Source organism: Peromyscus californicus, unplaced genomic scaffold, assembly GCF_007827085.1.
Source record: "Peromyscus californicus insignis strain IS unplaced genomic scaffold, ASM782708v3 Scaffold_21__1_contigs__length_65335640, whole genome shotgun sequence".
Lineage (NCBI taxonomy): Eukaryota > Metazoa > Chordata > Mammalia > Rodentia > Cricetidae > Peromyscus > Peromyscus californicus.
In genome coordinates, this window is record NW_026294514.1 from 56,979,815 (window position 1) to 57,051,903 (window position 72,089).

Here is a 72,089-nt window from a genome sequence, read left to right on the forward strand (position 1 = left end):
TGCACAGCCTTGGTGCAGTGGGAAGGGGCTTGGACCTGCCTAGGCTCAGTGTGCTGGGCTTGGCTGACTCCCCATGGGAGACCTTGATTTGGGGGATGTGGGGATGCAGGGTGGCTTGGGAGAGAGGGTTGGGGAGTGGGAGGGGGGAGAAGGGGGGATCTGTGGAAGGTATGTGGAGTGGATAGAAAATTTCTTAATAAAGAAAAATGAAAAAATATGTTCTGTGTTATAAGCAGAAATCCAGCTCAGAAGAGTGTAGGACCCTGAATTCGGGAGCAATTTGATCCAGCATCCATGTGGGGTGAGCACTGACAGCCTCTGGGTGTCACACTCCCCCTGTGTCACTGGTGGCCACATGTGCTTCTCCCAGCAGCTCTTCAGAGGGACCCCCCCTGACACCAGCTCTGCCACCCCATGCCAAAGAAATGGAGCCATCCCCAGCAAGAGGCCCTAGGCTCACTTCAGCTCCTTCTCGCCCCTTCCGCCAGAGCCGTGCTCCTCAAGAATCATGGCGACAAATGGCTCAGTCAGGAAAGAGATTGGCCGCACGAAGTCCTGAGTTTGAATTCTCGGCACTTACATAAGAAGCTCAGTTGCTGTGGTGTGAGTCTAGCCCAGCACTAGGGAGGCAGAGACAGGCAGGTCTTTGTAGCAAGCCTTTGTAGTTAGCTGGTTTGATGACATCCTCATAAAATAAGGCCATGATCAGCGAGATGGCTCGGTGGGAAAGGCACTCATCTTCAAGCCTGATGACCTGAGATGAACACAACTCAATGGAAGGAAAGAACCGTCTCTTCAGACCTCCACGTATGTGCCATGGTGCACAAGATAAATAAATGTAATTAAAAATAAATAAGTAAGTAAATGAAGTGGAGAGTGATAGAAGACACCAACCACCAAACCTCTGGCTTCTACATGCATGGACATACACACAGGCACACACAGACACACACACGTGTGTACATACACATGTACACACACATATAAACATATGGATGCACACACATAGACACACACGAACATGTGTACACACACGTACACACACAAACATGTTTGCACACATGTACACACATGTGCACCCACACACATGTACACACATACCTGCCTATTTACTGCAGGTGGTAGTGGGCCGTGGGGGCTGATGTGGAAGTCTCTGTACTGATCTCGCTTCAAGGAACCTCAGGAGCAGAGGCTGACCCCCATGAAGCTTCCTGCAAGACCCTCCTTTTATCCACTCACCCAGCCTTCTGGAGATCAAATCTTGAGAAGGAAGCCTCCTATCACACCCCAGCCCCCCAGTCCCACCGTCAGTCCCCACAGCCATCCCATGCTTCTGCTGGCTTCCACACTGCCAGCCTGCCCTTGCGACCCCCCATTCCTGCTCCTCCCCCTAAGGATCTCTACCCCCTGCACCCTATATCTCATAGGTGGTGTCCACAAACAAAGGGATCATCCCACACATGGCGTGTGACCTGCTTCTTGCCTTGGGCCATTGCTGCCTTCTGGCCTCATCCTTGTGGCCTCTGCTCTCTGTTGTCTGTCCTGTGGTCACCAGGGACCTCTCAGGTCACTGCACCAGCCTCGCCTCTGTGTCTTGCTGCATGGGTGGTGGCATCCTTCTGTATCTTTAGCTTTGTAGGCACTATCTGGAAACTTCACTGGACTTAGAACAAGCTAGACGGTGTCAGGATTTGAAACCCCTGCTAACTGGATTGAACTCTTTCCTGTAAGACAACTCACCCAAGCTGTGTGTGCAACCACCCACAACAGAACCTGAACATCATACAGATGTCTCTGACTCCACACGCCACAGCCAGCCCCTGGGTCATCGCCAACTTCTTTATCCTTACAGTCTTGTATAAAATGAAGATGTGTATATACACACACCCACATGTCGGCCATGTCCCTAGCCGCCTCTGGTGACACAGAGTAGGTACAACAGGGCTCTGGTAGGACAAAGGATGTGTACCCTGGCAGACTCCTGCTGTCCCAGGAAGGAGACTCTGTAAGCCACATGGAAAGGCAGTGTGGAGATTTTGCTGTTCCCTGGCTGTGAACTTGGCCAGGAAGGTGGGTTCCTGACACCCCCCCTCTGCTCTGCTTCCAGACCACCAAACACTGTGAGATGGGCAGTTTCCCACCACAGGCTCCCCACCATAGTTTACAGTTTTGCCACAGACACAAAAGCAATGGAGCCAGTGAGTCCGTCACAAACTGAAACGTCTGAAACCGTAAACCAAAGCAGGTATTTTGTCTTTCAAGTCGTTTCCCATTTTTGTTTTGGTTTGTTTGTTTGTTTGTCTGTCACAGTGACTGAAATCAACACACTTTGGTTCCTAGGCCCAGGTCTGCACACTGGCATTAACGCACATTAACCTTGCTGGCTTCTAGACATGTCTACAACTAGTAATGTGTGGAGAATCAAATGTATGCCTCTCGCCCTTTCTCGTCCCCTTTAGAGCAACAAGATATTTCATTTCTGTAACCCACTCAGCTTCCAGGCATAGAGATGAGAACAGAGGGGCAGCGGAGGGCTGTGCGGGTCTCTTTATTGTTCCCGGGTGTGGAGCATTATACACAGCGCGTGGCGGTCACTTAGCTGGTAAAATATCTCAATAAATAAACAAATAAGCAACATATACACTGAACAGGGAATATAAAAAATGGCTCGCTGAGCAGGCCATGGAGAAATAAAGAGCAGGAGTGTGCGGGCAAGAATTCCAGGCTTCCTTGAAACAGTCACGGGAGGTCTGGGGCGGGAGGGGTCTTGGGTTCTTGTTCTGAGAGCCTTGGTCCAGTTTAAACAGGTTCTACAAGAATGCATTTCTGTTTTATTTAAAAATATACATTAAAAAAGGCACTTAGAGGGAAATACAATCCAATATATCCTTACAGATGCACTTCTGAATCTAGAACTTTCCAGAAAGATTCCCCCAAACCAAAACCCAGGAGAATGATCCAATGATAAGGAGATGAGGCCACAGAAGTCACTGGCAGGACAGCTGGTGCCCATCCCATGGGGCATCTCTGAGAAGGATGTGAACCCGGGTCTGCTGTCCCCTCTGAACTCTCAGCTGGAGTGCTGGGGCGCTGGGGGTATGCCGGGCCACAAGGTTTTCCAGATGTCAAAAGTCAGAGCCGCAGATGCATCCAGTTCCACTTACGCCGAGGCGTGCAGGTGGGTCTGAAAAAGAAGGAGATTGGGTGAGATGTGGCAGCACTCAGCATTTGGGGAAATGTGGCCTTTCTCCGGGGGACCCTGAGGCTTCAGGGACGGAGAGCTGGATCTGTGTCATTTGTACCAATTTCCGACTTCTCCCCCACCAGAAGCTGAGTGGGTGCAGAGGCCCTGGGAAGGCTGCTCTCTGCTCGTCGGGACGTCAGTGGCGGCGCCCCAGAGCCTCGGGGCAACGATGCAGGAAGACAGCTGGGGGCAGCTGTCAAAGGCAGACAGAATTCTCTTTGCAAATTCTTGGGAACCCATATTTATGCTTTGGAAATAACGATAGGGTCCCAAGATGTTGCGTTAACGTGTAAAAAAAATCGTATCAGCATTTCAACCCTTTCCCCTAAAGTATAAACAGACCCCTACCATAGCTTCAACATCTGCATAGGCCCAGAACTCATTTACATGCCTTTGTGCATGGTGTGGGACATACATGTGTGTACAGGATGTGTGGAGAAAATTGTGTGTGTGTGTATACTGTATGTGTGGTGTGCGATATGTGTATAGTGTGTGGTGTGTGATGTGTGTATATAGTGTATGTGTGGCATGTGTGTGACATGTGATGTGTGTGTATAGTGTATGTGTGGTGTGTGATATGTGTATAGTGTATGTGGTGTGTGATGTGTATGTGTATGTGTGGTGTGTGTATAGTGTGTGTGGTATGTGATATGTGTGGGTGTGTGTGGTATGTGATGTGTGTATATAGTATATGTGTGGTATGTATATGGCATCTGATTTGTGTGTATAGTGTATGTGTGGTGTGTGATATGTGTGTGTATACTGTATGTGTGGTGTGTGATATGTGTTTAGTGTGTGTGGCATGTGCAGTGTATGTATGTGTGATGTGTGTATAGTGTATGTGTGGTGTGTGTATAGTGCATGTGGTATGTGATGTGTGTGTATAGTGTAGTGTTGTGTGTAGTGTGTGTATATAGTGTGTGGTATGTGATGTATGTATCTAGTGTGTGTGATGTGGGATATGTGTGTATGGTGTGTGTGTGTGTGGCATGTGACGTGTGTGTATAGTGTATGTGTGGTGTGTGATATGTGTGTGTATAAGTATGTGTGATGTTGCTTAGTATGTGTAGAGTGGGCACGTGTGACATGTGTACAGTGAGGTGTGTAGTGTATACTGTGTTGGTTTCTCACTCCCTCAGCCGTCACTGAGCTATACTTTTCCACGACCACGAGGTCATACAACTGAGTTTAAGTCATGTGAGCCAGTGAGGATGGAGCCAATGAGACCCGACGCTAGAGCAGCTTTTGAACTCGACTCTGGTGTGGGAGCCTCCTGGGTGTCACCTAGCACAGCCTCTGCTGGTGCCACTTCCGGTAGCATTCAGATATGGACAGCATGTCAAATGTCATGTTCATAGAGAGAGGCTGTATTCCCATGCCACACGCCCATGACCTGTGAGGCAATACACTTACACATACATACATACATACATACATACAAACATACATACACACACACATATGGACATACATGTGCACACATATATGCACACACATGCACACCTGAAACACACTGGGTGCTCTGTGCAGAAACAGCCTATCCTCCCTTAGGGAAGGCTGACCTGGAGCCAAACACCTGGGAGGGAGGGAGCATAGACAGACGACAGGACAGAGCGGCCGTTCTCTGGGGAATGGCACCTGTGCTGAGGATGGAAAGTCCTTGAGGACTCTGGCGGTTTCGACAACAGGTCTCTGCCACTCGCGTGTGCCCACCTGGAGCTCACTGATGTGAGGGGAGACGGTTAGACGCTGGTCAGAATGAGGGGGTGGCCATTTATCCAGGGTCACGTTGGTGCCACGTGGTCCACAGTGTGAGGAGGAAACACTAGTCCATGCAGAAAGTATCATCCAGGTGGGGGATGAAGCCACGAAGGTGAGGACAGCCACGTCTGAGCCGTCCTCCAGGGCAGCCGCCACACTGCCACGCCTGCGTCTCAGACATCCAGCCATACTCTGCCCAAGGCCTGAACTCTGTGAGGGGCTTTTCAAAGCTCCCAAATGCTTTCCCCTTCTGGAACCATGACAACAATCTAGAAAGTCTTAAATTTTCCCTAAAATTGGGCACACACACACACACAAACACACACAGACACAGACACACACAGACACACACACACACACACACACACACACACACACACACACACACACGCACGTATGCTTGCTTGCTCCCTCTTCCTCCCTTCCACCTCCTTTTTTTCAAGTTCAGAGTACTCCAAATATTTAAGCCTTTTTAAGTGGTCCCGGGCAGAGAGTCAAAGGCTGCTCTATTGGAGAATGTGGTTATAATTAGATAATTAATGGGGGATGGGGGAGGGAGCTAAATGGAAGCCTTCCTCAGTGGGAGGAAATAATTAAACAGCTTTTGATATCTGAGCCGAGCCGGCCCGCCAGGGGAAGCACAGGATAGTCCACAGAAAGCACAGAGTGGCAGGGGCTGTCCCAACAGGGCAGGTTTTGGGGTTGGCTTCATCTGCCGCAGGGGCCCGGGTCTCAGGCCGAGGCAAGCGGCAGGTCCATCAGTCTTCTTGACTAAGAGCCTCCCCGCCTAACCCCCTGATGTCACCTTGACCCCACACATCTGTAGACACGGGCAAATGTAAAACATCTGGGCTCAAGACGGCCTTGCCACTGAAGGGCTACCCGGCCCCGTGCATGGGCCTCCTGTGGCTCACTCCGGCTCTGCGTGGCCCGAGCCGGCTGCCGAGTTGCCACAGCTGGACTGAGACCTCAGTGGGCCCCGAACCAGATCACCCGGTACCTCGTGCTGGCCGAAGGAAGGCACGCCACGCTGGCTCTGAGTGTCTGTCTGTCCATGTCTGCCCTTCCATCCTCCCTCTCTCCCCCGCTCTTTCTTCCTTCCACACGCACACCCATCACCTCCCAGCGTGTACTGAGTGTCTGGCATGTGCAAGGAATGGCGCTGGTCGCTGAAAAGGCTGAGATGAATCAGAGAGTCTGGCAGCGGAAGAAACACGTATATAAACTAGACACTGAAAACTGTCTCAAGGAAAGCACAGGCCAGATGCTGCTGCAATGGAGACTTAGCTGAACTGTCAGAAAGAGCACACTGTGTGCATGTGCACATCACATGCACACACACACATGCATGCATGCATACACATATGCACACACATGCACATACACACATGTATACACACATGCATAAGCATACACATACATACACATGCATGCATACACATGCATGTGTACACACATGTATACTCACATGCACACACATGCATAAGCACACATATACACATATGCACACATACATATGTACATACACAGGAATAAACACACACATGCATGCATACACACACATATGCACACAACACATCTCTGGGTTTCTCATGTGGTGCCCCAAGAGGTGGAAGAGGAAGTGACCACAACCATGGGTGTGGCCATCATCTACAGCACAAGGAAATCCAGGGTTAAGGTGTTAACTGACCCCTTTGCCCCTAGAATGAGAACTTCTGGCTCCACTGGACCTCGAGGCCTTCCAGTTTACTCAGATGGCTCAGCCCCTGCCAGTCTGCTCCTGCGGCCCTGCTTCCATCTCCCACATAACACCCTGCTGTCCCTAAAGCCGCGACCCTCTCAACTCCTGATTCCGGTTCTGCAGAGGTTGGAGAAGTGGCCGGCTGGGTAGAAGCTAGGGTGCCATCAGCTCACACGGGTCCCATTGTTCATCCCACTTGGGGACCGTTTGGGCATCTAGAGAGCCCTGTCTTCCAGCTGGGGCCCTTCCCATCCTGGATGCGTCTGGACACAACTTCCGAGCTGCCCACACCAACCACCAATGGGTGGCTGGAGACAGAAAGCAAACAACATCATCGGTCTAAGCAAGAAACTACCGGAGACGACACATCATGCGCATGGGTGCTTCCGTGAGGAGCACCTGCTAAGTGGCCCCAGGGAGGGAGGTGGTCTGCTCTGAAAGAGAAAGAGCAGGTTGGAAACTATCAAAAAAGACTCTTGGAAGCCCCACAAAGCTTAGGGGTGAAGTGATTTTAATCAAGGAGGTCATGAATAGGAAAGTAGACATTGAGGAGGAAGTCCTGAGGTCAGACACTGCTGGGAAGCCTCCCTGCCCTGGAGACGGGTGTCAGCCATTGAGAAGAGAGATCAGGAATATCCTCTCAGCCAACAAATAACAAAGCCTTCAGATTAAAGGGGGACTTGGGTCTGGAAGGAAAACTGAACCAGGCCACAGAGAAACTTCTGGATTCCAAGACTAAGAAGAAACCTGTGGGAATTCGGACACAAAAAGGAACCAGGCCAGTAAGACTCATAGTGGCTTTCCAACTGTGTCCCCTAGCTGACAACGATTCTAGAAGTTCAGTCTGGACGGGAAAAGGAAGGCACCAGGGAGGCTGGAAGTCTCAGCTATGGGATCGACGGGAACCTGCTTGGTGTCCAGCTTCTGCCACCACAAGTGTGACAAGAGACAGTACGTGTACCCCCACTGCTAAATGGAAGGCGGGGAAGACAGGGGAGCTGTAGAGTCGTTGTGGGCTGAGCTGGAGACTGACAGGCTCTGGAGCCGCCTCTTGGGTTGGGATACCTGTGGGTGCTGGCAACACTGATTGCGTCTTTGAGAGGTTGCAGCAGGAAATGCCGTGAGCAGGTGCTCGGGGTGGGTGGTCCATCTGTGAGCTGCCCCATCCCCATTATAGCATTGCCGGGCTGCCCTGAAATTTGCAAGCTTCCTGCATGCCAAGTCCTGGGATTACAAGTGTGAGCCACCACTCCCAGAAGGCCGGTCTCTTAATTGTTGCAATACTCTATCTACCAAACTGAAAAACTCAGGAAAGCAGAGTGGACCCAGGACTAACTGCCAGCTAAATGACCACTTACCAAAAGTCTGATGGACCCATGTGAACAGCTAACCCTGGTTCACAGTGGATTAACAGACGCCAAAGGACAGTAGCTGCTACTTTTGTGACTTCAACAATTTCAGAAAGAGGGTACATTTCCTGGCTTTTTTTTTTTAATTCATGCCTGTTTATTTTAGAGCCATTTTTGGTTGATATCATGGAGATTTCCCATCTTCACTCTGTACTCATTCAGTTACAGCCTCCCTGCCACAAAACAGCAACAGAGCCAGACACCAGTGCAATGGTACAAGAACCAAAGGGTGAAACACTCACCCGTGCATCTGAATGAAAATCCCAAGACATCAGCAAACCAAGCTGGGCTTTTGTTGCTTTTGTTGGAGGTAGGGTCTCAGCACGTAGCTCCTCCTACCTCAGTCTTCCAAATGCCAGGATTACAAGTGTCAGCCTCAGTGGTGTTTTTAAGAATCAATTCCAAATGACCACAAATATTAAATTCTGTAATTCAGAATAAATAGCAAGCCACGGGACCTGAGGAAGGGGGAGCAGTGGAAGTACCTCCATCGAGATAGGGTGTAAGCTCTACAGCCAGACCCTGGGCTAAACCCCAGCATCTACCCAAGAGTGGAGAGGCCTTGGGGATGTAGTTCACCTTCTCTGGGCAAAGACACTAAGCAGGAGTAATGATTGGCTCTACTGTGTGGGAGTTCTGAGGGTCATGGGGACATTTCCTGTCAGTGCTCAGGCTGGCCATGTTGCCATGACGGTGAAAGTCTGGAGTGGGGAGGCTATCTCCTTCCCTAGCTGGGGCCCTACACCAGCTGTGGTAGTTTGAATGAGAATGGTTCCTATGTTTGACCCTCCTCCTTGGTGGAACTGTTTGGGAAGGATTAGGAGGTGTGGCCTTTGTTGGAGAAGGTGTGTCACTGGGTGTGGGCTTTGATGTTTCAAAAGCTCATGCCAGATCCTCTCTCTCTCTCTCTCTCTCTCTCTCTCTCTCTCTCTCTCTCTCTCTTTCTCTCTCTTTCTCTCTCTCTCTCTCCTACTCTCTCTCCTTCTCCTTCTCCCTTTCTGCCTACTGCTTGTGGATCAGGATGTAAAGCTCTCAGCTACTGCTCCAATGCCATGCTGGTCTGCTTCCCATCACGATGACCATGGACTATGAAACTGTAAACAAGTCCCCAGTTAAATGCTTTCCTCTAAGAGTTGTCTTGGCCGTGGTGTTTCATCACAGCACCAGAACAGTAACCAAGACACCTGCCAACAGCCTCTGGTTTGCACTTGGTAGCGGTTGAGAGAGGGGCACAGTGAAGAGACTAGAGAGGACTTAGCAGCTCCCAGAGCCTAGAACAGGGCCTCCCACCATGCCTGGTGAGCAGTGGCTTCCTATCACAGGAGAACGGTAGGCCTGGACCAGGGTGGGCTGAGAACAGCTTGGGTAGAGGCATGAGTAACGGGGGAAAGACAAGCTTGACTGTGCCAGTGGCAGCTTCATGCTTGAGGTAGAGCTGTGGACACAAATCCCGTCTTCTGACCTCATACTCCATGTTGTAGGGAGACAAAAGGAGCTGCAGAAAACTCAACCATCACCTACTACAGAAGGACAGTTGGTGAAGACCAGGCTGACATTACTAGGCTGAGAGAAGACACTGCTGGCCCTGCCCACAAGCTAGCCCCATCCCCCACCACCTGAGGGGGCCTCCAAGGCCCCAAGACCAGGAGTCTGTGCTGGCATGTGTGAGCCATAGTGAGCTGCCTGGGTTTGGATTCTGCTACTCAGAGTGTGAGTGACCCAGGAGCCTCTCAGCTGTCACTTGGGATCTCAGACCCCCACCTGCAAAGATGGAAGTTCTCAGCTCTTCTGGGCTGCTTTTGAGCATGCGCAGTTTGGCTGTTCACATCCAGTAGCAGCCCAGCCCTGTTCAGAGGTAAACTGAGACTGAGACAGCCCATGTCACACAGGTTAGACTGAGACATCCCATATCACACAGAAGGCCAGAGCAGTGGCGAAGCAAGAGTGCGGGTATATCTGGGCCTGGCCCCGCTGTGGCCCCCATCCTGAGATTGTACCAGCCAGTCTCAAGGATCCTAGACGTACAGGCCATGGATTTCTCAGGACAGCCCCATGTGGGCCGTGCAGTGGACACCGCTGGCCACCCTCAGTGGTCACCCATCTATAAATGCGTGCACCAAGATGCTGGAGATAAGCACCGAGTCACCTCACTTAGCTGGAAGGCTTCATTTCCCACTGGTAGGAGCTTCAAGGAGAGTGCTGGGCCTCTGAGGGGGACCAGCTCTGGGCAGCCCCAGGCCTGCTGCCAGCCCCGAGCTCCACACACACTCACCCCTGTCGCTGCCTCCCCCAGAAAGCTGTCTTTTTGACAAACGCACGTGCACAGCCAGGGAGGAAGCAGCATGTTTTGCTTCTGAAGGCAGGATCTTCTTCCATTCCAGATCCTCGCAGCCAGCTCAGCTCAGAGTAAGGCAGGTCAGGTCACAGATAATGTGGAACTGTAGACAAAGAGGCCGCCTCGCGAGAGTCACAAGCCAGGTTAACCTGGAGTCTCAGGGCTCTGGCAAGTTAGGAGTGACGATCCAGCTCCCTTGCTGGGTGCTGGGTACTAGAAACTGGGTGATAGGTGCTAGGTGCTAGGTGCTGGGTGGGAGTGGCCAGTGGAGACCTACAGGATAAATGTTGGGTGTGTAACAGTTGGGCCTCTCCCTCCCAGACAATATGTATCTCTGAGCACCTTCTGGGTGACTTGGGTGGTGACAAGGTCATACAGGCAAAGCACAGAGCCATCAGACTGGCCTCAAAAACCTGGCCCACCAGCAGACTGAATGAGCTTCTGAAATGGAACAGTGGCTGAACGAGACCTTCCTGAGGAGTTTGAAGATGGGGGTGGGGAGCACTTCTATGGGATGAAGGATGTCAGTGGGGCCGTGGAGGAGCGAGAGAGACAGGCTGTTCTTTCTCTGAGGCAAATGAAAATTGCAAAGCAACAGGCCTTCTGGGATTCATTTGTTTTTATAGTTTCCTCTGGGTGGCTGTGCCCGGGCCCCTCACAGGAGGGTCCTACCCTTCAAAGGGCTATTGTAGCGCTCGCCTACCTGAAGCAGTGACTGTGTGGTCTCCTTTGTGGGCTTCTGGACCCTGTTTCTAGAGAGCTGGGCCAGAGCTTGGCTGTGTATCTCATCAGACAATGAGGAGGCTGTGACACTAGCCACTGGGCTCTACAAAGGAAGCCAGAGCAGAGACAGGAGCTGTCCTGGTAGCAGAAGGGGTCCTTTAACTCCCTAGGACATCAGACATCTCTGCCTCCCTGTAATGACCCGTGGATGATATTCCGTCTTCTCCTGCCTGCGTGAAGTTCCCAGAGTCCCAGGGCGGGATGGTGTTGTCCACAACCCTCCCAGGTTCAGGGTGGGGCTCAGAACGTATTGCTGCTTTGAGATCTGCTGCTCTGATTCTGCTGCAGCTGGGGTGGCCTTGGGAAGGGTGACCCCAGTGTGCCCATGAGGGTGAAGCCACTGTGTTCTCTGGCTATCTCTGGGTGACAGTATCCTGGCACTTTTGAACCCACACAGGTGAGCCATTTGTGGAAAGGGCTAGGGTGGAGGTGGGCAAAGATGGCCAGAGCGGTCTTCCCCCCTCTACCTCTCTCTAGCACTATGATCCACACATCTCTCTCTAGCACCATGATCCACACATGCGTACGTCCTGGGCTTGTCATGTGTGACAAAGAGGACCCCCTCCCCTCATCCCTTGTTCTCATTTCCACTCACTTTCTCATTGGCTCTCTCCTTTGGGGACTCCAGGCTGACTTTTGGGAATAGTCCAAACACATGGTCCAAAAACAACCAGAGAAGGGTGAGGTTTGCCTTCACCCAGCGCCACTGCAGGATCATTCTCTACCCCCCCACCTACTGATGACCCCACATCCCAGGAGCTAACCCTGTCGCTTTGTCCATCTGGTGGGAGCTGCCACATCCCAGTTTTACTGGCAGCCTCCTGCTCAGTGACACCTGACTTTTCTTCCTCATAGGCCACTGAGAGGCTGCAAAGGACATTCCTCAGCCTCAGAGCCACAATGAGCCAGCCAGATGACCAGAGAGGAGCTGACCCCTTTCCAAGCCCCACGGCTTCCATATCCAGGAACTACTTCACCAGTGACTTATGACTTCCTCAGATGTCACTGAATCAGCTCCCACAGAAAGCCCGTGGGAGAGAAAGGAGAATGAAAAACTGCCCCATCCCAGCCTGGTGGTGACAGAGGCTCCTTCAGGGACCATCTAGTCAAACATTGTCATCTCAGAGACAGAGAGAACACAGGACACAGGTGGGCTAAGACGGGCAGCCAGAACTCAAGTCTTGGCTGGGAACACTACTTCACATGCAAGGTGCCTGACATGTAAGCACAAACGCTGGGGTGTTAACTTAGCAAATGCACTCAGATGGAGCCAAGGAACACCTGCTTGCCCCCACCACAGCACCAGCTCAATGGAATCTGAAGGATGCCTGCATGCTTGCAGCACGCAGAGATGACCACATCTGGGACTGCCCTGAACCAATTCGCTGCTCACTTTGGGGACAGACAGTACAACAAATCATGACAGCAAACATGCCTTAAGTGTCCTAACGAAGTGGCCATGTAAGTTACTCAGGACTGCAGCGCTGTGGTATGAAGTACAGTCAATACACAAACAGTTCCGGCAAAGCAGTGCAAGTTCTTGAAAAGCCTTAGCACTATCTGGGAACAGGGCAAGAAGGGTCCAGAAAGAGAAATGAGATCCAGCCAAGCAGGTGAGGGTGCGGATCGGGGGTGGGGGGGGGCAGTGTCACTTCGGGGAGGAGCCAGAGACACATGGGACCCTATGTGACAACATGGAGACAGGGGTGAGTGTTGCAGACATATTGGATATGCATTGTGGAGCTAAGGCTGGTCAGAAGAGATGCACCTCAATGACGAGGGATCCCTCAATGGACCAGAAGATTGGGGACACAGACTCAACAGGGCCATTGGGGGTAGTCACAGAGGCCACATTGTTTATCTCACACAGGAGTAGCTCAGCTTCCAAAGCAGGCCCTTGGAAGAGAGAGAAATAAAATCATCCATATGAAAGCTGGATAACTTACTGTGCTAGGATTCAAACCTGGGCCTCTGGGGTCCAATTCTGCAGCTTATGCTTCCTGCCTAGGATGGAATTCACAGAGCAAGCTGAGAGAAGGGTCTGGTAATGAGCATCCTTGTAGGAGGTAAGGTGGGTAAGAGGACTGGGCCAGCAGTACGAGATAAGAGAGGACCAAAGGCTGGACTGTAAGGGGTTGAGGGGAGGATCAGAGAAGGGGAGATGACTTAGGAATAGTCTCCACATGCAGGGAGCAAAGGAGAATGTATCCAGACCCCGGCAGTGGACCAGTTGGTCCTTTTTGTATGTCAGGCCCTTACTTCATTTGGTTGAAGGCATGCAACGCTCTCACCAAGCAGGCGTTGGGGGCCCGCATTTTAACATAAGGTTCTTCAGGTCAGTGCACAGCCCCATCAACCGAGTGGAGGGGTAAAGAGCAGGGAGGTGGAAGCAGGTATCCAGCAATCCTCACGCAGTGCTCAGAGACACTGAGTCAGGAGAATTGGGAAAGGACTCTGCGACGATTTCCCTGGGCAGATGCCCTGTCACCTCAGACCACTTGTGTGAAGTAGAGAGGTCCAGAAATGTGTTCATAATTGCTAAAATTTTAAATTAATATTCCTGCATTAAAACCCCACATTCATAAGTGGTGAGCTGTTGAAATAAGTTTCACACATTTATTTTGCTTTCCAAGTGTTTTTTGAATAAGAAAACAATTGTTCTGTATTTTCCTATACAGTGATTTTTTTTCCTAAGTAGAAGTGACATGGTAACACATATGTACACATCTCTGGTACTATTTCTAGAGAAGAACACCTCCGTGGGAACCAATTATGGACTATGGGATGCAGGGCGTCCTGGTTTCTACATGTACTTGCTAACAGCAAGCAATACACCCTATGTCCTTAGTGTCAGATCCTGGAGCACCTTCCTGGCTCTGTGGATATGGCTTTCGGGGTGATCATTCCTCAAAAACTGCAGATACGGTCACAAGAGTGACAGCTAGCCTACTGACCCAGCAAATGACATCCTTGGTGGTCTTGCCTCCCTGGACCCATGAGGAGACCACATAGGCTTTTGCCCAGGATGTCCCCCTGCACTGAGGGTTGACTTCACCCCTACAGCATTTCTGTCAGTATTTCCTTCATGCATCTTACTTAATGGTATGTATAGGGGTGGGCTCGCCCTCCCTGGGGCCTCCGTGGAGACACAGGCTGAGTTGGGGCCACTTCCATGTAGGCATCTCTCCACTCCTACAGGCCAGGTACCTCAGGGACAGGCTGGGATGTCTCCCTGTGCACTCCCTGCCTCCTTTATAAAGTGGGCAATGCAACCCTCCCAGCAGGTGAGGAGAAGACATCTGGCACATGGTTGGGGCTCTCTGCAGGTTAAGAGTTTTGTACCAGACCCATGAGTTCCAGAGCAGTTATTAACAAATGAGGCCACCAGCCCATGAAGGAAGAGTGCTGCCCCAGGTCACATATATTGGCTTCTCTGGGATTTTAGGTACCTATTCCTCCCAGGTGATATATCAGACCACAGCTGTCCGAGTGCCAGCAGAATCTTCTCTGAAAGCCATCACTCAGTAGCAAACATTGGCCACAAAACAAGCATAGCAGTCTTTTCTAGGCCCAGAAAGCAGGAACTGAGAGGGAGAAGTTGTCTGTGAAAGAACAAGCCATAGGACCTTCATGCCTTGGTACCACACATGCTTGACACATAGAATCATCCTTAGGTATCCCAGGACCCCCAGAGAATACCAACATTTGTGGGCACTTAAGTCCCTCACAAGAAATGAAACAGTATTTTCAGAATACACACACATCCTCCTGTAGACTTGTAAAAAGAGGTCTCTGCTTTGAAGAAAAAAAACAGAGCGTGCCATAGACTTTGCATCACCTCTTGACGGCATAGGACCCTACTATGATGTAAGTGCAGTGTATGTGGCTGTTAATGCTGTATGGTTTAGTGAAAGGTCTATACATGCTCAGGACAGACAAAATCACTTACAAATGTTTCCAATCCTAGATTGCTAGAATTTGTTTATAGCCAACATGTACATGCGTATATGTATGTATAAATATATATAAATGTGTTGTATGTATGCACACATATATATGAAACACCATGTGTAAAGGCATGTGTAACACACATGCATGCACACACATATATGTGCACACACATGTAGACACATATTTACATACACACACTCACACATGCACACCTATAGACTTGCATATGTATGCATGGCACACACACACACACACACACACACACATTTCTTCTCTGAAAAGGGCAACTTGTACCTCAGGTTTACTCTAGTTGTTATTTACTGAGTTCATGGGTTGGGCAGGGATTTTAAACTCACATGGTCCTGACTAGTTCACCACCAGGATGTCAGTGTGCATACAGGGAACGGAGTCAGCCAGTCAGACCCAGTGCCTCTTCTTGGCTGGCTTCCACATCCCTCCTCTTTCTGCCCCTCTGGGACTCCAGGGACATCCACAGGTCTGCTGCTAGGAGAAGGATCCCCCGGCACGGGAGCCAGCTGCAGCGTGGACGGTGCAGTGTGTGGACATGCCCAAGGAGGGACTGGGTGTTTGAAGAGCATGAACGGCCACTTCACGTGTAAGAACACCTCCAGTTTCTTTGTCTCCGATGGACTTGGCCTGGGAAGTCATTTATGGGACTCTTAGATCCACAAACAAGTCCTTACATTCTTTCCTATTGAGACAGACAATATTCCTAAGTTTGGAAGCCTGAGACGACTTTTACCGGCATTCTAGCAAAGCTCAGGGCCTGAAATATCAAACAAGACCTTGGAACCAACAGAGCTGAGGCACTACCTGCAGAATCCAAATGTTTGCTACAAACTTTCTGACAAAACCAGGGCTGATGCTCTACGTCAGAACCAACCCTGTCCTAACTGCCCATTAAAAGCTTTTAATTAAGAGCTAAACTCCATCTTAACATCCCATAGCCAATTCTTTTGCCAAGACAGACCCCATGAATATGCAAAATGGTTTTAATGTCAATTTTATAAGCGAGTTCCACCATCTACTTTAAGGCCTTGATCCAAAAATCCACCTTCCCTCCCAGGTTCTCTTTAATCAAGCTTGGTCAGTAAATAGACGTGATGCAGATGTCCTGTGCGGCTTTAAAGAATTCAGGTTGAATTCAGTTTAAACAAAACACTGCCCTGCAATCAAATAAAAAGGATGAAAGTAAACCAAGAGGGGAAAAAAAAAACCAACAAAACCCTCACCCGAGGCAGGACTCTGAAAATAAGGTAATAAATTTGAACCACAGATAAAAACTTGAAATAATGCTTATGGAAAGTGCAAGACAACTGAAGCTTTTCAGCCTTCTAATCTGTGTGACTTTAAGGAAATCTGATCCCCCAAAGCCACGTCCAGCGCTCACATAAAGTCCTGGCCGAACCCTGGCAGAGTTTTATATTTTGTGAAAACTATAGTGAGCAGTGCCTTCCACAGCTGAGCTCCTGGGGCGTGGGTCTTAAACAGCTCACTTTATTCCGCTCTCCGGGAGCACACGCATCTCACAAAGGGAGCGTACCGACAGAAGATTTTTCAGGAAAGACAAGACATTCTGGGATTGCTTTCCCTCGAAGCAATGCGATTCTGTCAGCATGCATTAGGCCTCACCGCAACAACAAACAAGGCCCCGAATCTGGAGGCTTAGTGCCGCATTCTTCCAATTCTGGCTTATTGGGGTTGGCACAGTCCTGCTCTATCTACACAGTCAGGGTGGGGCTCAGGGGGGACTCCAACATCTTATGGCTTCACCATGAGTCATTTTTTCAGGAGCTTAGGGCAGCAAGAGCCATCAGAGTGACACACTCCAGTTCTCCCACGCTTTAGCCAGGAAATACTGGTACCACTTCCTCCCAAGGCTTGTTGGTTGGAACCAGTCACATGGCCCCACCCAACATCAGGGGGTCCAAGGAGTCGGAAGAAGAAATTTAACTTGTGGGTGTTCCATGGATCTACAAGTGCTAAGTTTCAAACACAGGTCTGTATAAAATAGAAAAAGTAATTTGTAGACAGAATTTGAAGTACTGTCAAAATAAGTTAAACGGTGGTTCTCAACCTGTGGGTCTCGACCTCTTTGAGGTTGTGTAACATATATCCTGAATATCAGATATTCACATTATGATTCAAAACAGTAGCAAAATTACACTTATGAAGTAGAAACAAAATAATTTTGTGGTTGGAGGTCACCACAGCCTATGGAACTGTAGTAAAAGGGTCCCAGCATGAGGAAGGCTGAGATCCACTGACTTAGAGTAACCTCTGCCAAATGTCAGGGTTTTATTCCTGCAAACTCATATGGCCGAATCATGTCTGGGGGAGCCCCAGGTGTTAAAAGAGGTGTGGCAGAAGGACACTTAATGAGCCCTGAAAAAAACTCATAATTATTAAAACATTCATGAAAGTTATGTGATAATAGAGACAAAAATCCCAGAAAGATGGTACAGTGACATTTATGTTTTGTTAATCTTTCTTTTTAATTTTTATCAGTTTTAAACCAGTTTTTTTTTTTTTTGCAAATTTTTTTTTTTTTTTTTTTTTTTTTGGTTTTTCGAGACAGGGTTTCTCTGTGTAGCTTTGCACCTTTCCTGGATCTCACGCTGTAGACCAGGCTGGCCTCGAACTCACAGAGATCCGCCTGCCTCTGCCTCCCGAGTGCTGGGATTAAAGGCGTGCGCCACCACCGCCCGGCATTTTTTTTTTGCAAATTTTATATGTTGTGTTTTGGTCATATTCACACCTTCCCCAAGCTCCTCCCACATGCTCCCCCTTTCCCTGTCCACCCAGCATTATGTCTTAAAAATAAAACAGAGCAAAAGTTCATGAGTCTAATCTGTGTTGCCTAAATAGTCTTGGATTTGTAGTTATCTCTGAGCACGGTCAACCTGCCACAGGCCACACCTTAAAAAAAAATGACCCTATCAGTCCCTATCAACTGCCAATATGTCCTCAGTGAGGGAAGTGGCTTCATGCCCACCTCGCCTCTCTGTGCTGGGAGCTTTGCTTGACTTGAGTCTGTGCAGGTCTTGTCCTGTCTCAACTGCTGTGAATGAGTGCAACTGCCCTGCTGCATCTGGAAACAGAGTTTCCTCATCACCATCTACCGCCCCTGGCTCTTACAATCTTCCGTCTCCCACCCCACTCCCACAATGATCCACAAGCCTTGAGAGGACGGGTGTGACACAGATGTCTCATTTAGGGCTGAGAACGCCACTGCCTCTTAATTCTCTGCACTTCGACCAGTTTTGGTTCTCTGTGTTAATAACCATCTACGAGAGTAAGAAACTTCTCTGATGAGGGTTGAGGGATGCACTAATCTATGTGTAAAGTGATAAGCCATTAAAAGTGGTTTAAAACGATGTCTCCTTAGCAGAATAATGGTGGTAGGTTCTCCCCAGGGGTCAATGACCTCTCTAGCCATTGGTTCTTGGCCTGCTAACAGTGCCCTGTGTGTGTTGAGATGGTGGGGGACTCTTCAGGCCTCACCCCTGCTTCATCAAGATGCTAGGGAAGAGGGGAAGAGCAGAAAGCAGTTACAGCTGGGCTGGGAGGCGCTCTGTGTTCTCGCCATCCTCATGGGACGGGTCACCTATGCTCATCCAAAATAATGTTGGTGTCGCTCGTGTGACTTCAGGAGGCTTGTTCTGTTTGGAGGGCTACAGTCATTGTTGATAGTCCCAGGGTTTGATGAACAGGCCTCCTTTGTCCATACAAGAAAATTAGAGGTAGCTTAAATGGATTGGCCTTGTGCTAAATTTCACATGTTCCAGACACCCTCTCCTTTGACTAGACAGCTATGTTCAAGAATATTCTGAGATCCCTTGACATATTCACTCTATTCCAAGTCTTCCAGGGCAATTAACAGCATATGCCAGCTTTCTCTCTGCCTTCTTTGGTCACTGCTGTGGTAGTGGGGTTTTGGTAGTTTGAATAAGTACGGCTCCCATAGACTCATGTGCTTGAATGCTTGGCCTATAGAAAGTGGTACTATTAGGAGGTGTGGCCTTGTTGGAGGAGGCGTGTTACTGTAGGGGTGGACTTTGAGGTCCAATATGCTCAGGCTATGCCCAGTGTGGAATATAGTTCACTTCCTGCTATCTGCAGATCAAGATATAGAACTCCCAGTTACCTCTCCAGCACCATAGCTGCCTGCACACTGCCTTGCTTCCCCAAATGATGATAATGGACTAAACCTCTGAAACTGTAAGGAAGCCCCAACTAAATGTTTTCCTTTATAAAAGTTGCCAGTCAAGATGTCTCTTCACAGCAATAGAAACCTCACTAAGATGGGGTGAGGCTGTAGAAACAGCATTAAGGATTTCTGTGTGACTGTTCTTTCTGGCATCAGAGCACAAACACTCACCTCTTCCCACCTCACATCCCTACTCCCCCTTCCCTGACCATCTCCTCATTCTCCATCTTACAGTCATTGTCCGACTGGCCAAATGTTCATCACATTAGAACAGAGTCTCCCAGACACCTCACACCCTGACAATCAGAAGAGAGCCCAGAAGCATGCTTGGGGTGCACGATAAGGTGAGCTCATGATGGGAAGAGAGAACAGCATAGGCGCAGGCAGGTCCTCATCACTTGTACTCCTACAGCTTCTGAGAATTAGAATTCTCCTGCAAGCCTGGTACTGTGAGGAGAGAACCATGGAGGGCATTTTAACATGTTTGAAGGTTTTGGAAAGAAAACACTTTCTCCTTAAATAGTCTACCTGGAGTTTAGGGTATTGTGTGGTCGAAGACACAATCAGCCCTAGGAAGAGCTACGCCACCGTCTGCACAGGAATTAGCATGTGGGGACCATTCTGTTGCGTAGGATGAAGCTCACTGCATGTTTGTCTTCATGGGGAAACCTCCAATGATGTGACCTCTAGGCTGAAACCCCAAGTGCAGTTTTAAGAGCCACAGATCAGCCCCCTCTATGACACAATCCCAGGAAGCCCCCAGAGCACTCAGTGGGGTTCACTGTGTGGCTTGCTGGATTCCCAAGGACCCCAGCAGTGAGTCCATGGCACCATTCTCGATAATGCTGATGGACTCTCAACTGATACTAAATTCCAAAGGTGGCAGGGAGGCACAGTACACAGACCTCGATGCCTACACACTGTGCGAGCAGGTGAAGCTCAAAGCACTGGGAGGTGACTAGTGGCACAGTCATAAGTACCAATCTCGAACCGAGACTGAGGTGTCTCTAAATCTCCAGGAGCCATATCTTCATTCTCCTCCATTCACTGCAGGGAACAGGCCAAGTCAGTTAACAATGGTCTGGGGTGTGGTGGGGCACCATGTAAGTCCCTGGAAGTAGCCATAGCCAGGGGAGCTGGGCTCCTGACTCCATGGAGCCCTGCCATATCCCAGGACAGAGAACCCATGATATGAGGCAGGAAGCGGGCACTGCCCTGAAGACCAGGCCATGAAGACCTGGAGAGAGAGGGCACAGTCTGGCTCTAATGCCTTAGCCTCTGCCCATCTGCATGATTTGGGCCAGATCTGCAGACTTCCAGGAGCAAAGAGTAAGGAAATGTGGTCCCCAGGGAAGGTGTGCCTCTAAGGCCATCTTCGTGGTACATGGCCCCTACAGACAAGCTCCTAGCCTCTCTTTGGCTTCACCCCTGCTGTCCCAGGAAGCTAGACGGACTTGCTAAATGATGGGTGGGGAGGAAAATGTCCTGGTATGAGCAGCTCAGACATGGGGCTCTTCCTCAGGGAGGACTGAGCTGTCTGCTGAGAGCCCACTTCTTTTCACTTTGCTAGCACTGGGGGAAGGGGCCCCTCTTATCAGAGGACATTTCTATTATCTTAACCTCAGCCATATATCCCAGCACCCAAACAGACAGAAGGACCTGTCCATCCCCTGGCCCCGGCTTTGTCCTGGGGCCTGAGCAATGGAACTGCCACTGTTACGTCTGCTCATGAGTCATTCCAGGCCTTGCATCTTGTTTTGAACTTAACCCTCAGCATCCTTAGCATGGATAGGGAGGGCAGTTTCAGAAGCCAGCTTCGAAGGTCAGTATGGATACCAGGTAATGTGCAGGGGTGCTCTTGGCCTGCGTGGAACCTCCCACCCCTCTGACTGGGGGGGCCATAAGATCTCACTTCAGCAGCAGAAAGCAAGGAGACCTGAAGGGATCCCTGGATAGCAGGACCCCAGGGCAGTGGTGAGGATACATAGGTGACTGATGAAGGCAAGGCCCCACATCTTCCCCCAAGCACTGTGAGTATACACAGTACCTTCCTTCTAGGGAGGAGCTAGGCTGCCCAGCTTCACCCTAAGACTCCTGAGAGGAGGGAAGTGGCTGGGAGGGGGTCAGATAAGCAGGGCAGTGGAGGGAGGGGCTGAAGGCAGTTAATTCTGGGTGAGACAGACTGAAACCAGAGATGCCAGCCTTATCAGCCGTCAATCACCGGAGTCCTGCAGATGCAAAGGGGGAAGAACAGCCACAGTTATGTGCATCTCACAGCTGGGAAGGCAGAAACAACAAGCCCCTCAGCCTACTACCTCCAAAGGCAAGGCGGAGAATCCATGTCTCTCTCCCCCGCCCCTGCCCCAGGCCCACTCAAATGCCCCTGGAGCCAGGAATACATCTTATCCAGCTCCCTCCATGGGCTTAGGGCTCCTTCCCAGCCAGGCCTCTAGAAAATTCTTTGTCTCAAGTGCTAAATGTTTTCCCTGATATGTCTTCAAAATCCCACACCTTCTGGCTCTGCTGGAATTAGGGGCTGAGGAGTGCTGAAAGCCACAGGGCAGTCTCTGTCTCTGTCTCGAGGTGCATATAGCTCTGCGTCCTTTCTCCTCCCTCCCTTCCCATTCTGTCTTTTCTCTCCTGATTTTTCCTGTTTAATGTCAAGTAAGCCAGCCTGGCTCCCCAGGGACCCACAGCTGCAGAAGCAAGCAGGAGTGGATTTTAAATCAGCAGAGAATTTTAGAAGTGAGTCAAATGGAAAAAAAAGAGCCGGTATGTGACCCTGGGGCTCTGCTGCTCCCACCGAGCGCAAAGCACCCACCCTGTGTGTGGATGCCCTGTGTGCACGGATCTTTGAGTGCATAGAACTCTGTGTGTGCAGAACTCCCATTGTGAGCATGGAGTCCTATGTGTGCACACATCCTTGTGTGTACACAGCTCATGCTGTGTGTATGGATCTTCATGTGTGCACGACTCTCACTGTGTGCATTGATTTCCATATGTGCGCGAATCCCCACGTGCACAGATTCCTATGTGTGCACAGCTCCCATTATGCACACAGATCCTTGTCTTTGTATAGCTCCACTGTACACAGCACGCACTGTGAACATGGATCTCCATTGTGCACAGTTCCTGCTGTGTGCACAGATCCCCACTCTATATGGATTCCCCTGTATGTGCAGACCTGTACTCCTAAAACATAGGAGTACATACTATTCACAGGGCATTTCCACAGGAGAAAAAGGTCAGAGCTGCCACACAGTCCAGACAATAAATTAGGAGCCAGTGACCCCCCCAGATCTCTCCTAGGCACTTTCAACACTGCTCCAGTGAGCATGCTGACAGTGGAGGCTGAAGTATAGCTCAGCGGGTGTGTGTGTGTGTGTGTGTGTGTGTGTGTGTGTGTGTGTGTGTGTGTATGTGTGTGTGTGTGTGTGGCACTTGCCTAGCACACTTAAGGCCCCGGTTTGCAAATTCAGCCCCACAACCCAACTTAACAAGCAAAGAAATCCTATAGAGTGGAGACTCAGCAGCTCCAAGCCCTTGCTCAAGTTTCTAGAATTAGCAGAGCAAAGGAGAAAGAACACGGAAGGAATGCCTATACCCCTCTCATTCTCAGCTAGAACGACCAGTGTTGGAAGTTGCCTGCTTCCTGTGAAAGCCTGGCATTCACTGACTGGCTGGTGTCTTTGCCTGAGCAGTCCATCCTGGAGGGCCACACCTGGCTTAGGAAATCCGATCCTGGGTGCCCCAGCTCTCTGGCAGAGCAACTCAGAAACCATGGTTATATTTTGTTTTCGAAAAACCTTTGTCCTTGGAGGACTGTCAAAATTGAGTTCTTACCTCCCAGTATTCCAAACAGACCCCCACAACCCCCTCACCACAAAGCAAAAAGCAGGCTGGAGGTTGTAGCACTCTGCTCCTGCAGGAGTGTAGCTCTGGGGTCTGAGTGTTTTTACAGGCCATTAGCTCCTAGTTGGGAGGCAGGGCAGAGCAGAAAGAGGCGACACTCAGTCACAAGGCCAGTGGGAGCCTAGGGAGGCTTGAATGAAGCAACAGGCTTCAGCTCCTCCATGCTTCCCAAGGACTGTCTGTTCTGTGAGGCAGGGCATCCTGGCACAGCGAGGGACACCGGGGTTTTGTTTCTGTTGAGGCCACAGCCGTAAAGTAGAAAATCATGACGATGCCTTTTCCAGCCTCCTTTCTGTTTGATGGCCTCAGCGGTTTTGAGAAGGCCAGTCGGTGCAGGTGGGCCCCTGAACTGCAGAGGGACTGGAACTCCAGGCCCTCAAGCCACACCACAGGGCTGAGTTCATCCAAGACAATGACCTGGCCATGGAGTGGGACAGGTCCCAGAGCCTGAAAAGTCCCTACATCCTGGCTTTTTGTAAGGCCCTTCAACAAGGGGTGCAGGAGAAAGTGGGTGTGTGGAGAAGAGGGGAAGGTAAAGGCTGGCATGGCTGGGAAACCCAGGTCCTCAGAGGGAGGATCCTTCTCCTCCCTGAAGCTCAGGGGACTTGTGCAGGTGAATGGATAGGGTGTGAGACAAAAATGGTTCATTTTCCTTAGCAGATCCTTCCACATCCCATCTACACCAAAGCAGCATCCTCCCTTCTGCATGTTCAGGGGCCTCCTATGAGCACTGTCTGACAGACCAGCTCCCCGAGGCTGTACATACACCCAGAAGCACCTGCAAGCCTCCTGCACACCACTTACTGGGCCCCTGGTCATCACAGGTATGCTTTTCAGCAGGGCATGTTGGTGTAGAGCAAGGGCCACAGGGCAGAGGGAGGCAGGGATGTCTAAGGAGCTGAGCAGCAGGTCTGCCTGGGAGGGCACACATGGGTGACGGGTTGCCATATAGAGCAAGGGGATTCTGAGAGTCGAGGACACTCAGTTCTGAAGGAATGGGCTGAGATTGTCCCTCATTCATGGGGAACCCATTTTCAAGTTCTTCGATCACCGATTTCACCAAGACAGGGCCAATTCCATACCCTTAAGAAGCTCAAGCCAGCTGAGGCAAGATCAGCCAGCCACCAGTGAGCTGAGGGAGCCAGGCTCAGGATGGGTCACACTCAGACTCTGGCCTTTCTGTGTCTGGGGAATCTTCCTCCATGCAAAGCACGCAGGGCAGCTTGATCATATGAGAGTCTCTTGCTGCATTATGACCTCACTTTTTATGAATTGGGTGTTTCAGCCCCTAGAGTGAGGTCACATGCTCCTGCATTCAACACACCCACCCTTGCCACTGTCTGCAACATTAACACTTAAACATTCAAAGGCAGTCAGCTCCAGAAGGCGGCCTGCTATAAAGAGAGGTGCACAGCTCCCCCCCACCCCCCATGAAGCCAGCATCCTTCTGTCTCCACTAAATTTGTCCCAGTGGTCACAGGCAGCTACCGGAGGCTGTTTGAGACTTAACTCCACGTAGTCGTTATTGTTCTTGGAGGAACACGCTCCTTGTGTGGAATCTCCTGAAGGAGCAGACTCCAGAGCAGGGTGGTGGGCACCTGGGAAAAAGATTGGGCCCTTGTTCTGTCAGAGCCAAGGGCAGGAGTGGACCCAGATCCCTCCCAGCTGGGCTCTGACAATCACCAGAACTCTGCACACTGAACAGGTCCGTGGATTCTCAGGGCCTTAATAAGCCCTGGGTCCTGCTGGATCAGTGGGGGGCTGCCTGCATCCTGCTTCTGCAGGATGCTCTGAGGGTGTACTTGTTGGCTGCTGCAGAATGGACACTGGAGGCTTATAGGGAAGGTACAGTGTGGGACTAATTCTGCAAGGGGAGGTGAGCTCTGACAGAGCACACAGTAGCCCACTTGTGAGGAAAAGCTGAGGTAAGGACTAGGAAATGTCTAGGGGAGGACACCCAGCACACAGGCTCTGGCTTTTTACCCTCCCTGACGGTTACCATTCAGTCTGCTGAGCACGAGCTCATGATACCGGGAATAATGCTACCCAGGAGGTTGCACTGCCCCTTCACCGTATACATGCATGTGACAAGTATTAGCTTGCTCTTGAGGGCTCCGTGGCTCACACCACTCATTTTCCACGTGCTTCCCAATACACATCCAGATTTTTTTGTTTGTTTGTTTTTTTGAGACAGGATTTCTCTGTAGCTTTGGCACCTGTCCTGGAACTCACTCTGTAGCCTAGGCTGGCCTTGAACTCACAGAGATCAGCCTGCCTCTGCCTCCTGAGTGCTGGGATTAAAGGCGTGTGCCGGCGCCGCCCGGCACACCCAGCTGTTTTATACAGGTGTCCCTGAAGCAGCTGAAGACCCCTCCTTAGTTCTCTGCATAAGTTTTGGTACTTGTGTTTTCCCAACTGACACAGCTCTCTGAGCAGAGTCTCGCAGCTTTGAAATTGTCACATACGTGATTGGGTCAATAAATGACACACTCCGCGATGCGTTTCCACACATCCCCATTGTAAGCAGCACTGACCACTCAAAGCCACGTTCTGCTGTTTTCTCCAGCTAAGACTTCTCTGTATAGACATCTGCCACATTTCTCACTAGGCATGTACAAGGTAGTTCTAATTTTTCTTTTGTGTTGCACTGTTCTGTGCACTTGCACATGTGTGTGTACGCGTACGAGTCAAAGGAGAACCTCAGGAATCTTTCCTCAGGCAACACCCACCTTTCTTTGGAGAGAGGATCTCTTATTGGCCTTGGGTTCACCAAACAGGCTAGGGTGGCAATGCCTAGAGATCTACCTGCCCCTGTCCTAAGCACTAGGATAACAGGCACATACACACCACCGTGCTTGTTTGTGTGTGTGTGTGTGTGTGTGTGTGTGTGTGTGTGTGTTGCTTTTTTTGTTGTTGTTAAACGTGAGTTCTGGGGATCTGAACTCAGGATTTCAAGCTAGCAAGACAAACATTTTACTGGCTCAGCCGTCTCTCCAGCTAGCCCTGGTCTTCGATTCTGTGGCCGGCATCTTTCTGGCTCACAATAGGGAGCGGTTGGCTATTTCTTATGTGTGTGACAAAGTGCTGAACTCTGTCCTTGGGAAGAGCTGAGCTCCATCATAGCTTGCTCATGGGGCTTTCTGATTCTGAATAGCACTCTCTCTTGGTGACAGGGTGTGGAGCAGGGCTCCTGACAGACAATTGAATCATCTACAAATGTTATTTATCTTGTGCTCTTCAGCAGTCCTGTCTGTTTTTTGTTTCTGTGGAATTTCTTTATCTTATTATTTTTTTCAAGTTAGCCTGTGAGGCCTTAGAAGCCACGGTGGCATTTTTGAATGAAGTGGTTGTCAGCTCTCTTTCTCCCTCACCATCCCCTGTGGAGTTACTTTAAAAGTCAAAGCAGTCTTACCAGACACCCCTGATGACTCATCACAGAGCTGCTCACAGCTCTGAGACAGGAAGAGGCTCCTGTTAGAAGGGCCGAGGTTTCAAGTAGCAGAGAGATTGTTCCAGGAGCATTGTTGCCACACGCAGCTTCGGGACCCACCTAATCCACCACAGCTTCACTCTTTCTTGACTGTAGAAGTGCCATGTAGGGGTTTGGATGGAGCTGGCCCCATAAGCTCATAGGGAGTGGCACTATTAGGAGGTGTGGCCTTGTTGGAGGAAGTGCGTCACTGCGGGGGCGGGCTTTGAGGTTTCCTATGCTCAAGATACCACCCAGTGTGTCAGTAGATTTCCTGTTGCCTGCAAGATGTAGGACTCTCAGCTGTTCCTCCAGCACCATGTCAGCCTGCATGCTGCCATGCTCCCCGCCATGATGATAATGGACTGAACCTCTGAAACTGTAAACGAGCCCCCTCAGTTAAATGTTTTACTTTATAAGAGTTACCATGGTCATGGTATCTTTTCATACCAATAAAAACCTGACTAAGACATGCCGATGATCACAGGGGCGGTGATGGCACACAACTTTAATCCCAGCACTCCGGAGGCAGAGGCAGGCGGATTTCTGAGTTCCAGGACAGCCTGGTCTATGGAGTTCCAGGACAGCCAGGGTTACACAGAGAAACCCTGTCTTGACCCCCCCCCCCCCAAAAAAAAAGACCTGCCAATTGACAAAAGTGATCAAAAGACTATAAATACACTGGATGCTCCTTAGCACATTTTACCAAAGTATGTTACAAACTTTGCAAATACATCAATGTTAAGCTACCTTTATATCCCATAAACCAACCCTCCTTTATTTACTCTTTAGAAAGATTGACACATTCATTTTTCTTGCAAATGCCCTAGAATTTAAGCTTCTGGGGAAGTTGGTTTCTTTTGCTTCTGTTGGGTCCCTCAATGGCCTTGGGATGAGCTGTGGTGGGCTCTTGTGGACTCACACACTTTTTTTTCTTCTGATCTGGTTTTCGTCCTGTTGACATTTCATAGATGAGGGCTTTGTCTCGCCACTGCAGCTGACGCCCAGTGCTACCTAACAATGGGGTGCATGGAGTGAAGGGAGCAGAGCTAGACACAAGCTCATCCAGCTGGACATCTCCACCATCCATGGTGCTCCTCTTCACCTTGTGCTCAGGCTTCATGGATGTACGTATACATACGTATGTATGTATGTATGTATGTATGTATGTAAAATATTTTGTTTTTATTTATGTGTCTGTACATGTGTATGTGAGTGCAAGTGCCTGTGGAGGCCAGAAGAGGGCATTGGATCCCTGGAGCTGGTGTTACAGGTGATTGTGAGCTCCCTGACATGGGTGCTGGGAACAGAACTCCAATCCTCTGCAAGAGCAGCAAGTGCTCTTAACCACTCTATTTACTGTTGAGCTAAGGTCTCACTGTGTTTCTGAGGCTGGCTTGGACCTTACTATGTAGTTGAGGCTGGCCTTGAACTTTATTTATGTATTTATTGGGGGTGGTGTTTGTGTATGTACATATATGCACGCAGTTGTGTGTGCACATGTATGTGAACAGCGTGGGGCAGTCTCCTTCTCCAGTTGCTCTCTACCTTAGTTTTTGAGATAGGGTCCCTCACTGACTCTCTTGGTCAGGCTAGACTGGTTGACTTGTCCCCAGCAATCCTCCTGCCTCTGCCTCTGCATGCTGGGAATGCAAGTGAACACCACCACCCCTGCTTGTGCCTCCTAATAGTGAGCTTCTTGGCAGTCAGGACCGTAGTCTCTAATGGGCACAGATTACCACTGTCTGGATTGCTCCTTCACAGAATCACCGTCCTCACAGCCAGTTCTGGGGCTGGAGACTTGAACCCTGACCTGGGCCTGGGCCCTTCCTGTATCCACTCCCCTCCAGCCCCAACAATTCCTAAAGCCCATGACCAGCCACCTCCTTTGTCTTTCCTTCTTTTATTGCATCAGAATCTTCTAAAGTAAACTTTCACCCAGCCAGGGCTGTGCTAGGCCAGAGGGCTTTGCCAGGGATCTGTGAGGTAACTTTCCATCTGTTTGTTTATGCTTTGCTACATGGGGACAGGGGAGAAAGGCACCGGGACCTAGGACTCCCAGAAGCTCCGCCAGTGGCTGACATCATGGGAATTTGCATGGCCTGACTCACGGTGCCCCTTGTTGAGGGAGTAGGGCTCCTGTGTCACCAGGAATTTGCAGCCTTGCAGCCACTGGAAGCCCAGCCCTTGAAGATGGTGTGAGATTCCATAGTTTCCAGCTACATGGAGCACAAAGCCACAGGGACCCTCTATGGAAATGTTGGCCAGCACCACGGAGTATTCCGAATTTCCTCTTTCATCTCTTGGTCGAGTCCACCTTCATCCATCGAGGAAGCTGCCGGAACTTGTCTGTCCCAATGGGCAGTGCAGTCAGAGGGGTCCTGAGGTGACCCTCTTTTCTGCTGTGTCCTGAGGGTGACACCCTCTTCTCCTGCCGTTGGGGCTCCTAGAGGGCCTGGCTGCTGGCCACCATGTCTCAACACAGAGAAGAAAAATAAAACTGAGTTTTCTGTGGCCCAGGAGAATGACAGACTCCAGCTGTCCCGCCTCCCTCCCTGGCTTGCCCAGTTAGATCAAACCAATTTAAAGGAGGGGACTTCCACAGTTTCTGCATTGTTTCTGGAGCCTTCTAGTGGCAAGAACACAGTGAATCCACTCAGGCTGTGATAGGCTGTGGTTTTCTGTCCTCCAGCCGGTGCCTTCCCTGATGGAGTCCATTTATGCTTCTCTATAGTCATGGACAGAGCCTGAGTGGGGACAGCTGACCACGGAGGGAGGGGCACTGGTGTGGCAGAGGGAAGGAAAAACCCAGAATGGAGCTGTGGGAGTCCACTCAGATCTGGAGGGCCGTGCTATGGGGAGTCTGGTGTTATGGGGTCCTAGCTACCTCACCTAACTGGATCACTATGTGATACAGCAAGCTTTGTGATCATCAGGAAGTGTGATAGAGGGGTCTGGAAGAGATATTTGCAAACCTCACTTGTAGTCACAGTCTTCATGAAAGTCAAAAGTGGGAAGCGGGCAAGTGTCCACTAACAGACCAGTGAATATACGCGATACTGTACAATGGATCATTTAGCCTTTAAAAAATGGAAATCCTGGCATAGCTGTAACCTGGGTGGACAAATTATAAATATTGCAGGATTCCTGTCAGATGAGGTCCTCAGAGGCAGAAAGTAGAATGGTACCAAAAGCCAGAGCAGGAGATGGGTATTTGGCGATTGTACTAAGTTTCAACCTTGGGGATGAGGATGTGGAGATGGGTGGTACTGGTGGTTCTAAGAGTATGATTGGAATCACTCACCTAAAAAACAGTACAAGCATGGTTCGTGCCACAGAACCACACACCTAAAAAAATAGTGTGAACATGGTTGGTGCCACAGAACCACACACTTAAAAAAACCAGCATGAGTGTGGTTGGTGTCAGAGAACCACACACCTAAAATATAGAATGAGCATGGTTGGTGCCACAGAACCACACACCTAAAATACAGAATGAGCATGGTTGGTGCCACAGAACCACACACCTAAAATACAGAGTGAACATGGTGGGTGCCACAGAACCACACACCTAAAATACAGAGTGAACATGGTGGGTGCCACAGAACCACACACTGAAAATACAGAGTGAACATGGTGGGTGCCACAGAACCACACGCCTAAAATACAGAGTGAACATGGTGGGTGATACAGAACCACACACCGAAAATAAAAGAATGAACGTGGCCAGTGCCAGAGAACCACACACCTAAAACACTGTAAGGATGACAAACTTCATACTGTGTTTTATAATGGAAAACAGAACAGATGTCCCTACCACGGTAACTGGAAGGCAGACGACTCATGGCCAATGTCTCCACAACAGGTCTTGACTCTCCCCATAGCCTCTCTGACCTGTTGGCATCACAGCTCTAGAAAATTCTCCAGTTAGAATTCCTGGGTCAATTCTAGGTGTTCAGGGTCAACTTTGTGCCCTTGAGTGCCAAGGATAGCCCAAGTGAAGGCCGTTTCTTTCACCCATCTGAACTTTGGCCCAGGGAAACAGTATTGTAGACTGCCATGGTAAGATCTGGCTAGGCCATAGTCTGTGCTGTACGCCAGGACTGGGGCCAAGCCAGTGTGGGGTTTGGTAGGTCAGGACAGTGGCCTTAGGTGTATACCCTATGCATGTCTGGTCTTCTAGCAATTTCTAACCTGAAGCAGAGCTACAGATTTCCAAGAGAGAAGGCTGAGTCGCTACAGTGACCAGGAGCTGTGTGTGCTATGCATTGAGCTCTATGATAGCATCTACCTGTGGGTGAAGAGAAGGACAGACATATTCAGGAAGCAGACATGGGGTCCCAGCACATGGTTACAAAACTTCTAAGAGTTGGACGTTTAGCTAGGCAGGTGACCATGGCTCTATCTACAGACATCTTCACGTCCTGACTCATGACCTGAGCACACACTGGGGACAGTTTAGAATGACTGGTCTTCCTGACAGAACCTTGAGCTCTGTGCCCTTCTGTCTTTGGGAGATTTGTGAAGTGGACATGTCAGGAATGCTCCTCAAACCTGGTGTCAGAGGAGGACTGGAGAGATGGGGCTTTCTGCTCTCAAGGGAAGCCAGGGCCTAAGATCCTCATTTGATGTTGCTGTCCCTACAGCCAGCCTGGAGACAGGTTCACTACCACACAGCAGTTCAGAACCATGTCATCAGCACACGGTACACTCTACCCTTGCAGCACGCATCTTAATGTCATAAGCACAGTTCATCCTCACATCCCCGTTGCTGGACATCGAAACAACCAACTTAATTACACCCTGTTGTTTTTCAACAGCAGAAACCGCTAAGGAAGGAAGTATCAGAGGACGCGTTGCCTTATGCCTGGACATCTGTGACTGGACGCTTTGGAGTGACTCCTGTCTGTCTGCAGTGACTGCCATGGCAGGCTGCTCCTTCCCTGAGTACTTGAAGAGGCTCCTCCATGACCAGGCCATCTCTCCAGCACTTGCAATTGTTTCCTTTATTTGCCTTTGCTAGAAGCTTCCTCCTGGGGGTGAGGAGGACTCCCATGGCCGTTTGCCTTTGCACTTCTCTGAAGGTCAGCCATGTGTGGAGCATGTCATAGGCTTGCTGGTCATTTCCTTCTCTTTGGAGAAATGGCTATCCAAACACTTTGGCTCATTTTTTAATTCAGATTGTCTGACTTCATTGTTGAATCTTTGGAATTCTTTATGTATTCTGGATATTAACTTATGTGTATGTGTGTGTATGTGTGTATATTTATGTGTATGTGTTTATGTGTGTGTTGTGTGTACATTTAAGTGTGTGTACATGTGCTGTGTGTGTATGTGTGTACATGTATTATGTGCATGTGTATATATCTATGTGTATATCTGTGTGTGTATTTATCTATGTGTGTATCTATGTGTATATCTCTGTGTGTGTGTACGTGTGTATATATATGTGTATGTGTTTGTGTGTGTGTGTTGTGTGTACATGTGTATGTATTTGCGTGTGTATATGTGTATACGTGTGTGTTGTGTGTGCATGTGTGTAAATGTATTACGTGCATGTGTATGTATATATCTATGTGTATATCTGTGTGTGTATGTATCTATGTGTATATTGCTCTGTGTGTGTATGTGTATGTGTGTGTGTGTACTCACACTGCGTGTGGACGCAGACATTGGTGCCAAGTGTTCTTCTCTTCTACTGTTCTCCACCTTCCTGTTTGAGACAGAATCTCCCACAGAACCTGAAATTCATTGTCTCAGCTGTGAGACCTGAGTCTGCTCCACGGTGCTGGGGTTACAGGTGTGTTTCCCCACACCCAGCTTTTGATGTGGGTGCCGGGGATGGCTGGGGATCTCCGCAGCCCCTTGGGTATTAACTCTATCAGATTCATGATTTGTGAGTGTTTCTTCCCATTCCATGTGTGACATGTTTACTGTTCTCAAATCTTTCTGTGCCCAGACGTTTTAAGGCTTTGTGGCACCAGACTGTGTCTGCCTTTATCGCCTGCCCCCTCCCCCTGTCAGGCGACAGCAGCACCCTGGACCAGCCCCTTGTCCCTGAAACTCCTTCTGTAAACTGCTCCTCACTACACTAGAGTCAGCTCCCACCCCGCGCAGATCTGCTCACTCCAAGTGTGGCTTGGCTGGAGTTTCTCTCTGTCTAGTCCTCCCCAGACTCAGCATTTGCAAAGAAACGCTTCAATCATTTGCTGTCCTGACAATGTGCCATTTCACGCTCCCTTAAGTCCCCATAGCCAGCTCTCAGGGTGCTGATCCTATCAGAGCCCCCAGCCCTGGCCAGGCTAAGCTATCCCACACATCCCCAAACACTGGGGTGACACCAGTCTGGACTCCACCCTATGGGACACAGAATGATTGATTCTCTCCTTGTTTGTAGCCTGCACACCCGATGTCTACTAACCCCTTTGAGACCTGCTTTCTCACTCTATCATGGACTATTCTAGGGCGTGACATCAGCAAAGGCTACACTGAGATTGTGACTTGCCACAGACGCGGTCACCCAGCATTGCCTAGACACCCACCCTTCTCCCTCAAACCCCAGGAAATGCTATTTGCGTCTCCAGGGAAATAGCTTGGAAGGTTGGTGGCTAGTGTGGCTGTACCCCTAAGTGCAGTGGGCTGAACCCCTTGCCCCGCTGAGACTCCCTGCTCTGCTTCTGGACTTACTGAGCAGGCTTGAAGGCCTTCCTTTCCAAATCCTGCCCGACTGTGGAATTAGACGGAGCCCGGTGCGCCACTGTAGCAGGGTGATGATGATGAAGAGCAGGAGAGCATGCTGGAAGCTTGGGGCCTCCGAGGTCAGTTCCTCCCTGAGCTCTGTTTTAGACTGCTGTGCTTGATGAGATCCCGGGGCCTTTCCCTCAAGGGATCGGGAGCCAGGTTCAGGAAGCCACAGCTGGGCCGGTGCACCCTGACTCCAGTGGCTGGTGTCAGCAGGGATGACTCTTCGGTTGTCACCACACAGACAGGAAGGTGACTGGGCAACACCAGCTGTCTTCCCAGCCTGAGGTTTTCCTGGGAACTTTGGTTCTGTGGCATCCATCCTTTGTCTCCTGTTTGCTGAGCCTCCCCTCAACGGGGTCTCTGACACTGTCTGCTGCTGCTGATCTTCGGCTTCGGCCCATCTCCTGCAGCCTTCCCTCACATGCTTCTGTTTGGTCCCAGGACCACAGCCAAAGCCACCCTTGGCCTTTTGTGGCCCACGTCCCTCCCACCCACCTCACACAGTCTCTGCTGACCCTGAGGACCCTGCCTCAACAGTTTCTAGTTCTCAGTTCTTGGCTAGTGGTGAAGCTTCACATGAGCACACACACACATGTCTGGCCTGCGTGTGGGTCTCACATGAGCACACATACATGTCCAGCCTGCGTGTGGGTCACCTACTGACTCCTCAGATGTTTTCCTGTCCATGTTTCACTTGGTGCTATGCCCTCTGCCTGGGCCTGGGAAAGGCAGCCAGACAGGGACTCACAAATGACTCTGACAGAGGCACACCGGATGTCATGGCTAAGGACCATCACTAGAGGGCGTTCTGGGGCCAGGGAGCCTAGGCAGTTACACTAAGTGTCGGGAGGGATGACTAGAGCTCCCCCATGGGTGGAGGCAGCTGCTGGAGAGGGCCAGAGGGGTGTTCTAGCTAAGCAGCAGGAGAGCAAAGACACAGACCAGGGGAATGCTGTGTTTTAGGGACCAGTGTCTGGATCCCTGTCACTCTGTTCTTAGGAGCACTGGGCACAGAGCAGAGAGGTCAGGCTCAACACAGGGCAGAAACAAGACGGGGCAAAGCCGGTTAGGTTGGTCAAACTGCTGGGCAGTGGGGATTGGGGTAAAGGAACCAGCAGTTGGCAGGTAATGCCAAACACCCTGCGGGGCACATAACTCCTGTCACCCCAGGAACATTGTGAGTCGGATCAGCTCGTGTACAGGCAGACAACGTGAGGAACAGCCAGCGAGGGTCAGAAAGGTGTCCCTGCTTGAACACCATGAGACAGGGAAATGGGGAACACTCCATAGCTGGGAGGGGCATTTTGGTCACATTTGGCATTTTCCTTGCCAATTTGACTGGATTTGGAATCACCTAGGAGACACACACCTCTTGGTTTGTGAGGATTTTACCATACAGTTTTAACTGAGCATTGAAGACATCTCCTAAGTGTGGGTGGCAGTCGTCTCCGGGGGGTGGTGGTGGTGGTGGTGGTGGGGACTGGATAAGAAGGAGAAAGAGAGCAGGGCAGCAGCATTTGTCTCTCTTCTTCCTGACTATGTGACCGGTCGCCTCCTGTCCCTACCGCCACACCTTCCCTTCCGTAATGGACTGCAGCCTCGGCAGGGCAAACTGAACCCTCCTTCCTGAAGATGGTTCTCTTGTCAGGCAATCTGTCACAGCAGGGAGAAACAAATGCAACATGGTACAGCAGTGGGAAGTGGCTCCCGTCACGGAGACGTGTGGATCCTTATTCACACGATGTGTGGAAAGGGGCTTTGCCGCTGAGGGTATCAGAGCCTCTGGTAGGGAAAGGAGCTGATTTCTCATACCACAGCAGGAAGACAAGCCCCAGACAACATACACCTGTGCTCGGCTCTCCCCTGACCCCTGTGAGTGTAAAGGCCCAATCTGCAGGCTTGGGGGGTAGATCTCCTGGGCCACAGACACAGCGGGTAGGACACATACTCTATCTCCTCCTGGAAGTGAACCCATTGGGCCACCTGGAAGCAGTTGACAAGGATATAGGAAATGCCAGCAAGCGCCTGGCTGTGACCCAGGGCTGGCTCTCACTCTTAGGGACTACACACAGCAACTGGGATGGATAACTATCTCACATTTGCAAAAACATATCTCACTAGAACCTGGGACATATTTCACAAGGGGAAATGGAATGTTTAGGCAATCTACTCAAAGCACAGACTACCTGGGTTCACTTCCTAGCTTCTGCCCATTGTGGTCCAGTGTCTGGGGCCCTCAGTTTCCCTGTCTGTGAAATGAGGGCGGCCCAGCATCTCTGGGCCTTTTTGAACTTAGAAACTACAGAACAGTGCAGACCGTCTGTGCTGATGCACCCACTCCAGAGTGGGTGCCTCTGCAGAGCAAGATGTCTGTGTCCCCAGGAGCAATAGAAGAGAAGAGACTCTCAGCCACCTTGCAGCCAGGTCCTCCGAACCTTACATGCTTGGAGACTCCAGAGCCTCTGATCTCGCTTGACAGAAGGCCCAAGCCCATCCCATATCCCAGACTCTGGATGCTTTGCGGGGAGAAGACAGGAGAATCCGCCACCACAGTACTCTGGTACTCGGTGCTCAGGAAAGGGGATGGGCAGTCAGTGTTTCCCAGGGTCAAGGTAGAGGACCTAGGAAGGCACATGCAGGAGGGGTGGCTTATGTGTCTATGTCGTCCAGACACCCAGAGCAGGTGTCTGTAGTAATTTATCCTCAGAGTACCTCAACTCCCCCCCCCCCCCCCGCAAGATCTCTACCCACTGGGGCAGCAGGTCCCCGAGTACCCACTGGTCTGTTTCTACCCTGCTCAGCTTCTCTTCCGGTGAGGTCCACCTTCCACCCTGATCTCCCTTCCTCAGGGTGACCTGGCTTTTGGGCTGGGTGGGGTGTCCTTAGAGCTGGGAGCCGCCTCCCACCCTGTACCCCAGGGATCAGTCAGACTTTGCTGCTTCGTTTATTCACACAGCCAGGAGACACAGCTCCGCTCTGAGTCACCCTGCTCCCAGGGCTCTGATTCATGGAGGAGGCCCCTGCAGGGGAATGACCCCAGCCATTAACTTCTTGCTTCCTTGAGGTCTCTACAAAAGGAATCCTCGGTTTGAATCAAGGACCAAGGTGCAGACCTATGAGAGCTTGGCATATTTATGGTGGAGAGTACTGCAGAGGGGATCTGAGCGTGGGAGAGCTTGCCCCTCACCTCTGGCCACTTCCCGCCTTGCTGATGGAAACTCACAAAAATGTCAGTCATTACTCTGAAAAAGATTTGGTCATCTGGCAAGTGTGGTCCTAGAATTTGCCAGAAGTATGCGTCAAATGTGTGAAAGAAAACAGGAATAACAAAAATCAGATTATGACTAGGACTCCAAAAGGAGACACAAGATTCAGCCCCTGGGGGAGGTGGAATCCTGAGCTGGTCCTTCATTATATGACGGGGTGCAGAGAACGGGCCCCAGGGAAAGGGGCATTCAGGGGGCCCCGGGTCAGAAGCTAAATCCACATGGTGTCACCAGTCCTCCCAGGTCCTAAGCACGAGCCACCCAGAATACCAGGCTGGGACCTGGGTGCTGGGTGCCTAACTTTTTACCCCATGGAATGGCAATACCATCACCTACAGGTGAGTGACTTCCTTCCGGCTCCCAGGACTGAGGTGGCTTTAGAGCGTTCTTCTCAGCATGGCTCAGGGGAGTAGCCAGTGAGTTGCTCACTTAGGTGTGTTGGTTTCTTTCTTGTTTTCTGCTGGCTTCCACAATCTGCTGTGATTTGTGTACCCTCAAATGCACACAGAGCACTAGAGAATGCAGAGAGGAACCAGAGTTCTGAGGTCGGTCTGGCAGCAGGAAGATGAGCATTTAGGGATCATGGGATCTCTGTCCTACAGCTGAGGACCAGTCATGGACCTAGTGGCAGATGGCCCTGGCAGATGGAGCTCAAGGTACAACCTCATAGTCAAAACTGCAGTCCCTGTGGGCAAGGGGAGCCTGTGAGCTATGCTGTTGACCTAAGGCAGCCTAGCTGACGCATTCCAGAGGAATGCACCAGATTAACCCAACAGTCATTGTGTGAGAACACAGACAGGGTCGTCCATGGATTGAGGAAAACATGACAATATCCCCCAAAAGGCCACTTTCTGGTTTTTGGTGTAGTGCTAAGAATCAAATCCAAGGCCTGCAGCATGCTGGGCCAGCGCTCCGTCACTGAGTCACCTTCCTGGACCACTTCAGTAGGATGCAGAGAGGATGCTGAGAGGAAGTTCCAGTGAGAACCCATCCCCTGAGGAGGGACACTACGACAGAATGGTGAAGGCACTTTTTCACAGAGGCAGGCGGAGAAGTGCGGTCCTGTAGGAAGAGGTGCTGGTGGGCATCCTCCGTCTTTAAGAACCCCCGGCCAACTCTGGGTCTGTGCTCGCAGACAGCAAATGTGATACAAGGCATCAACTGGCCATTTATAAACCATGGTTGTCAGCATCCCAGGCTCACTGCGCTACTTCAGTGAATCACAGCCCGAGGGCTTTTCTACTTTGTATAGTACAATGACATGAAGGTGGGAGGTGGTGCTTCACATGACTGCATTGTGTGGTTTTAATGGCTCTGTGTTTGCTATTGATTATTATTACGTTCCCACTGTGTCTAATTTATGAATTAAAAACTGCGGTGCTGGGGGTAGGAGAAAGCAGTGTGCACAGAGTCTCATGTTATCTGCAGGTATCAGGGGCTCCAGCTGTGTCCTGGCAGACAGGGAAGTAAGCTTCCAGGAAAATCAGTGAGGAGGAAAGGGAGATGTCCCCTCGGGCACCTGTCCAGTGACCCTCCACTCTGGCAGCTCTCTCTGGAGAACAGTTCTCTGACCTGGGCATACTTAGAGTTTTCAGTCTGGGACTGCATGATCTCCACCCTGTAAACATCCCTTCATACTGTCTGGCATCCTTTTATAATGTAAGTCTCTTGAGTGGATATGGAGAGCTGATGTGTAGCTGGACTATATTCAGGACAACTCAAAACTTCTCACCGATGAGAGAAAATCTGTATGAATTTCTTTTGTTAGGCAGACCTGCCAGTATTCACTCGAAACAGTGGTTCTCAACCTTCCTACTGCTGTGACTCTTTAATACAGTTCCTCATGTTGTGGTGACCCCCAACCATAAAATTATTTCATTGCTACTTCATAACTATAATTTTGCTACTGTTATGAGTTATAAATATCTGACATGCAGGATGCCTGATATGCTGCTCTCAAAGGGGTCAAGACCCACAGGTTGAGAACCACAGACCTAGAAGGATTCCTAGAAGCAGAATTGCTGCTTTAAAGGGTGTTCCAGCTTGAGTGTGGCCCAAGGGTTGAATACCTGCCTAGCACTCCAAGGCCCTAACTTCCAGCCCAAGCACTGTAAAGGGGTGTCAAAAGTGGTAGCGTGGATAACCCAGAAAGTGCTTTGAAAACGGATATTCCCAACTTAACAAATCTAGCTCTTCTTAGGCAAACTGCATGAGCTATCTCCCAAGGCAGGGATGGGGAACAAGGCCCACCCCCACTTTCCTCAATTCTGAGAAGGATCATATTTTTTCATCCTAATGGACCATAACATCTGCCTATTTTATTTAGGATTTCTAGAATTATCATTGAAATTTCACACTTTTCCTAGTTCTTTTTTTAACTATTGTGAATGCATAATTTTGCTAATATTTTCTAAGTCACCATAGTTTGTTCAGTGTCTAGTAGGAATACGGACCGATTGTAAAGTAGGCCAGAGAAGATGTTGCTGGACAGGAATGTTGAGGAAGCATCTTCTGTCCTCCTGGATGCTTTTTCTCACAGCCATCTGAGGACCTCAGTGGATATGAAATGTCGGATAGCACTTTTTTTCTGGTGTGTTTTAAATGTGATTGACATAGTTTCCGGCCTATAGAAGGCTAAGGTTTGGTTAGATGGAAGTCACTCTTTGGGACCTGTCCTTCTACACTTAGGATGGGCAGCTGGAGGAAGTGGAAGTCAGAGGGGCCCTGAACAGTCACTGTGGGGTCTTAGAGGGCAGTGGCTTTAATGTCCCAGCTGCATCTGTCTATGATGCGGCAGGTAACTATCCCTATCGGACACAGCCATAAGACAAAATCCACGTGCCCTGTGGGGACTCACCAAAAGTCTGGCTTTGTTATCATTTCTCTGGGAACAGGTGTGCTGAGGGAGGAGCTGACTGAGTGAGTGATTTCCCACCAGCCCTCAGTTGGGGATAGTGAGGTACTCGGACAAGGCGGGAGGAAGCATGACAAGCCCAGGCGTGCTGACCTGGCTCATGCCACCTGCAGGACATCTCTGAAAGTCACAGGAGGCGAGCAATGTCACATAGACGCATGTGAGCAGGGATAGGCATGACAATCTCTGCTGAGTGACTAAAAAGCTTGAGTGTGTTGAGAAATGGGCAGCATCCCTAAGAAAACAAGTGTGCTGGCTGAGGAGGTGAGAGTATTCATCTGTAGTTCAGAGCCCCGCAGATGCAGGGGAGCCCACTTGGGGCAGGAGCAGGGGGACTGCAAGATCATACAGTGTCTGTATTGGACAATGACTTAGTTCTCTCGTCAAGACAACATAATAACCAGGGTCTCAGGCCATTCCTTCTGTTTCTACCTACACTTGGACTCTCTCTCTCTCTCTCTCTCTCTCTCTCTCTCTCTCTCTCTCTCTCTCTGGGTGGGGGGAGCAGGGAGGAATGAGTGGCAGCATCACATTAAGCAGGTTTTGTGTGCTGGCAGCTTCCTGGGGGTGTGCAGAAAGTCTTTCTACCCCATTCTCAAAATCCAGACGATGCCAGGGCAGCAGTGTCTGGGTTTCTACCAACATCTCGGCACTAGAGCACATGGTCCCACCAAGTGGTACCACCAAAGTGATGGCTTTCATAAAGAAACAGGATGCAGACCCGTGAGATGACCCAGGGGGTAAAGGCGCTTTCCATCAAGACTGAGAACCTGAGTTCAGTCTCCAGAGCCCACATGATGAGAGAAGAGAACCAACAGCCACAAGTCGTCCTCTGACCGCCACACATGCGCTGTGGCTCCCTCTCACGGTAGATAGATAGACGACAGGTAGATAGGTAGGTAGGTAGACAGACAGGCAGACAAACAGAAAGAAAGACAGAAAGACAAATAGACAGATGATAGGTAGTTAGATAGATAATAAGTAGATAAATAAATAAATAGTAAATATAATAATTTTTATTATAATAAAAGTTATTATATTAAAATAAAAATTTAATATAATAAAAGGAATAGGACTGGACCCTGCCTACAAAAATACAGAGCCCTCCTGCCTGTTCCTCTTGGCTGGCTGGCCGTGACAGTGTCTCAGGGACACATTTGGAACACAGCAGAGTTAACCCACCTGGGAGGAAAGAAAGGAAAAGGTGAGAAAGAAGGAAAAACCTAACCTAATCACCTTGAGTGACATGATGCCACCTTCCTGGTCCCTCCTTTCTGGGGACAGCATCTACCCAGAAGGCGGTAGGGATCTCGCATCCTTGCTGTTGGTACCAATGCTTGGAGTGTCTCTGGGTCTATACGCCAGCCTGAAGTGGTCTTCTCTGCAGGTGGACAGACTAGTCCAGATGGGTCTGCCCCTGTCACCAAGGTGGGCAAGGCAGCCTCTAGCCAACCCATTACCAACCTGCAAAATGTCCCCTGCCCTTGTCAAGTGGATAGCCCACACACTTGCTCATCTCTACCCCATCCCTCAGAGTTCAAGAAGTCAGTCAGGTTTTGAGAACTGTGAGAACTGAGCAGACACCTTACTTCAGTCAGGCAAAAGAAGAGCATGCTATCAGCATTTCTGAAGTGGGAGTCGGGGGCACAGCGAAAGATGCAGAATACAAAATCTGCGATTTGAATAATTTTTAAATATTCCATAACTGTAGGATCAAATGCATGCATCCCTGTTGCAGAAACACCATCACTAGAACATTCCAGAACATTTTCCTCACTCCGTACAGAAATCCCACACCTGTTAGCAGCCACTCCACTTCAGCCCCGCCAGGCTGCAGTCAGCTTCCTGCCTTTATATACATTTCGTAGAAATGAAGTTGTACAGATGTGGCCTTTTTCAATCCACTTGTCCAGCTTCACATGTTTTCAAGACTGACCCTAGCGGTATGTGGGTCTGGCCTCTCTTCCTCTGTCTAGGTGGAACCCTTAGTTCCATCCCTTCCTGATCTGATGGACACATGTGCTGTTCCTGCCTTCCAACTCTTGTGAGCATCTCTACACATACACAGGTTTCCGTGGGCACACCTGTTTTCAAGGCTCCAGGTTATGTATATGTGACGGAGCTGCTGGACCAAATTGGCACATAGAGTTTTTGGTAGTTGAAGGGCTATTAGAAATGCCCACCATTTTACAAATGGGAAAACTGAGGCCCAGGGAGTCACCCCCACCCCTACCACCACACACCACCTCAGAAAACCGCAGACCTGGGAGCAGAAAAGTGTCCCTTACTGTATGCCTGACTTTGGGTGTCTCATTTGAGACCATCCATCAGATACAAGGCAGTGGGTTTTGCCTGAGAAGGCCCCCAAGGGAACCCGCTTGCTACATAAGGCAACGGGCTTTGGTTTCTGTCTAATTAAAAGTTCCCAAATTAGAAAAATACCACGTCAGAAGTTTCTGAAGGGAAAGAGTCATGTGTGATTTATTCTGGAAACAGTGACCTAAATTAATTGCAAAATCCATTGTGTGGAGCCACGCCGCTCACACCCAGCCGCAAGCATTTAGCCATCCCCAGAAGTCATTCCTGAAGGCTGCACTCGGTGGCGAGCACCACGCAGGAGGGACGCAGGCGGCACCCAGGGACAGACACACAGCAAGTGCTCCTTTGTCTTCTGCTTGCCCTTTCCCTCTCTCTGGGCAGAAAAAGTGAAACTATGTAATTGACACGAAACAATACTCGCTGTAAACACAGGGATCACCGACCAGGGACGACGGGGAGACACAGACTATAGAAAAGCCTCAGCGTGGCACCTTCCGTCATCACCAGAGTCATGCTGCTCAGGAGGAAGGTTGCTCTACTGGGTGGTCTGGTTCTGTTTTCTCTGAGCCTCGGTGGCACCTGGCAGGCTCTCCTCTACAGGCTGCCCTCAAATGCACAGTGACTTTTGAAGCATCGCCGACCACGGAACTGTACCTACCAGGAAAGGACAGTCAACTGAATCACCGCTTCCCACTTCCTCTCATTAGCTCTGTGGAGGCTGAGTGGTGCTGGGCTCACACTGAGAGAGGGACCACTGTCTCTCCCCAAGGCTTCGAGGCCCTTGAGATGCCAGGATAGTGGGACAGCTCTTTGCACACAGCCCTCAGGGGCCTTTCTCTCTCTGCCTCCACTGTTTGGAAAGGGTCCTTTTGTGCCCCTGGCCACTCAAGCCTTCTTCCCAGGATCCTGACTCCTGACCTGAGGACTTCTGCTCTCCTTAGCATCTCAAGGCCTCTGGTCTTGGCAGGGGTCTCAGAAGCAGGACCACTACCGTAGTTTTTCTGATTCCCTTCACAGAGCGGTGTTAATGCCTGAGAGTCAACAAGGAGGCCAGGGCTCTGGGCTTTGTGGCGTGTTCTATCCTGGGCCAACCTGGGTCCGTGGGACTGCTAAGGCCTTGTAGTGCTATTGTTCCAGGAAGGCAGGCAGGGCAGGGGCAAGCGGATTCTGATAGATCTCTGTCTCCTGAATCTCAGTGGTTCTCAACTTTGCTAATGCTTGCCTTTTGTTTGTTTGTTTGTTTGTTTTTCGAGACAGGGTTTCTCTGTGTAGCTTTGGAGCCTGTCCTGGAACTCACTCTGTAGACCAGGCTGGCCTCAAACTCACAGAGATCCTTCTGTCTCTGCCTCCTGAGTGCTGGGATTAAAGGAGTGCACCATCTCCCCCTGCCCCCCAAGCTGACCCTTTAATACAGTTCCTCATGCTGTGGTGGCCCCGATCCTAAAATTATTTTCCTTGCTATGTCACAACTTTGCACAAAGTAATTTAGCTACTGTTATGAATCGTAATGTAAATATCTGATATACAGGATACCCTGATATGCGACACCCGTGAAAGGGTCATTTGAAGCCCCCCCTGGGGGGGGTCATGACCCACAGATTGAGAACTGCTGCTCTGAGGACTTCTGGGCTGAGAGGATGAGACACTGTGGGCAGCAGCACAGGGGAGCCCACACGTCCAAACATCTGCTTCCTTACTACCGCTCCCTACTGTGTCCATCTCACTAAATGCCGAGCATTCTTCCTGTTTATGTCTCAATTTTCCCCACTACTTTGTCCTTCTTGGGTAAGGGGGCTTTGTCCTATTACCAATCATAGATGGCACACACACACAAAGGTACACGAGGTTCCCTGGAGTACATGACGAAGTGAAATTGTTCCATACAGAAATGACACAGAACTGCCCACTTTTTAAGTATAAAACACACAGAAATGCTGGGACGTGAGACCAGTATCTGAGACGAGCAGAGGGGTGAAGAGGAGGACTCTGAATCCACTGGCTCTTTAGAGGACACTAAGGAGATGGTTCTAAGGGGAGCTCTGGAATCGGCAGTAATTTGTCATCTGGAGAAACACCCCAAAGTCCACGCTGCCTTTACAGTCCCAGCTTGCTCACGTGGCATGGGCATGCCCTTGGTTGCACAGGGGAGATCAACCCCATAACTCTCTCAGCTCTACTTGAGGGAGTTACCTGCTCCACCTGCCGCACCCTCAGGTAGGGACACATCTGGTCCCCTGTGCAGTTTGGAGTTCGGTAAAGCAAGTCATTTTGGAAGAGAAAATTCCACCAGCTAGGACATTAACAGGCTCTTGGACACAGATGCAAATTTCTGATTGAGGGCATTTTATTCTAATAGTTAGAAAAAATTGAGAAACAAGAGCAGCTACCAGCTAAGGAGAGAGGCCTCCAAACACACATGTGGGTCTGGGGATCTGGGCGAGCAGTTCACACTGCATGGAACTCCCAGGACTCTGGAATGACAGGATCCTTACAGAGGGTGTGTTTGCCCCTCCAACATGACCTTATCATTCTGGGGAACCTAAGATCAGACTTGGTGATATTCCTCTATTGCCTTTAGGTGGGAAACCTCACTCAGACCTCAGGAAATCTTTTTTTTTTTTTTTTTTTTTTTTTTTTTTTTTTTTTTTTTTTTTTTACAAAGTCGACATGCTGCTGGGCGGTGGTGGCGCACGCCTTTAATCCCAGCACTCGGGAGGCAGAGCCAGGCGGATCTCTGTGAGTTCGAGGCCAGCCTGGGCTACCAAGTGAGTCCCAAGAAAGGCGCAAAGCTACACAGAGAAACCCTGTCTCGAAAAACAAAACAAAACAAAACAAAACAAAAAAACAACAACAACAACAAAAAAAAAAAAACAAAGTCGACATGCTAACTAAAGAGTCAACCAGTGCACTGGGTCAGAGGAGGAAGGACAGAATATCCAGGGGAATGACGGCTCGCCAGGCTGAGAGACTCAGTAGCCAGATCCTTCACTAGAAGTTTCCTAGCTCCATGTGCAGCACAAGCAGATCCATTTGACGAGGAGAGCCCCAGAGGCTGGGCCTGCGCTAATGGATTGCGATAGTTAGAAGCCAGTTTATATGCAGTCTGTGATTCAGAACTAATGGATTTCGGGAAAAGCAATCCCCAAATAAGATGCCATTCACATATTAACCCCACGCACATCAATAGAGGCACGCTGATGCTCATTTTTAAAAAATTCCTTCCCCCCTCCTTTCTCTCCCACCTTGCAGACATTTGGGTATTTTTTTTACAGAAATAGTAACAGTGTTTTTTATTTATCAAGGCAAGCAATCTCTTTAAGAATAAGACTTAAAGTTTGCAAAAGTTTCTGGAAAGCGCCCCAGCCTATGTAGTTTGCCAAGCCTGCCAGTGACCTGGCCTGATTCACTAGGGGCACCCCTCTTAACCCCTGGGGTGAAGTCTGAGAAAGACCATGGACACGCTTATCTTCCGGGGGAGGCAACTTGCTGCTGACTTCTGATCTCTCGGCACACCCGACTAAATCAGTCCACTCACAGACCTGAGAGGGATGACTGGAGCATTCGTCTGTAGATGTGACGGAAAGACAATGCTGGCTGCTGGCATTTCCGCTCAGGGAGTGTTAACTCTGAGTGGAGCACATAAAGGCGCCCTCCAGGCAGCAGAGCACCAGTTTATCAGATTCAGGCTACGCTTCTTCTCTGGAGTCTGTTTATTTTACAAGGCAACCCCTTTCTGCTGTCCAAGCAAGCAAGACTCTCTGGGACCTTCTGAACAGGGGTCACAGAAAGGCTGGGTATGGGGGTGCTGGAGAGATGCTCAGGAATTAAGCGCACTGGCTGGTCTTCCAGAGGACCCAGGTTTGATTCCCAGCACTCACATGGTGGTTCACAACCATCTGTAACTCCTGTTCCAGGGGACCTGATGCCCTCTTTTGGCCTCCACAGGCACCAGGCACACATGTGGTACACGGACATACATGTAAATAAATCACCCACACTCACAAAGTAAAAGTAAAATTATTTGAAAAGATACATAAAAGGAGGAAGGAAGACTGGTTGGCACTTGTTTGTGGAACAGAGGGAAATGGTTCACAGGGAGAGTGTGGGCCTTCCTTCTTTCTGAGCCAAGACGAGGGTTACAGAAAGTCGAGGTTTCCTTCAAATCCACCGTGCCAGTCACACCCCAGACAAGCAGAAACACAGATGAACTCCAGAACATCTTCCCCAAAATGTGCCGTTGATGGGCACGCTCTTTGGGTAGAACGTGAACTAGACAGAGGGTTTTAGAATCGCTGCCTGATACCGAACTCGGAGTTCCGCCCCATCCTTCACGGGAGTGGCAGAAAACGAACCACAGAATTGGAGGACTCAGCTAGGTCAAAGATGCTTCTCCTGAGATCCCAGAAACGAAGTCACAGTTCTAAACAGGCAGAGGCTGACTTGTCCCCATCTTCCCTTGGTCACATGATGAAGGGAAGCACTGGAGGAGAGGGGGCTGAGCCCTGAGAGGCTCCATAGACCCGATACCTGGGGTTCTCAGCCCTGTCCTGTCTCACTCATAGTCACAGGACTTGACATGATTCTGAGCAAGAGTTAGCAATAACAAAAACATTCCACGCTGCTCAAACACTCAGAATAACTGTTTTCAAGGAGCATTGAAGGTTTCCTTCGTGTTGGAGTAAAGTCACATGGTAGCCTCTCCAGCTTCAGATCCAAAGTTCCCTTTGATGTGACAACCATTGGTAATCACTGAGCGGGGGTGGGGGGGATTCCACTGTGCCTCAGTTTACACCAGCATGAAAATTACAGCCTTAACATCATATTCTCATTCCAAATAAACACTCAATTAAGGCCGTTTAACATAGCTAAATCACATCAGAAGGCTTGCTGCAGAATCTATACAAAATGTGTTCTCAAGACAAAGTTCATGATTTGAGATCTCATCCCATCTCTCTCTCTCTCTCTCTCTCTCTCTCTCTCTCTCACACACACACACACACACACACACACACACACACACAAACTCTGAAACTTGAATCTTTACATTACTTAGTGAATCACTTTAAATCATTCTTTAGAATTTTATTTTGGTGAATATAATGATGAGCCAAATAATCTTAACATCCTCAGAAGTAGATGCATGCCCCTTTCAGGCAAAACTGTCCACAAATCTATTTGCAAAGTGCTTTCTCTACTAGTCTGGAAATCAACTCCTGCGGGAATTAAACGTTTGCTTTTATGTTTCTGGGACACCACTCTTTGCTTGGGACCTTCTAAGTAATTATAAACTAAAACTGTGTCAAGACCTCAAGTTCTATAGATATACAATTGCACAAACAAGGAAAATGTAGATATTTGTGTAGATTTTTAGTTTATTACTCAGAGATAAAACATAGTAATAATCCCTTATGAAACTGGCCCATTTAAACACAGAGATTATTTCGTATAGAATATGTTTATTTTTTTTTTTTAACTGGGAAGGAAAACTGGGAGAAGCAGGGGTACAGGCGATGAATGTGATCAAAGATAGGTATGCTTGAAACAAAGTGTCTTTATGAAACCCATTGCATTGAAAAGTTTATATACCAATAAATACTTTAAAATGTTTAACTTTGAGGTAACTTTAATTTTTCAGAAGGTTCTGTGATCTTACTCATTTCTCCTGAGGATGGGATCTTCCCAAACTCTAAAACTTCATAGCCCCTAGACCTTCAGGTGTTATCATGTTATTCCTGCATGTGCATGTGCGTGTGGTGTGGTGTGGTGTGGTGTGTGTGTGTGTGTGTGTGTTCAGTGCCTTGCAGTTTTATCACATGTGTAGGCTCGGGTGACCGTGCACAATATCTTTGGAAGCAGTTTCTGACTTTTGAGTTTCATCTTGGCTTTTGAAAACAGCCATGTGTGAGTCTCTTCAATCCTTTTACTTCTGTGACCACGGCCTGTCTCTTGCCTACAGTAACTTACTCATCTCTTTGAATTTTACAGCCTCCTTCGTGAACTCACTGCTGGGGGAGAGCTTTGTGTTCACTTGCTTTCTGTAGCACGCTTTTGCTTTCCCAAGGAAAGAAATAAACATACACAGCATTCCTGCCGGACTCACAGGGCTCTTAAAGATACCAGGGAGAATAGATGGATGCAGACATTAAGCTGAAAACCTGCCACAAAAGTGCAGCCTTTAAACTTGGCTTATTAAAATGTTTTTTTTTTTTTTTAAGTCTGGATTTAAACTCTAGTTATAAGTTACAGTGCCCTGTGCACAAAGAGTGAACTTCATGATGTCTTTGCCAGGCAAAATTAGCCCCGCATCTGTGCCTTCTATTCGGGACACAGGCGCGTGAGGCTGGTGTGAACAATGCTTCCAGACTTACAACCTGCTTGAAAGAGAAGCGTTTTCAGAAAACCTCCATAAAGGACATTTCAGATGACCTCAAAACGCCATTCCAGCCTATTCCAGCCCCCTTGCCAGCCAGATGGGAGGCAGGAAAATGCTGCTGCTCTTTAGAAGTTCCGCTCCTCCCCCTCCTACCCCCCAGCAGCTCTTACTGTAGGGAACTCTGTAAGACAATCTCACTTGCATTTCAGGTAACTCAGCTGTTTGGTCTGGTGTACTCCACAAACAAAAGCTCCGCTGGGATTCTGCATTTCCGTTCCTCTCTAGGAAGAGTTTTCTTTGGAGACCAGCTAACTACCCGGATACAGCAAACACCTCCATGGAGCAAGCTTCCAGAGGAGAGGAGAAGCTGACATGGGTTGGAAGCCGAGAGAGACACACACTTTGTACATAGGAGCCAAAAGTGCTCGGAAAGAAAAGAAGGAAAGGAAGGTGTGGTGGTCTGAGATGAAAATCTGTTGAAAAACCGTGTGGAGTCAGCAGAATGGGAGACGATACCTCCTTCAGTTATGATGGAGACAGCAGAATAAATTGTGGCTGAGAAATGGCTGCCTTTCCCTGTCCTGGGCCAGGTGACAGCGACCCTGCTCAGAGGCCTACAGCATCTCACAAACACTCAGGGCCTCTTCTGAGACTTCTTTCAGTTAGCTGAGTCCCGCTGACTGGGAAGACTCCCGACACCTAGTCTAATTGAGTTTTTGAACACCCAGCCAAGGAAAGACAGGATAAACTTTAGTATAAGTTGGACTTCATGGGCCGGACCATGTTTCTTTCCACAGTCAAGAACAATTTAGGCTTTGTGTTGTTAGTAAAAATATGTCACAATAGACATTAAAATTATATACACTCCACTGAAACGTCTAGGGTTTTTTTCCCCTCCTGAGGCAGATAATTAATGTTTCTTGGAAATGTTACAAAGAAATAACCAATTACAATTAGTAACATTTCCAGGAGAGTAGAGTAATTACAATTGTGTCTATGCTTCTTAAGAGGAATGGGTTAAGAACAAGACACAAAGATGTTCCTTAACAACTGGTAATACATTAGACCAAGGCAGGTCCAGCATCAGTGTATCAAACATGGGTGCATTTCCTTGGAAAGAGTCCTCTGTGTATGCAGACACCAGCTTACCTGACTAGCCATTGTATTTCACTATATGAAAGTAAACATGACTGTATCTTGCTTTCCAATTCAGTGTGTTATCTGATCGTTTCATGCCTTTTTGTCCAAATAAGCTCTTCACATTTTTCATTTGTTTATTACAGATACTGGGTTTTGGATTTTAAAACATATTTGATTGCAATATGTGATTGAGTCAAAGTTTTTGAAGAGAGCAATTATCTTAAAATGAATTTTAAATGTCCCTACTAAATTCTTGCATCAGGGTAATATCTCCTGGTGTTGGCTTTCAATAATTTTCTGCAGGGCTATCTTAACTATAATTTTGTTGACATTTTCCTTAAACAAATGCTATGTGTGTGTATAAGAAGATGGCGTATTTCGTCTGCCTCTGCTTCCTCAGACACGCTGTAAACTATGGTGGTATGAAGAGTGAGTGGAAGTTAACTAATGGACACTCATAATTTAGGCAGCAAAAACCAGAATTAATGTATTATCCCTCTGTAGCTTCGAGCACTCGGCCAACCCAAACTTTCTTTCTTAGAGAAATACGTGATTGAGACAATTCCCATCTGTTTTTGACAAACACAAGGGAAGATTCCCACCAGTGACTCTGTTAAAAGCTCTTCTTAACAACTATAAAATGGTCATTATTCCAGGAGTTTATTTCATCAAAACAATTTTCGGTGATAGGAAGAAAGAGAGAGAGAGAGAGAGAGAGAGAGAGAGAGAGAGAGAGAGAGAGAGAGAAAGAAAAAAGAAAGAAAGAAAGAAAAGAAAACCCATTGTACGAGACCAATGTTTTGTAGTCAGAGCAGAAACTTTCAAGATATTTTAAAACAATAAAAATAGAAATAGATGTTTAGGACAATGGATGGCCATGCTGATCTTGATTAATCTAAATTCCTTCTGTGTAAAGTGGAGACTTTCATTTAAAAGAAACATCACAAGATGTGTGAAAAACTAAGGGAAATTAAGTAGGAAGGATTTTCTACACCACTCTCCCTCAAAAGATCGCAGCAAGGCCTCCAAAGAGCGGAGCCCTCAATCTTGCCTGGAAGACGTTGACTCTGGGGCTGCCTAAACAATCTGCTAAGCCGCGGGGCCAGGACGTCCTAAATGCTTTTCTAGAGAGAAACACGCCTTCCAGGGATCATCAGTGTCCAGGTGCCTTTCCCCAGGCAGGGCCCAGCACATACTGCTTCTTCACCCCCATCCTATGCTCAAACCTGTTACCCCGACTGGATCCCTTGCGTTTTCTTGCTGCGGCGCGGGCGGGACCCCTCTGTGTCTTTCCAAGTTCAAGGCTGGTACACTAGGCACCCAACTCTAGATAAGATCCACCTGCCTGCCCTGCAGCCAGCAACTCCAAGCCCTGCATCCACCCTGGCCTGGGTGCCTGGTGTCTCCTGCGCTCCTGGCGCCCAGCGATCTGCTCCGCAAGGCTGTGACCCTGGAGCCCCAGCGCAGGACATAAACCTCTCTGCCTTCCCAGGTAAACTCCCGCGGCGCCACCCGCCGGCATCACAGTACCTACTGAGCGGGCTAGAGCTCAAACCCTCTAGCATCCAAGGCGCGGGCAGGAACTGCAGTCAGAAAGAGCTGATTGTCTGCACCACGCGTGGGCTCTGTGGCTCCGCAGAATGAGCGCGAAGCAACAAGTCGGAGACAACCCAGCGGGCATAGCATCTCCCGGCCTCCGATGGCCTAAAGAAGACGTTTTGACAGCCGCTCCCCACAGGGTCACCCACAGACAACCATCCACCAAGATGGAAAGTGTGACCATTTGTCCAAGGAGAGTATTCAGACCTTGCTTGGGAGCCACTGGACAGAGGATTCCGAACTGATGCCCCTGGCAAAAGGCCTCGGGCGTGCCCCTGGGACAAGAGAGTTTTCCCATCTCCCGCCAATCCTTGCAGGGTGGAGAAACCCCATCCCCGTGTGGTGGCCTGAGGGATCTCGACGAGGAGGGATGCTCTGGCCCGCCCTCCCACCCACCCGTGCGTCGTGGGTGCCCATCTCACGCAGCACCTACCCTGGCGTGCGGGTCCGGAGGTGGGTGGCGCGGCGGGCGCTAGTGGGAGGCGGACATGGACCACGCTCCCTCCATGCGCCACACGGAGAAGGCGTAGCTGAGACGCTCGTGAGCCACGTAGCTGCAGCTGGTCATCTTATTGTCCATCTCGTCGCTCTGCAGAACCTGGTAGAGGAAGTCTATGTACCTGGCGGCCAGCTTGAGCGTCTGGATCTTGCTGAGCTTGTCAGAGGGGAGCGTGGGGATGATCTTGCGCAGCGCGGCGAAGGCCTCGTTGAGCGACTGGGTGCGCTGGCGCTCGCGCACGTTGGCCAGGATGCGCTGGCTCTGCAGCTCCTCGAAGGACTGCGCGCTCGGACTGCCTTTCTTGCCGCGCTTGCCCGGGGTCGGGCTGCCATCTTCGCTCGACTTCTTGCTGTAGCGCCGCTTCCGGCCGAAGCGCTTGGGCTGCCGCTCCAGCTCTTCCTCGCTGGTGCCCAGGCTGTCCACGGGGGACACCGGCGAGCTGGAGCCCTCCTCCATGGCGCCCGCCCGGCGCGCGTGGGGCTGGGGGGCGCCGAGCGCACGCCGCTGGCCAAGCCCGCGGCCGCGGAGCGCAGGCTCCTGGGTCGCTTGCAAAGTCTCTGATTTCGAGGCCGGCTTGTGCAAAACCGAGGTCTCCGGGAGAGGAAGTTATTCTAACTTTTTTGGAAACTCTATCCCGGCTGGGTTGCTAAATAGCTGTCATGAGCGAGGGCGGCGCGCTGATTGGCCACGGTGGCCAGGGGCAGGACAAGTTCTGGGGCCTTCGCCGGCCGCCCCCCCCCCCATCCCCGAGGGGGGGCGGCACTTTCAGTTTTGTCTCCTCTTTTTCGGCCCTGACTGTGGCCGGCATGTCGGAGGCCGGGTCCGCGCGTGCAGTCTGCGCTCCTACCTAAGGCGCGGGCCGCTAATCAGCGGTGCTGACTCTAGGCTCCACCGGGCCTGGCTTTGTCTGAGCCTCGTGGAGCAGATTTGGCCCTGCCAGGGTTCAGGGTCTCCACGAGGGGTGGAGGAGGCGAGTCCAAGCCCAGATGTGCTCCGTGGACCAAGGACGCAGCCGGGAGCCTCTTGGGGCGCGCACTGAGACCTCACCGCCAGCAACGCGATCCTGCCCGCTGTGAGTGGAGCTGTGCAGGCAGAGCCACGACCCCTGGCAGGGCAGATACTCGCGTGCTGGCAGAGATGTCCATCCACCCCTACGATCTCGTCTCTAGGAGCCATAGAGACGCCGCCCCGCTCCAGCCAAAATGCGAGTCGGGGACCACTTTTTAATTCCGATTTTCTGGCGGAACTTCGGTCTGGACACCTTTTCAGAACTTCCCCCCTTGAATGCTTTATGCTTAGGTACCACAGCGAGCCTCTGCGGGAGCGCCGGGTGCCCGCCACGCCCGCCTGCCTGGCCCTGCCCTGAGTGTTGGGTCCCGGCTTGGGGCTCAACCTCAGCCTCTGCACTTTACTTGGTTTGCAAGCAAGTAGTGGACCCAGAACACTGAGAATACGGAGAGGAATGACCCTCCTCGAAGTCCCCTGCCCTAGGCACACTGGTGGGTAGCTTCGGCAGGAGGGCTCAGGGATGCAGAACATTGGGCCAGGCCTTGGTGAACAGACACGGTGGACCCCGGCCCTTTGCCATCTGGACGCTGAGCGCCAGCGCGTTTGAAGTGCTCGGGGTCTCTTTGTTCGCCAGGCCGCTCTAGCGGGGGCCTGGAGGTGGTTTACAGCTTCCTTGCCTTTGAACCTATTCCCAGGTGACCCGGGCTCAACTGGGCCGGGCTTGAGCATGGCTGTCAGAGCAGTCCTGTGATCAAGGGCTGGCTAGGTCTTACTGAAGTTGAACCTGGGGCCAGAGACTCCTCAGCATCAGCAGCTCCTGGGGGCAGTCAGGCGGGCCACGAGGTGGGGCCCGCGGGCTGAGACCACTGTCCTAGGAAGCTGGAAGGGCTACGTATGGCACTTCTTGCCCCCTCACCAAAGATCTGGGTTCTCGGCTCTGGGGGACATCCAACGCCCACCACCACCGGAGCAATGCTCTGTGGAGAGCAGGCCCACTTGCAGAGGACTGTCACAGTGCTACACGTTGCTCCTTAAAAGCTCCCTGGCTCCAGGAAGTTAAAGTGACCAGCCTTACTCAGGCTGAGCGCCTTTCGTCCTCCCTTCTGGGAAGACCACATTTTATGCAGTACCCCAAAGTAGCTTGCTTTCTTTTTAAAATGCAAAACGAATTTAAGGAGCAAAAGAGAGTATCCAGAACTCAGGCTCCTGCCTGCCTGGGTGGCTTTTCTGGGGACTTCCGGGTGGAAGGCATCGGGTACAGGCATGCTGGGTCAATTTTGCCACCCTGTATCACTCGGGTGAGGAGTCGTTCCCCCTCCCCCACCCCCGCGCACACCCCCTTCCCTGGGCCTGGACCCTCTTTAAAGTCTGGCTTAAATAAATCAAATGATATTGTCCTCTCTCTAAAACCAAAGGGTGTTTTTCCAACAGAAGCCTTCCAGGGTCCAGCCCAGCCCCCCCCCCCCCTTTGTGTCTGTTTCTCTTTCTCACTGTCTTCTCCCCTCCTCCCTTCCTCCAGGAGGCAGAGGTCATAGTTGAGATGGAAAGGAAAACAGCCCAACCAAGAAGCCTCCTAGGTCTCAAGCAGCCCAGGGCTCAGTTCAGCCTGGGGATGGGGGTGGGGACATTGCATGGAACACGGAGCTTCCGCTCAAGATGGGGGTCCCCCCTCACCTAGGACAGTGGTTCTCAATCTTCTTAAGACTGCGACCCTTTAATATAGTCTCTCATGTTGTGGTGACCCCCCACACCATAAAATTATTTCATTGCGACTTCATAACTGTAATTTTGCTACTGTTATGAATTGTAATGTAAATATCTGATATGCGACCCCTAAAGGGGTCGAGACCCACAGGTTGAGAATGGCTGACCTAGGCGCTAAGCATTGATGATTTCACATGTGGCTACAGTGGTCGGCTTTTTGTGAATTCCCAGCCACCAGCTCACTTAGTTCTTTGCTCTTCTTCGGGGTGGGGCTTTTCTATCTTAAACACCTTTAACAAACCAAAATTGTATGGAGTCAGAAAAAAACCCTCGCTGGTGGAATTTGGAAGATCTTTCTCTCTCAGGCATTGCCTCAGTTGAAACTTAAAATAAAAATAAAAAAAGTGAGGCATAGACAATGCCAGAGCCTCTCCAGTGTCCTGAACCAGACGGTGGGAAGGTGACACTCAGCCTTCCCTTTCTTTCAGGTTGGTTGAAATGCAACGTTAATGAAAAAGCAATCAGTTTGGGAAATAATATTCTGGTTATTGATATCACCTGAATTTTTTGTCCTTTTAAAAAACAAGTCATTAATAAGGCTAATAAAACCAAAGTATTAATGACACAGGAACAAAATGTGTTTGTGTGTGGATATCCACCAGACCACCCAGATTCACTTCAACATGTGTGAAATATCACGCAGTAAGGGTTCATGGGCACACATGCAGTTCTTGGTATATTTATTCATTATCGAATGTGGAAAATCATGTCAACGCTTCTTTTCGTGGGTGTAAAAACGTGTGCTTTGTTTCACGGGACTTCGATTTCTTAAATAAAAATATGAGCTGACGTTCTGAAAGCGTCTGCTGTTGCTTTCTCTGAACCAGGCACTCTGTTTTCACAGTGGACTTGGTGGCTGCTGGCTGGGTACTGTCACCTGGGGATGGTCTTCCATGCCAGGATACAGCCAGACAGCTCCTAAGCTTTGTTAGGATAATAAATGTTTTTTGATACTCAGGAAACATTTTTTTACAATCCCTCAAAAGCTGTAGAGAAAGCAGTAAACATCCGTTCAAATGCTATGGCTGCTACCTTTTGTCGAATCCCAGGTACGGTAAGCACACCTGTGTGCTCCTGCAGACTCGTCGTCGTCACAGTAAAGCTGTGAGAGATAAGATCAGACACTTAGCAGGGCTCCTGTGTGTATGTGTTGGTGAACCAGTGGGTTGTCACCTCCTCTCGAGTTGAGTGAGGCAAAGCTTAAGCAGATGACAGAAGCTGTTACTTGTGTAACAGACCCCGTGACCTTGATCAAGAGGTTGAAGACGCCTTCTTGGTCCTTTCGCTGTTTTGGGCAGCAGCCTGCTAGTGGCTTGCACAGCAAGAGAACTCAGGTGCCTTTCTTTTGAATCACTGTCTTAGACATGGGGCGCAGTGAACATGACGCTCATCTACAGAAGCCCTGATTCCAGAGGTGGGCTTTTGAGAAGTATGTCAGGCTGGTGACCTGACTCTGTAGACCACAGGGGTCTTCAGCATCGCTTTGCTGAATGTTAAAACTGTGTGGGGATCATATGCTGTTGGCTTCTTAACAATGTCCCATGTCACTGTTGATGCCCTTCCTAGCTGGATTTGTGTCGTTCAGAACATTCCCTGTGGGAGCCTCTGGCAGGCTGGGGAGCAGAAACGGCATTTACTTCTCATCCTGCAGTCCCAGGTTTAAGCAAGCCCCACAGTGAATTACTGACTCCTAGAGATGAGTCTGATGTCCTCCAGAAAGTAAGCCTTAGAGCCAATCCCATCTCCATTACAGTGTCAGCAGAGAACTCACGTCCAAGGCACACACTATAGGCAGGAAAGAGTGTTTTTAAAACCCCGACAGGTGGATGTGTGCTGAGACCTTAGGGTAGGGGCTCCACCACTGTGTCTGCAACGTTACCAGGGGTTTAGTCCAGTGCCAAGGCTAGAAGCATTCCCACCCTCCCTTCCATCGGTCTCCCATTTCTTCTTGATTTGATGCTGCCCTGGCTTGTGGAATTTTGAAGCAGTTAAAAGACTAGCCTCTGGCTACATCTGCAAAGACATTTCCAGAGAGGTTGAACTGAGGAGAGAGCCTACCTTGATTCCATGGGCCGGGGTCTGAGACTATTGAAAAGGAGAAAGTGAGCTGAGCACCAGCATTCATCTTTCTGCGCTTCCTGACTGCAATTAGCCCCCCCTCCCCCCTGCAGCGGCCCTGCCTTCATAGAGCCAACATAAGCCCTTCTTCCCTTAAATTGCTTCTTGCTAGGCATTCCATCACGGTGATGAGAAAGACAATTAAGATACTGTCAGTATTCGTGTTTCCAATGGTAAAATCACCACTGTTTCTCTGTCAGTCTTAACTGTAATCATCTCACATCTTTGGGAGTCAAGGTTTCCAGAGACAGAGGAAACAGACATGGGTATTTACAGGAGGAGATAAATGATGGTGCTGAGTCCAGTGGAATTGGGGCTCATCCTGTATTTCTTAGCAATGGGCATCCTGATCCTGACCCATGGGAAGACCTGAGATCACTGACCTTTCTGCTATCTGCCTGAATGAACCATTCATTGGACAAGGTCTGGGGCCAAACTCTGACACATAAGACCGAGCATCTTTTTGTAGGGGAAGGTGAGGACAGGACTCTGTCCCAGACTGCTTGGTAATGTTAAAAGGAGAAGAGCCTAAACGTGAGTCCACAAGCCAGAGCAGGGCAGGATGAAAGGCCTTAGCACAATGGCCATGGATAGAAACATATGAGATACGATCAAACCCATGAATCACAGTGTCAGTCAAACACAAGTCCCAGTGGTCACCATTGGCGGCTGCTGAGAAGTTGGCTCACAGCTCCGGGAATGGTGAACAAAAGGGAAGGGGTAAGACTGCAGCCAGGCTTTCTCACCAACCAAGCGCACTTCACAGTCATTGAGGGGCTGCTGGGAAAATGGCCCATTCTAAGGAGGCTCTTCAATGGGTGAGGATCCCAGCGTGGTGGGATCACACCAGCACCATTCTGCAGAGCTCTAGTGGGAGGATGGGTAAACATTGAAGGCACAGAGAAGCAGCCCACCCCTCTAAGATGAACAAGCAGACCGGCTGTCCCAGCACTGCGTTCTGGGAGCCAGTTCCAGGAAATCTATGGTGAATATGGGTGGGTATAGTGGTGTCATGTGATGCTTTTGGCTCTGCTCCCTCTGCTCAGTTCCTAAAGGGCTCCTTGCACTTTTTACCACAATGGGTAAGACTGGCCACGTCTAGAGCCATGCCAGTGGCTAAGGGGTGCTTATACCCCTGCACTGGAGGGGAGCCTGTGGCAGGAGTGAAGGCCTGGAATCCTTGCCTGCAAATAATCAAAGGGCAACCTGAATCTGCTTAGCAGAGAAAGAATGTATTAACTCATTTATGTGGGTATCTTGGGCTTGTTTAGGCTTGGCTAGATCCAGAAGACTCAGTGACTTTTCCTGTGTCTTCTCCTTCTCCACATCTTAACTCTGCTTCCCTCTGTGTGGAGATGTCAGATCTGACATGAGAGGCCTGAAGCCCCAAGGTGAGACCTGGCTGACTTGACTTCAGGCTTAAGGGCTATGACTGTTCCTGTAAAACATAGACAGGGGGTCCTTCTGGTGTCCTGAAGGTGAGGAGGTCCTAGGAAGAGACACTGGTGTAGCTGTTTTCCTGTGTCTCACCCAGTCTGCAGGCACTCAGACCCAAGTAAACACACAGAGGCTTATGTTAATTAAAACTGCTCAGCCATTAGCTCTGGCTTACTACTGAATAGCTCATACACTTAAACTCAGCCCATTTATGTTCATCTATATGTCACCACGTGTTCCATGGCTTTACCTGTGTGCCATTACATGCTGCTCCCTGGATGGCGGGCTGGCGTCTCCTGACTCATTCTTTCTCTTCCCAGAATTCTCCTTCTCTGCTTATCCTACCTATACTTCCTGCCTGGCTACCTGGCCAATAAGCATTTTATTAAACCAGTGTACAAAAACATTATTCCACAGCATCCCTTTTCTGTTTAATTAAAAAGGAAAGTTTTAACTTGAACATAGTAAAATTATATATAACAAAACAGTTATCAAGCAAGAATTACAGTTACAATACACTGGGCTGATGAACGATATGTGTGGGTCTGGGAACCATGGAAAGAGGTGGGCAAGGCTCCTGAGGGTCACAAAGAACCAGATACTAAGTTTCGATTTCCTGCTGGTGGCAGTGGGATGCAAAGAAATGTTGTAAGGAAGTGATGGCCACAATTGATTTGGTTCTGAAGGCAGCTGCAGAAGACAGCCAAGGAGTGGCTGCATGTGTGCACACTCATGTGTGGGAGGGGGAGAGAGGAGAGCACGTGCACACGTGTGCACGTCTGTGTGTACATGCTGGGAAGAGGAATACAGTATATGTCCACACGTTTATGCATGTACACCTGTGTGACTACACACATGTATGTGTTCGAGAGCAGTGTGTGTCTGCAGGTGTATGCTCATGTGTGTATTTGCATAGGGTATGGAGGGTGAGGTTTCAGAAAAGGAAGCGCAGGCATTGACTGCTCCTGGTGTGACAAGGATGCCCGAAGCTTGGCTTGGATTAGAGCGAGGTCACATTGATCCAGCACAGGACAGCCACAGTGTCTTTGTGGTTTTGTTTAAACTAGTTGGGACAGGGAAGCATGCAACTTACATGCTTACCATGTAAGAAAACAATTAACAAGAACCAGCTAGCATACTGGCTACATAGAAGGGCAGAAAAAGAACCAAGAGCTGGGTCAGGGTCTCAAAAGATTTGACTCCATCCCCATCGTTGCCTGGGATGACCTTGGATTAGTCCATTCAGAACCAGGGGACTCAGTCCCCCCTGGGAATCAACAGTCTAGTGTGGGTAACCAGATTCACCCAGCCTAAGTGAAGGCGTCTTCTTCTCTCAGAAATGGGAACCTGTGTTGGGGAGCCCAGAGGGCACTGGGGAAACACGTGTGATCCTCTCTACTCTGTCTGAATACTGCAGGGGGCTTTGGTGGCCACACATGCCCGAACCTCATAAAGTCCTGCTCCAAGGTGGCCTGGCCATAAACGTTCCTGAAAAGGTCATTTGAATTTATCATCCCCTGTATTTTATAATTACAAATTATGGCCTCTCTTCCAAATGACAATTTTGAGCTTTAGCAGACCTGAAATTAAAACTTTATACATGTTTCAAAACAGTCTTCAGAAGACTTTAAATTCATGAGTTGAAAAATGTGACTCGAGCAGCCCTCACTACTTATCCGACATGTTTAAAGCCATGAACTTGGAATTAAATTCGTGTGTTAAAACTCCGATTGCATCTCAAACATAAAAACACACCGAAGACATCTGTAGGGGAACAGTTCTAGGCGTGTGGCAAATTCCCCTTTTATGGAGGTCACCAGAGCGGTGAAGCATGTGCACAGGACTCTCCAGAATAACAGAGGAAGAGACACAACTGGATGTCCTTGGTTATGTGCGTATGTGTGTGTTTGTAGGCACGTGATTGTGTGTTTGCAGGGACATGTGTTTGCTTGTGTTGCCTGTGTGCATGTGTGTTTACATATCTTTGTTCACATGTATGTGCATTTTCTGCTTCTGTGTATGGTGTTCGTGTGTACTCATGTATGCGCATGTTTATATGTGTGTGTTTGGAAAGAACCGTGGGGACATTTAGCTTCCTTAGATCGTACACATTGGATTTTTTTTACACTTTCACGCATTTATCATTTTGTATGTACACATGTGGAAGTCAGTTCTTTCTTCCTCCATGTGAGTCTGGGGAGTGAACTCAGGTCATCAGGTTTAGCAGCAAGTGATCCTTCCCACCAGCATGCATGTTATTGTATTTATTTATTTCACTTCATTTTTAATATTGGGGATGGAATCACACTGTTGGCCCTCACCCCCCTAGTCTTAGGGTACATGCTTTTTTTTTTTTTTCAAAAAGTTTTTAGGAATTCACTTGACTCCATTTGACTGACTTATTCTTTTGTCCTTCTCAGGGGAGAAGAATTAGTACCAGCCCATCGGTACCCCGGTTTCAGCCCCATAGCGACATCCAGGGCACTGGGTCTCCTCACACTGGAAGCAGGTCACTGGATGACACCCACCTGCCCCAGGCGTCCTGCCCCAGGCGTCCTTACAGCTCTCTATACCCTTCCACCCTTGATTCCTCCGGCTGCTCTTCCAGAAGCCGCTCACACCTAAACTCCAACACACCCCTGACCCCTGGGGCACTCTCTAAATTCTGAGTCTAAAGTCAAACTGGGGCTGAGGCAAGAGCTTGCCGGGTGACGCACTGCTGGGAATAAGGCCTGGAGGTTAGATCCCTGAGCCCAGGTGAAGGCCAGACGTGGTAGGATGAATCTGCAGTTCAACAGAAGCTCAGGGGGCCAGCTAGCATGGCGCACACAGAGGCAAAGAGACCCTTTCTCAAACAAGGGGGAACCGGGTAACCGACATCTGAGGTCATCCTCTGACCAGAATCATGACCTGTACACCCACTCACGCACACAGACATGTGCATGCTCACACATACTGCATACCCTCCACACCTAATTAGTTTTAACATTAAAAACCCAGAGTCAGATACCGAGGGTGAAAGCTGAAAGACCAGAGGAGCAGAGCAGCCAGCCACCAGAGACGACTTCTTACCTGTAAGAAATATCAGACCAAAATGAGTGATCCTGTCTCTATGAATCCTCAGACTGAGTCGGGACTGAGGTCCTATCTCCATCTCCCTAGTGCTGGGATTAAAGACATGAGCCTCCCAAGTGCTGGGATTAAAGGTGTGTGCCACCACTGCCTGGCCTCTATGGTTAACTAGTGGCTAGCTCCACCCTCTGATCCCCAGGCAAGCTTTATTTCTCAGAACACAAACAAAATATCAAACAACACACATGTGCACACATACATACACCCCCCCCCCAAAAAAAAGAATAAATTCAAGTTGGTTTTATCCGTTTTTTGACAGAGACTCCCCCCCACACCAGGAACACTCGTGGATACCAACTTTGGAAGATGAGAACCTCCCTGGGCCACCCAAGGTGATGTCTCTCGTCAGCATTTGCATCTCGGGTGCTGTCAATGGGACAGACTGCCAACCCTCTGTCAGTTTTGTGCTCCACAGCAGGGACACTGGAGTCAGAGAGGCATGAAGATGCTGAGGCTGACTATGGAAGGGAAGAAGCATGTGCACTAGTCTTTCGTTTGTTTTGTTTTAAGACAAGAAGACCAGAACACTGGGTGAGCTTCTCCACAGACTCCACAGCTCGTATTTTGGTATACCATCAACAGCAGTGTAAGTACTGGGACCTTCAAATAACTTGATATTTTCTTTATGCTTACACTTAGGGTTGTTTTAGGGTTTCTATTACTGTGATGAGACACCATGATCATGGCAACTCTTAGAAGGAAAACATTTCATTGAGGGGGCTTGCTTACAGTTTCAGGGGTTCAGTCCATTATCATCATGGAGGGGAGTGTGGAGGTGTGCAGGCAGACATGGTGCTGGAGAGGTAGCTGAGAGCTACATCCTGATAAGTGGACAGCAGGCAGAGAGAGAGAGAGAGAGAGAGAGAGAGAGAGAGAGAGAGAGACAGACAGACAGACAGACAGACAGACAGACAGACAGACAGAGACAAACAGAGACAGAGTTTGGGCCTGGCATGGACTTTTGAAACCTCAAAGCCTACCTCCAGTGACCCATCTCTTCCAAAATGGACACACTCACTTCAACAGTGCCACACCTCCTAACCCTGCCCTCATAGTTTATCAGCTGGGGACTGAGCATGCAAATCTATGAGCCATTGGGGGCCATTCTCATTTAAACCACCACACTCACCTCATGTGAGCATCTGAGGCCTATGTGTCTCTCCTGAGTGCTCCACTGACGGGCACACCAGTTCACACATTCATTGGCTTGAAATGGCTTTTGTCTCTGAGTAGATATGATTTTTATCTCTGTTCTCTCAGATACATATTGTGTTCCTCATCTCTAGGGGTGGAATGGTTGATCCTATGGAGTGCCTGCCCAGCCTTGGAAGAAACTGTCAAACTACTTTCCAAAACAACCAGGCCATTTTGCACTCCGGCTCAGATTCAGCTGACTATAGTAAATAAGTAAATGCAACACCCAGATAGAAAACTTGCCGTTTCCACATAGTGCTGGTCAGGGAAGTAAGCATGGCTCAGCCACTGTGACTGATAGCTTGGCTGGTCCTCAGCAGCTTAAATACAGAATGGCCATGTGACCCCAAAACTCTACTAGTGGGTACGTACCTACCCAGAAGAATTGAAAACAGTGCTCAACAAAAAATTGTATATTCATTCATGGCAGCACCATTCATAAACACTCAACCACAGGAAGTACTCACAGACCCACAGGCAAAGGAAAGAGTCAACAAAACGTGGCATAGCCACGCAATGGGGTGCTATTCGGCCGTGGAAAGGAATGGGGGACTGAGACAGTCTGTAGCGAGAGCAAACCTTGAAACCCTGTGTTAAATGAAAGAAGCCATGTGACTGTATGCCTTCATGTATGTGGAAGATCTCAGATAATAACAGCTCCGTAGGGAGAGAAAGCAGGTGGTGGCCGCCCAGAGTTGGAGGAGGTAGTCTCTGAGCCAGGCCTCCTACCCTCTGTATTTATGACACCCTGGGAAGCTTGTGGAGTCAAGGAGGTACTGTCCTTTCAGAGCAGTAACTCTTGGAGATAGGAAATAGTTCGCCTCACAGCACCCTCTGCATGTAAGAGCTGTTGTTTCCTTTACGCTCAAATGTAGGGAAAATGGTCAGCTAAGTGAAGGGGAGAGGAAGAGGAAAAAGGAGAAGGAGGAAGAGAGGAGGGGGGAAGGGGGCAGAGACTGTCTCCTGCTTTGTCTCAGGGTCCTGCTGTTCCCAGCATGCAGCCAGCCAGGACCAACCTACAGACAAGAGCCTACTGGAACTAAGTCCCCAGCCGCTCATTCGGCTTCCTTGAATGCCTTTATCTAGAAAACCACAGTCCAGGCTGCTTTGGTTGTGTTGTTTGCATTTATTTATTCTGCCATGGGTATCCTAGGCTTCTTCAATCTTTATTTGGTTGTTTGTTTTTAGTTTTGGTTAAGTGTAAGCTCTGGTTACACGAATCTCTCTCACCCTCTCCCTCTCTCTCTTTCTCCCTCTGTCTCTGTCTCTCTCCCACTGTCTCTCTGTCTCTCTCTCTGTCTCTCTGTCTCTCTGTCTCTGTCTCTCTTCCTCTTCTGCTCTTGAGACTATAAAGACAGGCAGGGGAGTGGCTGACAGCACCCATGCTCACACACTCTGTCCATTATTTACATTGATTCAACTTCAAGTTGAGCACCTCATCACCCCCATCTCCGAGGTGCCCAACTTCTGACAAACTTGTCAGGGGAATTCATCTCTGACTAAAAACAAAACCTTTGCTTTCCGATCTGCACCCCTGCGTGTAGTATTTATTTCCCCGGGAGACCTTATCTGTAATACATTTTGTCTCCCTTGTCCTCTGCCCTCTGTAATGCTGCAGTGTGCTGTGTCCCGTCTGCTGTCCGACACATGGCCTTAGCTCCGGCTATGACTCCTCTGATGACTTGCTATCTTGATGGTCTTTTATAGGTTCTAGGCACTTTACAGCCTGTTTACTGATCGGGAGCGACCGCATGTACAATGGCAGAGCTGGAGCTTGGAAGCATGTGTCTCTTCTGAGAGGCTGTGGGTGTGTATGCTGAGCTGATCCACTGAGAAGCACCTGCAGCTCACCTTAGACACTAGGCTCTGTGTTTCTGCCCTGAAAGACTCCTACTGCCCAGGTTGGCCTGGGGCCTAGATGTTCTATAGCATTTTTCGCTCTACATTTCTGCTGCTCCTCAGTTCTCAGTCTTATTCAACTGACTACAAGGTGATGTCTCAGGTTCTTGGGCCTCTTGTTCTTCCACGTGAACATAAAAGCCCATCACTGTGGACTGATATGGTTCCCACTCTTCCTTCTGCTTTGCCAAAGCACTAACCATGTTCCGCTGCACCCTCTGGAAGCCTGTCACTATGGAAGCCTGTCACTATGGAAGCCTGTCACTATGGGTAATTTGGCCCCCCTGAATGCCCTGTGCCATCAGCTCTACATGGGACTTGAGAGAAGCCACTATCTTGAAGATTTAGAGGCTTCCTCTCCCAGATACCACCCCTCAGGGTCATATGAGTCACACATTGCAGTGTGGGTATAATAGGGTCCACCTCTTCACTCTCAGGGACATTTTTGGATAATAAATTGGATTTCCTTATACCTAGAGTCAAGTGCCTGGCATGTGCTGCAGATTCTGGGTGCAGGATCTGCCTCTGGAATCTTTCCTATGCTCAACCCACCTCTTGTGTGTTTCACAGGGAGCAATGGCTGCTTAGCTCCTTGAATAGTGGCTCTTTCTCATCAGTCATGACATTTGATCATGGACGTGGTCCTGGGGAAGCCTTCCATTCAGTCCTTCCATCCTCGGTTGCTCCAGGGACCTGGGTATGAAAGACCCAGCCATTATGGGGACAGAGTAGAGAGGCAGAGGTTTTCTGGAGTGTGCCTAGACAGGGGCAGCTGCCTAGAGGCCACACATCTCCCTGTTTATTTGAAACCCTGTGTATTTGGAGCCAAGTGTGTGGAGGCTGGGTGGTGACTCTGATTTGGAAGCCTGGCATCACAGGCCTGCCTTTTTCCCTCCAGGTAGAAGGACAGCACAGGGTGGCTGGGGTTTCTGATTGCCTTTGCCCTTGGCTTTGAGCACACTTATCTTTTGGGGTCATGGACACAGTCACACTTAGTCAATCCTGCTTTGGCTTTCTCCTTTTATTTGGCAGAGCCGTGCTGTGCTGTTCCTTCCTAGAGGGAAGAGATCTCGTGGCCCTGAACATCTGGGGAACACACCACTACATGGAGCACACACACACATACAGTGGAACACACACACACACACACACACACACACACACACACACACACACACGGCGGCCACTTGCTCTCGATTTCACTCTGCCTCTCGCGTCACTGGCTCATGACTCAGGAGGCCCTGTGAGCACCAGGGTCTTCAGAATGTAGGCAGCCAGGATGTATACTTCCCACTTGATCAAAACTAATAGGGTGACGGGGGCTCACAGGCATTGGGACCCTCCACTTCACCTGTCTCCATCTCCCTTCACGAGGTCACTCCTGTTGGGAAATGAAGACAAAGATGGACGTTCAGGCCTCTGAGGTCTCACTTCTGCGACAAGGGTCCCTGGAGTTGTGATCTTGTAACTCAACACTTCCTAGTCTGGGTTCTATAGACAGAGGTGACTGCAGGGCACGCCTGTAGGCTTTCCTGATGACTGAGACGGTGGGCAAGAGGGAGGGACCTGATGACTTGGGTCTTCCAGGCTTCCTCTAACATCCCTGCCCTTCCCAGTGATTCCAGAGTGGCCTGTGGTGACAGAGCTTTAGTTCTGCAGTCTCCCCCTCTCAGGAACTTCAACTTAGAGGATGCTCCTGGAGAGGCAGAACAAGGTTCCCCTAAGATCCCCAGAGCCTATGAACATGCAGCCTTGCATGGAAAGGGGACTTTTGGGATGTGATTAAGGGTCTTGAGTCAGGGGGAGGGAGAGGTGAGCTCAAAGAAGAGCTATGGCCTCCATCCCAGGGATAGAGAGACATAGCATAGTGATTCCCAGAACCTCCGGGAAGAGCCGACACCGATACTAGACTGACACAGCTCCTTTCCCACCATGTAGCCAGTCTGTGTGCTATGGCAGGACCCTGCACAGCAGCCCTCTGGCCGGCCTCCCCCAGTGAGCACAATTTACGGTGCCCAGGCTTGGGATGTACCCTCACAGCACTGCTCTCTGCTTTCCTAAACGAAGCCCAGCTGTGCAGCCCTGTGCACCTCCGGAATTTGCTCAATCATGAATTTGCTTAATTTTCTTGCTAAGCCAAACCCCCTCAGGGTCCCCACGTGAGGTTTCTGACAGAATGTGACAACAGTTCAGATGAATGTGTGGGGAACTTTATTAAGATCAAGAATGGCTCTTGCACCCACAAACGCCCACACCCCAAGAGGATGTGGCTGGTCCAGCACATGGCACCCTGGAGCTGTGCTGTCCCGAGAGGGTTGAGGAGAACTGGGCTCAGGCTCCTTTAAGTGCTGCTGACATGTTCCTTGACGGGCCTTCCTAATGCTCACCCCTTCGGCTCCCTTTCTGCGACAACAGAGAGTATTTTAAGCAATGCAGTTCTTGTCGAAGAGAATTCCAGCTGGTTTGTTAATTGAAAAAGAACTTTGAGTTGCTCCAGTCTTGATACCGCGGGCTTCAGTTTGATGTGAAAATTAATGAATAGGAAGGAATACACTTCATTCACATCAGGAGAGACTGACAATTCAATTAGAATATTAGAGAACTACTAAGCAAAAGGCACGGCCGGGGTCTGTCTGGGTCCCAGAGAGCTGGGAATGCCTCACAGTGAAGTTGGATGAACACAGGCTTTGAGGAAGGGACGTTGCCATGGGGACTCATCAGATGCATGGCGTCCTCACCTTCATCAGATGCCGCACTCTCTGTAAGCTGCAGAGGGGCCAGGAGGTCTGGAAAATGCAGCTGGAGCGAAGGTTCTGTAGGAACAAATGTGGGTGCAGAGTTTTGCTTTGGTGTGTTCCCAAACTGAGGAGCTGAAATGTTCAACTGGAAAATTCTGTGAGAGAGAGGAGCTTGACTCTTTTCAGGCCATGTGTGGACCATGTTCCTACTCTGTCTCCAGGGCTCAGTGACACTGTAGACATTTTCATGCATGAGGTTAAACCACAGTCCTCTTAAGGCCGCTGAACAGTATCAGTCTAATTAGGATGGTTACGAATGCTGGTTGTTACAGTCATCTTCATTGACAACTCTTAGTAGGATTTAGATCACTGTGGACACAGGTGGGCCTCTAAGTGTCAGGAGGGCAGTTCCAGCAAGGTTTAAGTGAATTGGGAAGACCCATCGTATCTATGGTAGACAACATGTCATGACCTAGGGCCCCAGACTCAAAACAGAGGGAGCCAGCTGAATGCCCCAGAATTCATTTCTCTCGGCTTCCTGACTGTGGCTGCCTGGCCTTCCTTGTCATGATGATCAGCACCTTAAAATGTGAGCTAAAAATAAACCTTTTTTCCCCCCCTTAGGTTACCATTGTTAGTTTTGTCATAGCAACAAGAAAAGTAACGGCCGATCAGTTCCTTGAAACATGCCGCCGATGAAATCTGGTCCACAGTTAGGGCCCAGGAAAAGATAGGTATCATCTACTAAAGTTGTTATGGTTACTGTTGGTCAAACAAGAGGTAATCTTGTGCTACATACATGTATGCTTACACAGCAACAAAGTGGAACAAGACACACTCACCACATATAGATGCTTATTAAGCTTCCATGACTTGGAACAAAGTCAGATGTACATTCTTCACGGAAGCCAGCATGTGGGGCAAGCTGCAATGTGTTCTTAGAGTTGATCGATGGAGGGTTTGCCAATGTTCTCCCTGAGTGTGTGTGTGTGTGTGTGTGTGTGTGTGTGTGTGTGTGTGGTGTGCACATGTATGTGTTTGGTGGGCTTTGTTTCCAGGGAACTATATTATCCTTCCAGCTGAGCTGGAATGAAATCACAGCTCGGGTTCTGATGACATCACTCTTTCCACTTTGGGCAAAGAATGATGTTCCACAAAGCATTCTTTTCAAAGTCTGCTTTGAAGAGACAGTGAGAGAGGTGGATGGCAGCTGGAAGAAAATCAGAAGCAAGCTGCAGCCTCTGCCTTCCTGCCCAGGCCCTGTCAGCCTCCTCTGGGGGAGGTGCCGCTCCTGACAGACAGGAGGCCTTGGTGGGTAGGAGGATGAGACTTAGGAAGTTGAGGTGGGTGCCTGTCCAGTATTAACTCTCATGCCATCACTTCCTCTGGTCACTGCTTGGTACCATCACCTCTAAAGAGAAGGTGGGCCAGTCCAGATGTCTTGTGGGAAGGTCTGAGAGGGCCATCCAGTCAGTTTACCAATGTGTGGAGCCTGTTACAGCCAGAACTGCTGTGGATTGAGTTCTCCCAGCCACTAGGCTCCTACCACAATTTTAAGGAGGAAAAATGTATGTGTCTAAATTGTACCACTGACCCATCTCCTGAGCTTTGTGTGAGAGGACATCAGGCGCTGGGCTTGGTGGCTCACCTCACGCCTGTGATCCCAACACTTGGAAAACAGAGACAAGGGGGTCACAAATTCAGGTTAGCCTGGGCCGTGCAGTGATGCCCTGTCTCTAAAAAGCAAAATAAAATAAAACATAACACACACACACACACACACACACACACACACACACACACACACACACACCCCTACAAAAACAAAACAAGACATTGAATCTAAGAATTGCAAATTGCCTTGCCCTTCACTCTTTCTGTAGAGTTCCAGTACTCTGCTTTTCTCTCCAGGTCACAGTTTCTCCTCAGAGAGCACACCACACAGAGTTCTCTGGTTTTGAATAGGGAGGGATGGCTAGGGTACAAGGACAGGGTGCTACTTCCCAAGAGCCGTGAGAGGCTTCATGTTCCCTGTGACCCGATGGGATAAACTAAGTTCAGCGCGTTCTCTGAGAAGCGGGAGATGGGACAGTGCACCATACCATGAAGTGCTAGTATCATTGACCCCATTAATGCCCAGCCATGGTAACCCAGCTCATTTTACCACGAAAGTCTAGATCTATAACACACACAGGAATCCCTCCTTATCCACAGTAGTGTTTAACTTTCCAATTTCATTTCCCTGAAATCTAAAAATATTAGATAGAAAATTTAAGAAGTAAACAGTTTATAAATTTTAAAATTATGCTATTTTATTATTAGTTATTGCTGTTAACATTCTACTGCACTCAGTTTCTAAACATTAACATTTATTGACAATTTATGTATCTGGTAATACAGTTTTAGGCATTGGGGGAACATCTCAGGACACAGCCTGCTGATAAAGGGTACCACTGTGGAAACCAGTCAGTTAATCATTCTATAGACATTTTGTTGTTAAACTAGATACATTTACCCATGGAATATAGAAATACTAATGACAGAGATTTTTAGGGCTTATTTAATTTTTATTTTATGTGTTTAGTGTTTTGCCTGCATGGATGCATGTGCACAGTGGATGTGTGGTGCCTGTGGAGATCAGAAGAAGCATTGGATCTCCAGGAACTGGAGTTGCAGATGGTTGTGAGCAACAGTGAGAGTGCTGGGTATCGAACCTGGGTCCTCTTCAAGACAGCAAGTGCTCTTAACCTCTGAGCTGACTCTTCAGCCCCCTAACCCTAGATTTGAAACGTTGGCTTCTTGTGTGGAGGATCAAGAGATGAAGAAGCAGAGAAGGAGTAAGGACAAAGATGCCATCGTGAACACACGCAGGAGAAATCATGTGATCAGGGGACAAGAGTACGCTAAAGATAACGTGCAGCTTCTGATATCCTCCTCAGCCTTGAAACAAGAACAAGACAATATGAAAAAGGAACAGGGAGTGAAAGAGAACCCCTGAAAAATAAAACATGGCTACTAAAATAAAAATTTTCAATAAAAGATTGGGAAAATAAAAAAAATTTAAAGTCTTATAAGGAAATAAAACTAGCAAATTCACAGCCTAGATTCTTGTAGGGCATCTATACCCTCTCCACTGAGCACAGATCCTCCCACTACTGGTGCTCCTGCCTCAGACCTCAGACAGCGTTGTAATGTGAGCGTGTTTCCTTCTCCATTGTGCTAGCTTTACATCACACATGGGTTCTGGTGGAGGTCCAAATCTCCTTGTTTAAATTCCAAGAGGTCTCCACCGTTGGCTTGTTTTTCTGTCTGCTCCAGCCCATACACATTTCTGGTTTCATCCCAGCTTCACATCATTAGATTCTTGGGGGAGCCTCATGCCCAGCTGATGTGAACCCCTCTGGCTTGCCTCTGAGGTACATAGACTGCATCTACCTGGGGCCGCGGGTGTCCAGGCAGACCATGGTGGCAACAGCTAGAGAGATATGCTCAGTACCTCACGCTAGCACTGTCATTGGCCTTTAGTTGGTCAGAGGCGTGGAGTATGGACTTTGGAGCCACCTGGCTCACAAGGAGATGCCTGAGGTAGCTCTGTGAAGCAGCAGGCTGAGGCATGCACAGGACAGTCACTGTGTGCGTTCGCAGGCTGCCCCACTTCGAAATGCCTGTAGAGGGAGGAGCTGGTTTTGATTTCCACAGGGACCTAGGACACATCAGCAGAGCTTGCAGAGGAGGAAACACCGCTGACTTGGCCTGCAGCTGGCTCAGAACTTCTGCCAAGGACACGCTGTAACCTCCAAGAGCCTGTGAACTCCGAGAGCGGGAGGGACGGGTAGAAGCAGAGTCAACCTCCCAGGTCCGTCCAGGCACAAAGACCCAGCCCAGTGTACTCTGACACCTCCATGCGCCTGGCATCTCTCAGGAAGGGCTGATGAGGTCCTCAAGAGACAGGTGACAAGAAGAAGCAATGGTGGGCTGTGAAGCAGGCTGCCCTTCAGCCTGGGATGCTTACCTGCTCAGAGAATGGAGTGGACCAGGTCTCCTCTGTTTGGGGCTTGGGAATGGGAGGTGGAGGCTCAGAACGCCACCAGCCTGGGCCCCTCCCCTAGTCCTCAGAAGACCCCATAGAATACTGAAAGTCCTAAAGCATAGTTTATAATATCTGGGACAGTTAGAAACAGAGATGGGTGTTCTGGGAGCCAGCCATCGTGGCCCTTCCCTTAGGGAGCTCACTGCTAAGGGCCTTGTCAGTAGAACATCGAGAAAAGAGTCTGGTCTGTTAGAGGCAGGGCCAGACACTGCTGTGGGGAAAGCCAAGAGAGGGGGACAGGCCTGACTTTGGTGAGCTGCCAGTCTAGTTGTGGGTGAAAAAGAAGGCATGTCCTAAGATGCCTTAAATTCTCCCAGGTGCCCTGAACGATGTGACCCTGTGTTTGAGGAGACTCCTCTGGGACATGGGTATACTTGGGTCCCAGGTGGCAGGATGTGAGTGGGAAGACATGGTGGGGAAGCCCACGAGAGCAGAGACAAGTTGCAGCTCTGTAGAAGGCTCAGCAGTGCATGCTGGGAGGGGCAGGAGAGACATCCCGGCATGAAGAGGACAGTGTTCTGGATGTGAGGAGATGCCGGTGGGGTGGGGCGTGGTCAGTCTGAGGTGGGATGGGTGTTTCATCTTTTTTTGAGCTTCAAGGTTAAAGATTTCTGAAAGAGTTTGCTTTGGGCTGGTAGATGGAGAACTTAGGCTAGGAGACAGGAAGGCATCAGAGGTGCTACTCCAGCCTGTGGAGACAGGAGTCCACAGCATGGCTGGGGCCTGTCCAAGAGACAGGGCAAGGAGCTGGAAGTTTGAGCACAGTGGGAAAGAGGCAAGAAGACCACTGTCTCTACCTATCTGCCATCTGCTAGTCTTCAACATGTGACGATGACATCACCATACAACACAGAGGGATTCTGGGAGCTATGTGAGGTGGATCATAACATCACCAGACAACACAGAGGGACTCTGGGGGCTATGTGAGGTGGATCATAACATCATCACACAACACAGAGGGACTCTGGGGGCTATGTGAGGTGGATCATAACATCACCAGACAACACAGAGGGACTCTG

General features: G+C 49.6%; 1 protein-coding gene across 1 annotated transcript; it reads right to left on the reverse strand.

The window, feature by feature from the left end:
* Nucleotides 1-2,596: 2,596 nt before the first annotated feature.
* Twist2 (twist family bHLH transcription factor 2) lies at nt 2,597-54,008 on the reverse strand. The gene is made up of 2 exons (XM_052749290.1): nt 51,625-54,008; nt 2,597-3,184 (listed from the first exon to the last, which is right to left on the reverse strand). The coding sequence occupies exon 1, from the start codon at nt 52,144-52,146 to the stop codon at nt 51,664-51,666; it is 483 nt and encodes a 160-aa protein (XP_052605250.1). The 5' UTR covers nt 52,147-54,008; the 3' UTR covers nt 2,597-3,184; nt 51,625-51,663.
* Between the last annotated feature and the right edge of the window lie 18,081 nt (nt 54,009-72,089).

Excerpts from the sequence above, each read along its gene's own strand:
- Twist2 (XM_052749290.1), bottom strand. The coding sequence starts at position 52,146 with ATGGAGGAGGGCTCCAGCTCGCCGGTGTCCCCCGTGGACAGCCTGGGC.